The following is a 61,899-nucleotide window of genomic DNA, read 5'->3' as shown; positions in this document are numbered from 1 at the left end:
CAAGTGACTGTCGCACACACCTTGTTCTTCTCCTGGGTTTTCAAGCTCTTAGAAGTCTGCTTTTATACCCCATTCCCGCAAGCCAGTCACTTGTGCCACATCCACTCTGCTCCTCAGTGGGGCTCGTAAAACAGCCAGGAACTGTGGCCCCAGAAACCCCAGAGCAAGCCCTGACCATGTCAGTGAGGGGGGGAAGGGGGAGGAATGGCAGGACCACTCCCTGCCCAGCCAGCCCTGCCCCAGAAAGCAGCCCCCAGCCCCAGGGGGTGTTGGCACTGCCTACGGAGCTCAGGAGGGGCTGAGCCAATCCCCTACGTGGGCACAGTGCACGCTTGCATGTCTGCAGTGGAACAGGGCTGCGGGTTGTCCCTTCCAGGGTGAGCAGCCACCAGCCATGAGGTCCCCCAGTGTAGGCGTCCCCTGGGGCTGCAGCAACAAATGGGCCCCAAGCTGGCAGCTTAAAACCACAGAAGTGGACTCTTTCACAGTCCAGTACCCCTGGGACGAGACCCAGCGTGGGCCGGCCTGCTTGCTCCAGAGGATCTAGGGGAGGGTCCTGCCTCTAGAAGCTTCTGGGGGCTGCTGAAGTCCCTTGGCCTATGGCTGTATCCCCCCAGCCTCTGTGACCATGGTCACATGGCCTCCTCTTCTCTGAGTAAAACCTCTTCTGCCTCCCGCTTATAAGGAAGTGCACTGAAGACCCTCCCCACTCCTGGATAATCATGATCATCTCAGCTCAAGATCCTTAAATTAGGTACCTCTGCAAAATGCTTTCTTCTCACTTGTCATGTCCCAGGTTCCAGGGCCTGAGGCCTGAGGTTCCTGGACTCTGGGAGCATATCCAGCCCACCACCCTGGGTTGGGATGGGAATTATGCAGCCCAGTGAGGGGCCAGTGGGACAGAGCAGTGCATGGAGTCCAGGTCTACAGAGGGGCTGTGGTGTCTCCACGCCAAGTCCCAAAGTGGGGCTGGGTCCCCAGAGGCCACATGAAGGGAGAGTAGGACCAGATAAAGGATGACCGGATTAGTCAGGCTGCATGGGGACCCACTTCCCTGTGCTGGCAGCCTGCAGACCTCCCAGGAACCATCTGGGCTGACCCCCAAAGGCCTCCAAGGAAGGCAGCCTGAGTCGGCAAATTCAGACAGAGAGTGAGAGAGGTAGTCACTCAGTCATGTCCGATTCTGCGACCCCACAGCCTGCAGCCCACCAGGCTCCTCTGTCCGTGGGATTCTCCAGACAAGAACACTGGGGTGGGTAGCCGCTTCCTCCTACAGGGGATATTCCCGACCCAGGGATCAAACCTGGGTTTCCTGCATTGCAGGCAGATTCTTTACCATCTGAGCCACCAGGGAAACTCACAGACACAGCTCCCCTAGTCAAATACGGATTTCAGAGAAACAGTGGATAATTTTTAACAGGAATACGTCCCATACACTATTTACACCGAAAAAGTATTTATTGCTCACCTGATATTCAAACTTGATGGTGCGTTTTACCTGGCAGCCATACCAGACAGAGGAAAGTGGATGCCTCCTGCTGCTCTCCTGAGATGTGGCCCATCCCTAAGGCCAGCCTGGGCTGACCCCGCAGGCTGTCTGTCCCAGGAAGTGAACCTGTCTTGGCCCAGTTAAAATTGGGGTCAAGAGGGAAAAACCTGTCAACTTGAGACAGGCTAAGAATGAAACCAGCCCCTGGCTGGGGTCAAAGGAAGCCCCGAGCGTGGTCCCTGTGGAGACCTTCACCCTCTGGTCCCAGTGGCTGTTACAAACTCTGGTCATCCAAATGCCAAGGCTGGGGGCTATAAGCCTGTCCTGCTTCCAAGAGGGCTGTCCTTGGGCCACACGACTCGCCCCCCAGGTGAGTATTTCTGGAATGGGGACACAGATTGTTTCAGGCTGGTGGGCTCTCAGGATGGCTCAAGGACAGAGGTGGAAGCAGTATCCCATTCCCACAGAGTCTGAGCCAGTCGGGGGTCCCTGCCATGGTGGAGGGTGGGGTTTCTCAGAGGGTCTCGGTGCCTTGGGCTCCCTTGGGGATGCAGAGATTAAGGCAGGCCCAGGAAGGTGCCAGCTCCTCATATGATTCCTGGCAGGGCCCTGTGCCTTTCTGCATTCCTGGTGCCCTGCTCCAGGTTAGGGGCCGAGAGGCGGAGGAGGAGAAATCCAGACCCCGCTGATCCAGACTGCAGTACCTCCAAGTGTCCACGTGTGGGCAGCACATGCAGCACATCTCCCAGGACTTTCCGGCTGACCTTGGTCAACACCCTGCAGAGCTGGGGTAGGCAGGGGCCTGGGTCTCTGGGCTGTTCCACTCAGCGGAAGGGGCTTCAGGGGGAGGCACTGGCCACACCCGGGGACCGGCAGCGAGGAGGGGTGTCTGGCTGACCCCTGCATTAACCTGGGCGTCAGTTCTCAGACCCTCACCGGGTCAGATGCTGCTGAGGTCGCAGCCAGGGGTGCACTGGAGGTGAAAGAAGGAATATTTAAAACTCAGGGTCACACAGCGCAGTCCTCACACCGCACGCAGCTCTGAAAACCCCACTCACTGCAGGAGGGGGGCCTGAGGGACAAGGACAGGCAGTGGTGTTACTGAGTAAATAGTTTAACCCTGAGGGCCTTCTGAAGGGTTCTTGGGCCCCAGGGTGTCTGGATGGAATTTTGAGAACTTTTAATCTGGGCAGCAGTGCAGCTGGCAAGGGTCAGGTTGCTGCCTTTCCACCCTATGGGAACTGGGTGAAAGCCGGCAGTGGGTGGACGACCCCCTAAGGTCAGGCGCTTGTGGGCGTCATGCGGCCGCCTCCGCACCTGCCTGCTCTGCTGTCCAGTTGCTGGTGCGGCCATCCAAGTCCGGGCTGAGGCCGCGGGGTGAGATGGAGGGCCCTCCCTTTGTTTCGATGGTAGGTGGGCCCTTTCCCTCCGCAGTTTGGGGCAGGGGAGCAGAGGAGGGGACGGAGTCCACTGGGTCGGTGGGGCGGGGCGTGGCATCAGCTTCAGAGGCGGTGGGTGGTTGGACAGGGGGTGATGGGGCACCACAGCTCAGACAGTGCACCCTGGGATGGGGGTGGTGCTACAACCTCAGGGCTGGGGCCCAAGGACGGGGCACAGACCAGCACTCACACCTGGCCTAGATACCCAGGCTTCCCCGGATGATGTGGGGATGCAGACAGCAGCCTTCCTGCTGGCCATGGGGCTGGTGCCTGCAGCCTGGGCTTGGTGAGTGGTCCCTGAAGCTGGGGCCTGGGGCTTGTCTCCCACCCTCTGCTGGGCTGGTGAATAATTGAAAGCAGGAACCACCAGGACCCGACTGGCAGCTTCAGTCTGCACTTTGGATGCCTCTGAAAAATTCATGAGTCCTTGGGGCGGCAGGGTCCTGCTGAGCTGGCCGAATCTGATCTATCTCCTGTCCTCATCTCCCCAGGGTTCCCAATGCCTCCCCTCAAGGCAGGAAGCACCTTCCCTCTCTACCCCAGGGACCTGGGTGACCCTGGTGGTGACAGTCCTGGGAGCAGCCTCAGACTGTCCCCGGGGGATGGCTGTGGGCATGTCTCCTCCTGGGTACCCTGATATGTCTCTGAGTGGGGCCGTGGTTGTGCCAGACTGCAGGAATGTCCCCGGTATGTGTACCCAGCTGTGCATACGTGTGTGAGTGTGACCTGGATGTGAAGCTTGTGGGCCTGTGTGTAGCTGTGTGGGCTGTTAGGGGAACGTGGTGGGCTGTCCTGAAGCCCACGGGAGCCAGCGTGTGTGCAGGTGTGTGTGCAGACGTGCATCTCATGCATGCTTGAGGGAGCACGCATGTGTGTGCACACATATGTACATGAATGTGCGTGTACACCTACACAGGCTATGTTGGCTCTACCTGCACTGCTGGCTGGCTGCCTGCAATCAGGTCTGAGCTCCTGGGGACGCCGTGGGTGGCTGAATGGCAGCAGTGCTGGGCAGTTTTCCCGGCCCTGCAGCCATGCAGGGAGAAACCAGCCAAGTGGCTGGGCTGGCTGCTCCCAACTCTGCTGGGGTGGGTCTGGGTGGGTTACGGAGGAATGGAGCTTAGTGTCCAGAGGAGCTGCTGCTTTCTGGTGTCTCTCTGTGGTAGTTGGCTGGGGAGGAGGTAGAGGAAGGCGGGGGGGCCACTCAGATGTGGGCTTGTGGCTGGGAACCCGGGCAGCATGGAGGTCCAGTCAGCTCACACCAAGATCTGGGCCTGGACTGTGTGCAGAGTGGGCCTGAGGCAGGGCTGGGGGAGGTGACAGTATCCAGGCTCTGCCTGTCTGGGGTCTGCCCTGGCAGAGTGGGTGGGCCTGGAAGGGTCAGCGGGGCAGAGACCAGATCACAGTCTCTGGATTATCTCTATGAAGAGGCTTAGCAAAGTGGCCCCAGCCTCTGAAAACCATCTCATCAGGGATGCTGGCAACTCTGGGGGGCATAGGGCTGTGGCTGGGCTCGTGCCAGCTGTGAGTGCCTGAAGGGCCAGCTCTCTGGGCCAGAGAGCCCACCCAGGGCTCTGGTGGCAAGAATGGTGCCAGCTGCTGTTTGAAGCTAGGTCTGTCTAGCTGGTTGATGTCCTGGGATCCAGGGCTCAGCTGCCTAGAAGGTGGGAGGATGGTGCAGTAAAGTTGAGCCAAATGGGGAAGTGGAGGACAGAACGAGGGTGGGGAGGGGGCACGACCATGTTTCTGAATCCCGTGTTGGAGTTCATGAATTTCCTTGTCCATGTCTGTCCTCTGAGCAGACCTCTTGTTCCACAGAGTAGGCAAGACCTGAAAGGGTGCTCCACGCACCAGAAGGGCTGGGGTCTGGGCTGGATGGTGCTCCCGCAGACCTCAGCTCTCTTGGAAGGCTGCGGCTGCCCCTGATGGGGTGGGGGTGGGGCTCCTGGGATGCTCTGTGCCTCCTGGATCCTCTCATGACATTCTTTCCAGTGTGACTCCCAACACCCAGGGTCCTCGTCCCCGTGTTGCGGAAGGTGGCACACATTGGAAAGGCTAGTTTGCAGAGCCAGCCCTGGAATCGATTCACTGAGTTTTACTTTAAAGCTTATATAACGCTTACTCATGCCAGGCATTGTTCTAGTGTTTTGCAAACCTTAACTCTGTGCTTGGTCATAACAATCTTGTAGTGTGTTTACTCTGATTACTCACCATGTACAGGCTGGGAAACTGAGGGGCAGAGAGGTCCAGCACTGTGCCCAGTTACAGACAAGAGCCGTGAAACAGAAGCAAAGACTGCAATGCTCTGTGATGGTGTGAAGGTAGAGACTGTCATCAGGTAGAAAACCCAAGGTTACTTTGTGGAACTCCGATGATGACTGTTCAGTGGCCACTTGGCCAGTGTGCCCCCCAGAGATGCTTGCCCTGCCCAAAGCCCTTCCTAGGGGAGAGCAGCTCTCCTCCCCAACACCCCAGACTCCTGCCTCTTTGCCACGAGCATTCTCATTCCTTGGCTCAGGCATTATTAGGAGCTTTAGGGAGAGAATTCATTTGTTGGCACTACTTCATACTAAGGAGTGAATGGCTAGCTTCCCAGAAATATTTGCAACTTAAGAGAAAATCTTGTTAACCTAAATCATGGTGTCTTTTTAAAATATATATTATTTATTTATTTTTGGCTGTGCTGGGTCTTCATTGCTGCGTACAGGCTTTCTCAATTTGTAGTGCGTGGGCTTATGGTGGTGGCTTCTCTTATTGCAGACTACTGGTTCTAGCATGGATGGCCTTTGGTAGTTGCAGCTCTCAGGCTTATTTGCCCTGTAGCATGTGGGATCTTCCTGGACCAGGGATCAAACCCGTGTCCCCTGCATTGCAGGGTGGACTCCAAGCCACCAGATCACCAGGAAGTCCCTACATCAAGGTGTCTTAACCTCAGTGCTAGTAACATCAGGGGAGAGGGAGTCCTCTGTTGTGGGGGTGGGGAGCCTGTCCTATCCTCTGCCCCCCACCCAGATACCAGTAACTCCTGCCCTAGGCAAGAGTGACTGGCCTAACTGGAGCTTATCTCTGTGGGTGGACACCAGGAGGGGACAGGAACAGTGTATCTGAGCTGGGAGACCCTCCACAGAGGAGGGTCTATAAGAAACCAAGAGAGTGCTTTTAAGGCAGGACTGGGGTTGCCATGCATCACCCTGCTATTTCCTGGATGCTGCTCTGTGCTGGGTGATGCTTTACAGGGTCATCTCTGTTCAGAATCCCCAGCAGCCTTGTAAGGTGGGAGCCATGGCTCTTCACTTGATCAGTGAGAACCCCTGCAAAGATCCTTTGATCTGCCCAAGGTCACACAGTTGAGAGAAGCCCGTGAGGCAGTGGCATGGGGTGGACTGCATTTCTGATGGAGTAATTCATCAAGGGCCACTCCGCCAGAGCTCTCAGTGTGGGCTGAGGGTTCCAGCTCTGTCTAGGCAGGTATGTCCTTGTTTGCTGGTCCAGGAATCCAGCCTTTCTGTCCCATCTCCCTGGCTTAGAGTGTGGTGACCTTGTCCTGGGTGAGGGGACTGTGGGCAGGGACTCTGACAGCCCACAGGCCCTGCCCCAGGCTGGACAGCTCTGTCCAAAGCCTACTGGACATCTGGCCAATCAAGCCAGGCACTCAAGCGAGCCAGGGCTGGCAGTGGGCAGGCAGCCAGGACCCAGATGCCGACGCCTGTGTGTGGGCAGGGCGGCTGACCACTCTGCTGGTAGGGAGCCTGTCCCACGGCATTGCACTCCAGTGCATATCCATCCATGGTCTACTGGGCTACCCCCCAGACACACAAGCCCCAGGCCAGTCATCAAGGGCGCATCCTGGCTGGAGGCTCCAAGCAACCTCCAGTTCTAGAGAAAAGTGACTGTTCATTCATTCATCACCTCCTATGGGTGGGGCCAGAGGCCGTGATGTGTGTGCAGTGGTCTGTGTGTGTGCACTAAGATGTGAGTGTGTGTGGGAGGATGTGAGTGTGTGCACTGGGCTGTGTGTATGCAGTGGGCTGTGTGTGTGTGCGGGGCTCTGTGTGTGTGGGGGAGGATGTGAGTGTGTGCACAGAGCTGTGTGTGTGTTTATGTGTGTGCGTGCACACACAGGGATGTGAGTGTGGCACTGCCCTCTTCTTGAGCTCCCTGTCTGGGTGGGTGGGGGATGAACAGGAGGTGAGCTAATAAGTAGCACAGTTTCTGATTGTGACTGTGAGTGAGCTGAGAGTAGGGGCTGGGGTCACACCTCAGGGGAGACCCACAAGCAGGGACCTTCTGGTGCTAATGGAGAGAACAGCATTCCTGGCAGAGGGAACAGTATACTGAAGCCCACTTCACCTGCTTGAGCATCCTTGGAGCATCGGGTGCCCAGGGAGAGGAGCTGGGAGGGTGGGGAGCGAGTTGATCACCCAGATGTAAAGGCCATGGCGAGGAAAGTGGGGATCGATTTGCCATGGGAGCATTGACACGCAGAGAACCCAGGGGGCCTGAATCACATCTTCAAACAAGAACACATGAACTTGAATGGGGACGGGGGTTACAGACTCCTCATTTGCCTGGAGGCGTGAGAAGGGGAATGTGGGATGTCTCATAAGGAAGTTATGGGCTGGCAATGACAGTGCACAGCCTACCAGCCCCTCCCAGAATCTCCATGTTGATTTCTGCCCATCTGTACGTTTCCAGGGCCAACTCTGTTGCCTGATCTTTTCCCACTGTCACATGTGACTGTGGACTCCTGGCATCAAGGTGTTATTGGTGGCTGAGGAACGCAAGTCAGCTCCTGCATGCAATTAGCTGGGTTGCCAGGGGCTAGGGAAGCTTGTTGAGAGATCTGACCCTTTAAAAAGAACCTATAAATTAAGTTTATATTGACTTTAGTGTGTAAGATGTTTTAAAAAATTCAATTCCTCCATGTCTTGAATCTTTTCCTCACTTCCCTGTTCCTTCCATAAGCTGGAGAAATAACACAGCCCTTCCTCTGAATAACGGAAAATTCCTTGCAAGTGGTGGGGGTGGGGGTGGGGGACTGGATTCTATCTAGGCAGGCACTTCCTGTTGCCCCAGATCAAGGCGCTGAGACAACAGCATCTCAGGCCCAGGTTGTATGATTGAGAACCTGTCTCTTCTTGTTTTCCCAAATTAAGTCTTGCTTCTTGGCCTGGTGGAGCTCTCCCTCTGGGTCTGAGGAGCCATCTGCTTTTCTGAAGGCATTGTGGTTGGGGAGGGAACCTGCTCCTTTTCTACCAGAGGAAAAGGGGTGGTGGTAAAGTGGGAAACTCTGCTTTCCAGTGTCTAACCCCCCATCCGTGTGGCCACTGGCCATGGACACAGGGGCTGAATGCAAGGACCCTCGGGGCATGCATTTTTTGTGAACACAGGGTGTCAACAAAGCAACAGATGGGGCTCAACCAAACAGGCTCCCACAGCAGGGTACTGCAGCCACCTCCCCTGGGGAAGGCCTGCAAGACCTCAATGCTGATGGCCCTTGGCCAGGATGAACAGCCAGGGGAAACCCAGTTTCCTCTCCACTCGCTCCCCTATGTTCTGATGCCTTCAGGCCCCACTGTCTGATGTTAAGTCACCACCCCCAGGCTAGTGGAGAAGTGGGTTCCTGGGAAATGCTGAGGCCGTGATCTGAGCCATGGGAAGGGTCACCACGAAGGTTCCCAAAGGGGGATGATCCAGACCTGCTTCTAGACAGCCTCTGCCACTGATAGCTGTGATGTCTCCACTCCCAGTGCAGGCCTCACATGTGCCAGGCTCTGAGGGACACGATGGTGGATGAGATGCACCCAAAGGCAGGGGAGCCTGGCCAGGAAACAGGGTCACAGCCCTGTGTGCTGAGTTCCCCGAGGGGAATATGACAGCTCAGTGTAACCAGTGATGTAGGGGATGGGAGGAGGAAGCCAAGAGAGAGGGCAAAAGTGTGCGTTGGTCTCAGGAGGCTCTGAGGTGGTGCTGAAAGGACAGCGCCTGGCTCAAGAGTGCAGGAGAAAGCTTTCTCCCCAAACTGGAGCTGGGCGTCGTGTGCATCTGAATTTTTCCACTTCTCTTCTCTGGATCCTGCCAGTGCAGTCTTGGCAAAGATGGCTTGAGCCTGAAAGCTTTTCCCATCTATTTTTAAATAAATGGAATTCTTGTCGCCTGCATGAAATTCACCCCAACTGACTGTTTCCAATGACCTGTTTTGTCTGGGTGGCAGGGGTGGGAGCACTGGACAGCATGCAGTCTACTTGTGCAAGACACAAAACTGAAAGCACAAATGATTACAGGAAGGAGCCCTGAACAGCAGAAGCAGAGGTTTTCAAACCTCAACACAGGGTTCACCTTCCAGAACCTCCGAGAGATGTGGTGAAGCTGTTGGTACCAACACCATTGTAGACAAGCAAGCACAGGCCTGCACTTGAGCCTGGTCCCCTTTCAGCTGGGAGAGTGGTGCTCCCTCTCAGCACCCCATGAGGTGGTGAAGGCAGCTAGGCCCCTCCGGCCTCTGTTCCTGCCCAGGGTCTCGGACGCAGAGCCCACAGCTTGCTCCTGTCTTGATGCACCTGCACAGGTGCACCTCTGTGAGCCCCCCAACCATGAGCCCACTCTGCTCTCCCATCCAGCCCCAGGGAGGGGCACCCCCAGGGAGGGACTGTGCCTAGCTCAGGTGGAACCCTGGGGTCTGGGAGGCCACCCCTCAACAGGATGGGCTGGGTCAGCCCTCATGGAGCATGCAGATTTGAGTCACACGTGCTTCGTCTGGTTTCTGAGGACTGAGCGTGAGTGTCCCCCAGGTGAGAAGACCCAGTGCATGCATGATGCAATGGTCCCTTCTTTCCTTTTGTAATCCAGGTCCTCCTCTTCCCTCATCCTGGGCTCAGTGGGGGCGAACCTACCTAATGCTGGCAGTCGGAGCCGGTGACCAGGCACAGGGGCAGTCAGGAATGTGGCCCCTGGCATGCACTTGTGTGCACAGGTGTGTGCATAGCATGTGCTGCAGTCCCCCTCTTCCACATTCTAGATGACTTAGCACTGTGCCTGCACCGTCCATTATGTTTTCTGCCCAAGTGAAAAAAAAACCCCAAAACCAGGCCACTGGTTTTGGAACCCAAAGGGCAAACAACACGGGTGACTTGGCCCCAGGGGTCCTGTGTTTTAGGAGCCCCAAGTTACTGAGGACGGCGCCAGCTATTAAACAGGCTGTTCACTTAGTGGATCCCACACTGCCCAGTGAATGTGGGAGAAGTCTGAATGTAGTCAGGAGGGCCACCTGCAGCCATCAACATCGCAGAGCGGGTTCCTGGGGGACTGGTGAGAAGCTGGCAGCACTGAGTGTGCAGGGGACCCTTGGGGGCTGAGGAGTGAGCCTGTTGGTCTTCCAGCAACACCATCCCCCTCCCTGAGACATCCATGGCTAGGGGAAGCCAACTCTGCCCACTCCTCCCAAGGGACACCCTGCTGTCTCTGTCCCAAGCCTGCCCTCCTTTGTCCTGGATTGTGGTGTCAATGTCCCCAGTGGCCTGAGGCCTAGGTCTTGCCCTGGGGCTGGCTCTCCAACTGCTGCTCCTGCTTCAGGCCCCTCTGGAGTCTACAGAACAAAGCCCAGGCCCCTTGGGGGGACTTCCAGGCCCCTAGGGGTGTCTCAGGCCTCAATTGCCTGACCATCAACGCCCCTTTTCCTGCCCGGAGGTCTCTGCAAACCCAGCCTTTCCCATGCTGTGTGTCTTCCTGGATCTGCTCTCCAAGGCCCAGTTCAGGCCACCTCTAAGGAAGTCCTAGACGCTTCCCTGCTCACCCAAGGGCCTGGGGTCTACAGCGACCGTCCGAATGCCTGGTCCATCTAGAGGCCAGGAGCACAAGGTCCTCGGGGACTGGGCTTTATAACAGAGAGCCTGGCAAGAGCTCCTGTCTCCCCGGCTCCAAGGTGTCCAGTCCAGGTCAGCTGGTTAGAATTCAGCTGGGGCCAGGGAGAGCTGGGGGCTCTGGTCAGGCGGTGTAGATTGCCTGGTTCCGCCCACCCAGAGGGCACCACGGGTCCGGATTCCCTCGTCAGGGCACACGTGGCCGCAGGAGCGGGAAGGGCTAGGCTCAGTGGCCCAGCCCGGTCCTCCATCGTCTCTTTCCCCCTTCCTCCCCTCCCCTCCCCTCCCTTCCCGGCCGCGCAGGAGTTAACGGGGGGCGGGGCGAGGCGGCGGGCGGAGCCGGCGCGGCCTCGGGCCAGGCGCCCAGGCACGCGCGGAGCTAGGTGGCCGCAACGTCCCCGCGCGCGGCCCGGGCCCGGCAGGAGCGCGGAACCGCCGCCACCGCCGCCGCCGCCGCCTCGGCCATGCGGCTCCCGGGCCGGGGACCTGGGCTCGGGCCCGCGCCGCCCCCCGCGCGCCGCCCTCGCTGAGCCCGCGCCCGCCCGGGCGCCGCCCGGCACCATGGTGCAGAAGTCGCGTAACGGCGGCGTGTACCCTGGCCCGAGCGGGGAGAAGAAGCTCAAGGTGGGCTTCGTGGGGCTGGACCCCGGCGCGCCCGACTCCACCCGGGACGGCGCGCTGCTCATCGCCGGCTCCGAGGCCCCCAAGCGCGGCAGCATCCTGAGCAAGCCGCGTGCGGGTGGCGCGGGCGCCGGGAAGCCCCCCAAGCGCAACGCTTTCTACCGCAAGCTGCAAAATTTCCTCTACAACGTGCTGGAGCGGCCGCGCGGCTGGGCGTTCATCTACCACGCCTACGTGTGAGTGCCCACCCGGGCGGGGGCGCGGGTCGCGGGGCACCGGGCCAATCGGCCGCTGGTGGCCCGCGGGCGCGCAGCTGCAGGGGACGAGGGCCTCCGTCTGTGTCCGGGCGCCCGCGTCGGTCACACTGTGTGCCTGGGGTCCCTTGGTTCAAGCGGGGGACGGAGGTCGGAGAGCGGTTTTGGAGACAGACGGTTGAAAGGAGTTCTGGGATCCGGCGTTCAGGTCCGGGCGGGGGCGTCTGTCCCCCTCCCCCGCCCGCCCTCCCGCGGCCTGGTTGGGTTGCATCAGCCCCTCCCCCGCAGGATGGGGAGCCTTGCAACGCCCCAGCTTCCCCTCCTCAGCCCCAGAGGCCCCTCCCCACGGTCGCTGTACGGAACAAAGGGCCGGCCTGGGAGGAAGCGCACCGCTGCCCGTCCTGCCATTGGATCTGGACTCCTGGGGGGCCACCTCTAGATGGGTTCCCCCAAAGAAAGGGAAATGGGGGAGGGGCTGGCTTACCCTTCCCCACCCCCCCAAGCCGCCTGCTCTTCGTCCAGGCTGAGCGCCTGGATTGCTGAAATGAGGAGGGGTCCAAATCTTACTCTCCTTCCCAGCCCTAGGCCCAGGGCAGTTAGCTGGCTGTCCTGTCCCGTGGCGCCTGCACCCACCCCTGAGCTGTCCTGCACCCCCACTCTCACTCCGCGCAGCGTGGCCCTGACCCCTCTCAGCAGCAGGAGGGGCAGGTGTATGCCTGAGGCCCCTGTGCACGTTCTGGGCTCTGGACCCCCTCCTTGGCACAGTGGACCCCCAGGAGAAGGGGTGTCACCATTCTGGGGCCACCCACCCTGGCCATGGAAGGGCTGCCGGTGTCCCCAGGCCCAGTGTTCAGGGAACTCCTGGCTCCTGAGACAGGACTGGTGGCCAGGGGCCAGCGTGTGCACATGGGTGTTTGCATGTGTGTGGCGTTTGTACCTATGTATGTGTGTGTGTGTGTGTGCACCCATGCCGGTGGCGTGCATGGCTTCTGAGCCTGCAGGCGCTCTCTCCCATCCCAGCCAGCCTGGGGCCGGGACTCGGCCATTTTGTGAGAAGAGGCATTTTGGGATGGGAGTGAGGGGTGGATTCTGGGAAACCATCTCTGACCAACTGAGGGCCCACCTAGAACAGGCGCTGTGTGCCCCAAGAGCGTGCTGTGCCCTGTGAGTGTGTGCTCTGTATGGACCCTCTGTGGGAGGGGGGAGAAGACCCTGGGAGGGAAGTGCCCAGCTGCTGAGGCGTGGGTGACCTGGGGGTCACCACGGCCCTGGAGGCCTCCTGGACACTGTCCTCAGAGGCTCCCCTGGCACCGCATCAGCCCTGCCGACCCTGGGGAGGGTGGCTTCACCCTGGTAATCCCCCTGGGCAGACGTGCCCATGTGTGCTCCTCACCCTTGGAAGAGCCCTGTCTTCTCTCCTTCTGGGCTGGGACTCAAGGGGGTCCTGGGGGCCGGCTCTGGCCAGCAGGTTCTGGCCTGAGGTGACCTCTGATCCATGGACACAGCCCATGGTGCCCCCACTCCTGTTTGACCTACAGTGGGGCTACTGGAGGGTTTTCTGTGCTTTGGCACTAAGGTCCCAGCTGGCAGGGCTTCCCAGGGCCCCTCTATTGGCCCCTCCATGCCCAGCCTGAAGTGGTCAGCCGTCTGTGCTTCCTGCGTCCAAAGCTGTAGGGATAATGTGTGGGGCCAGGGGCCAGGCAGCCCCAGGGTGGGGTCTCTGTTGCCTTCTTCTCAAGTGTCCCTAAGTCAGGACAAGTGAGCCTGAAGCGCATGGGGGCTCTGGGGCAGTAAAGGGGCCCAGCTGCCCCTGCCCCCAAGGTGCTGTAGAGATGAACTGTGTGGGGCCTCCCCTCAGCTGGTCCCGGGATACTCCCTGAACAGTGACATCTCTGTTCTCTCTTGTTCATCAACCATCACCCGGTCCCCGAGCATGGAATTGGCCACTGTCCCTAAGCCCCACCCATCCTTGGGGCCCAGGCCATCAGTCTCAGGAGACCTTTTCTGCCCTCATTCTGGTCCCCGAGGGTGTGGCCTCCCCTGTGCACACTGCCAGCCTCCCCTGCACCCCGCCAACATGGACCGACACTCCTCAGTTTGGTTTGTTGATTCATTAATTAAGCCAGTTCAAGCCCCTCCTGAGCTGGGCCTGGGGGAGACATGGGGGCAGGGAGAATTGTGGTGGGGTGGGCAGCGCTACCTTCTTAGGCCACCTTCCTCTGCCTTTTGCCGCTGAAGCCTGGCTTCTGGATGGCAGGGGTTTGCCAGACCCTCTGGGCATCAGAGGAGGGGAAGGAGGCGGCCGCCTTGTGGCCCCCCCCGGCTTGGTGGGCATCAGGCCAGGTCCCGTCCCCCTCTTTCCCACCCTTTGTGGAAGGGGCCGTCTCTGTGAACGTGCCTGTAGGTCCAGAGCTATGGCCATCACTGCCTCTGCCTGGGAGCGGCCCCGGAAACACTTCTGAAGGCAGGAGGCTTCCCTGAGTATGGAGGGATCTCAGACCAGGTGGAGGGCGGGCCGCCTCTCCCAGCCCCGAGGTCCCTTTCTCTGCTTTGGCTGGAGGGAGAGTGGTCCCTGGGCTGGCAGACTCCTCCCCACATGACTCCTTCCCCTGGGTGGGCAGGCTGGTGTTGTGGGGGATCTGATTGAGGCCTGAGTTAGGAGGAGAGGGGAACCACACATCTTCCGGGCCTGCAGTCTGCCGGTCTCAGGCTTTTCTCATTTTGTGGCCCCATTTTCACTGGTGGGGAGACTGAGGCAAGGGGTAGAATTCCGGAGTTGCCCCACTCACACCAGAAGGGGTCTCTGCCCAGAGCTGGGGTGCAGATTGGCTAACTTCCAACATCTGAAAGCCACTAGGAGTTGCCAATGAAATGGTGTTTAAAATAGGCAGATGGAAAATGCTGGTGATGCAGGGCAGGGACTGACCCCTGGAGGCCGGGGCTTATCTGACCAGCTCACTGCTGTGAGTTGCCTTCTCTTGGGCTGGTATACCGAGCTCCCTCTATCCTCAGATAGCGTCAGCTAGACCTCCGGTGGCCTGCGACGGTTTGGGCCTGTGGCTGGGGGCAGCAGGATGGGGGTCTGGGACCTTGGGGCCATATACTCATCCCCTGCATGGCCTTGGATAACCCAGTTGGCTCCACATCTGGTCACATGCAGGCTGCCTGCTGCCCCTTCTCACCCATCTGTCCTTAGTGGGCAAGGCTGGACCCCACGGGCCGGCTCTCTTCTCGCCCTAACTGCCTTTGGGGGTGAGTGTGGGCCCAGGGCAAGTGACCAGGGCTCTGCTTTGAGAGAAGGCTGGAGTCTGAATGGCCATGTCCTCAGCTCCTTCCAGCTCCCAGACTCCCCCACTGTCCTGGGGAGGAAGTGACTATTGATTGGAGAGTTGGAGAATCTTATGGAAATTTCCCCAAAGGTGAGAAGGTAGGAGGATTGTGGTTTCCAGGGAGACCAGGGCTTGGTTGATGGTCTCTGGCTGCCTGTCTGGAGACCTCAGGCCTCCTTATAGGATTTCCCTCCCACAACCATGAAATGTTTTTTAATCATGGTGTCTAATTACACTGGGCCGTGAGGCCCCACAGACTGTCTGTGTCTTCAAGATAACAGTCCGTTGAAAGCTCTGTTCTTGACAGTTTCACAGATCAGAACAAAGAAAGACCTCTGTTTTGTTAGAAATCAGTACAAGTCAAACTTTACAACTTGTCTTTGCGGAGATTCTTGCGGGGCGGGCGGGGGGGACCCTTGAATGGGCACCGCACCTGAAAACACCTTACTCTGGAGTCTGTAGAGGGACCGGGTCATTTCTGAGAGCATAGACTGAGTTCAGCGGTGGAGGCAGTGTCTAAGGGGGTGTCTTACCCTGTTTGTTTGAGTCAGTCAATGAATGCTCAGACTCTGTTAATCCCAGCGCTCTGGCTAAGCAGAGACCGCTTCTGCTCCTGGCCGTTGCTCACAAGACCTTCTGAGTCCCCTCCTAGTGAGCCCACCAGGCTGCCCCTACTCTTGGGAGCGGGGTTCTGAACCCAGTAGAGAAGGAACAGGGTCCAGGGGACCGAGGGTACTCTGGGTCTTTCATGGGAGGTGCTGAGGGCCGGGGAGGTGGAGGAGACCATGGGAGGGCTGAGCCTCCATGCCGAGGCGCGTGAGGAGGACGGGGAGGGGGGCAGGGGGCAGGGCCAGGGGTCACTGGAAGCTGCTGCCCTCCCAGGGGTGAAGCATGTAAGGGACGTTGGTCTGTGTCCGATATCTCGTTACTACAAACTGTGCTACTGGGTTAGCTGGTAGTTGGGTCACTGAAAACATTCTTGAGTATAAACGCAGGCTCTTTCCTGGGTGGGCACATGCATTAGTACCAGATGTCACCTTGTCATCCCCATGCCTCTCTTAGGCGCAGCTTGAGCTTATAACCAGTGATGGTTCAGAGGACATGTGTGGGTGAAGGCGGGTGGGTGGTGGGGATGGGGTCTCCAGGTGAGCCTGGTGGGGATCCTGCCCCTACAGCTGCTCCTGGAGCAGGGCCCTGCATGTGTGTGTCTATGACGTGGGGACACGGTTCTGGGCTTGTCTCCTGTGAATCACTCAACACAGTGCCCGGTGTGTGTGACGGTCATGGGGTCCTGGCTGCATCATGAGTTGCTCCACAGGAGGAATTCCAGGCAGATAGAGGCGGGCATGTCTGGGACAGTACCCTGGGCCGTCTGCCCTCAGCCCAGCCCTTAGCCCAGTCTGGCATGTTCTCGGTCCCATTGGCCAGGGGCTGGTCTGGACAGGGGTTCGGGGCTGCTGTGAACGTGGCTGCGTGATTAGACCTGGGGCCCATTCTGACGCTGTGAGTTTGTCCAGGGGGACTGACCATTCCCTAAAAGGACCTCATTTGTTCTGCTGCTGCCCAGGTGCTGGGGGAGGTCTTCCTTTCATCGCTAAGTGGTCCTAGCACCTGGTACCTCCAAGCGAGGAAGCCATACGGTTTTGGTTTGAAAAGCACGACGGTGGACAGGTTGTAGCCATGGACCTCAAACAATAAAGGAAACTTCAGGTTTCCCTGTGGGCTATGTACCGATGAGCTGCTATATGGTGACTTAGCGCCATGCAGGCCACCAGGAGGAGCCCGCCTCCAGATGGCACTGCCCCAGGTGCCCGGCTGTGCTTTCTGAGAGCTCTGCAGCCCTGGGAAACAGGCCTCACCTGTGCCCTCCCGGCTGCAGTCCAACCGGCCAGCAAGGCTGCGCCAGTTTGCTGATAGCTGAGGTGGAAAGAAGAGGGGCCTGCAGTCCCACATTGTCCCCTGGGGACTCTGCCTTCCACGTGGGGGAGGGTTTGACAAAGCTGCCCCCCTCCCTCCACTTTTGTGGGCTGCCATTGCCAGTGACTGTTCTCACTTCCCTGAGAGTTGGTGGGATGGCGGTGAACCCCGAGACCTCTCTTGGTGACGTGGGTGTGTGTGGGAGGGGTCTGGGGCAGAGAGATGACTATTTCTAAAGGCTGTCTGTTCCTCGCGTGAATCAGGGCAGCCTTGGTCAGAGTTGGAGGCAGGTGGTCCGGAGGCTGTTTTGCACACAAATGGTCTGGAGTTAGAGGCTGAAGTCTGTTGTTTGAAGCTGGGCGGCACCAAGCTTTCCATTCATGCAGGAGGAAGCTGGGCTGGGGACACGTGGGTCTCCAGGGCCCTGGATGGGTCGGCTGTGGGACCCTTGATCCTCCTAAGGGGTTGCTGCAGAGCCGCAGTCCACATCCCCCGATTTGCTCTGAGTTTGGGTGGCTTCCTCCGCAGCCCAGTCAGAGCCTGTGGGGGAGGCAGGCCCCAGAGTTCCCGGTTGTGAAGGGCTGGGTGTGGGAAGTGTGTGTTCTGCCATGGAAAGGGGTTCCCCTGGGAACAGGCAGGATGGTGCTAGTTGGAGGGAGAACAAGGCTTTTGTCAGGTGTCATGACACTGGGGTGCGAGCCCAGGTGAGCCCGGCTCATGAACAGATCCAAGGCCACGTACTGGTGAGCGGGGCCATCAGCACTCAGCCAGGCAGGTGATGGGCAGGGCCCTTGGCTTCTCTAGCAGGCCCAAGGACATGGTGAGACCCCTGGTCTGAGGAAGGTCTGCCTGTGAGGGGACTCTCACTTCCCCTTGGTCACCAGCTGCCCAGAGTCTTGGTCCCACTGCCCAGCATCTGGCCAAAGGAAGGGGACACCAGACGGGCAGGCCTTTCCTGGCAGCTCCTTGAAGAGGCCATGGTGGCTTCAATCAGCTGAAACGGGAGGCTGGGTGTATTCCAAGTTCCATCCCTGAATCTGACCTTCACCCTCAGGATGTACTCAGATCTGAGTGTTCTTAGGCTCTGCCTACTATCTGTCTTGAATACAATTAGTTCTTTAATATTTTTTGATTACCTGGAATAATTTTGTAACTGTGCCAAACATGTTTGTTCCAGAAAGTCCTATGGGGAGTTGTTGGAAACTGTCCTAAGCGATCCCATGGCCATCCGTGGTGGTGGCAGTTCTCAGCTCCCAAGCTGTTCCTGGCAGTCTGCTGCATGTGGCCCCTACCCAGGCCCCTTCCTCCTGTAGGTCCTGTCTGGCCCCTCTTCCCTCCTTGGAGCCTTAGTCTTGACCCAACTAGAGAGCTTAGTTGAGTTTGCTTTTCCATTTAATGCTTGGAAAAGTACTTGAAGGGTTTGTCTGAAGAAAAGGCCAGTTTCTCCTGGGATCCCAGGCTTTGGGGGAGGAAGTGGGGTCATGGGGGGTGCAGAAGTGGGGGGAGCCTGGGCAAGCACCTGCTGATCTGTTTCTGTTTCTGCAAGCAGGGCCCTGAGGGACTGCCAGTCCTGCTGGGCCATATCCGCGGGGGAGACGGAGCCTTGATATAGGATGTAGTGGCAGTACTGGGACGGCCCTCCAGCAGGAGGGCAGGATCTGATGCAGGCTTCTGACTTTCGCCGGAGGAACAAGAAGTGGGAGCGTTTAGAGCTCAGCCTCTGGTGGGGGGTGGTTGGGGTCGGGATGGGAGGCTGGGTCCTATGTGACTGGAGGACCGGGCAGGGCGCTGGCCGTGGTCCTGATCAGGAGCCCTTGGCCATTTCTCCCTGTGAACTCCATGCAGGACCATGGAGAGCGGGGCTTTGTCCACGAGTGGCTGGCGCAGGGAAGGGGCTCCTGGGGCAGATGCATGGCCACCCTTTGTCTGGACCACTTGCTTCTGTCTCCAGATTCAACTGTTTGTGCTTAGAGGGCTCTTTCCTCTTTGGTTAACGTTCTCCAAGATGGTTCTCTCCAATCTGCAGTTTAATTAGCTGAGAGCTGAATTAATATCGTCTGAATGGAAACCCAGTGTTTCAGGCCATGCAGTGGGCAGACAGCACCGCGTGGTCTGAGAGAGGGGGCCGGCAGCCTCTTAGAGAAACACTTGGTTATGGTGTATTATCCTTTCTGATTCTGAACACTGCACACGTCCGCTGTAGGAGACAGAGAAGATGCAGAAAACCCGAGGAGGCGCGTTTGTCATTCCTGATCTGTTTCTGAGCATCTGTGTTTCTCAAAGGAGATCAGATTCAGACTCTGTCACCTTCTTCCACGCTGACCGTGCGCAGTGGGGATTTACCCATGGAGTCAGACAAGCCTCAGTTGGGCAAATGGTGGACTTTGTCATCAAGGCTCCCTGTCTCTCTGGAGCAGGGGAAAGTGTGGCCCTGTCCCTGATCCCTTACCCCGTGCCCTTGGTGGCTCTGGGTGCTGGCCTGGGGAGGGGCCCTGGGGTCAGGACCAGGGCTGGCCCAGGAGGGGGCTTGTTAAAATGAGGTCCTGCTCGAGGGTGAGTCCTCCATTGCTGGAGGCATGAAGGCTGGGGGTGTCTGTAAAGGACCAGTTAGCTGGGAGCCATGGGAGTGTGGCAGGGGGACCAGCCCAAGAGCTGCTTGGAGGGTCTTCAGGAAGAGTCTGGTTGAGCAAGCCTGGCTGTCCTGTCAACCTGGGGACAGTGGGCAGGGGGTGACTCTGTGAGAGATCCTGAGTCAGGAGAACAGTGGTTGGGGTGCCCTGAGCCCCGAGTGGCTCCTGTGCTCACAAAGGGGATATTGGATACCAGGGGTGTAGTCCAAACTGATCCCCTCATTGGGTGAGCCCCTGTCCCCCGAAAGCTGGTGTCTGCCCTGTGTTCTGAGCCCAGCAGCCTGTCCACCGCAGTGTCCCTTTGGGGGACCCCTCCCCACCCCACTCCTGCCCAGGCTTCCACGTGGGGGGGCTGTGGGACCTGTAGGGGCCAGAGTCAGCCATGCTGACCACCTGATCAGGGCAGTTCCCCAAAGGTGCCTGTGTTGGGGGAGTGTGTGGCAGGCCTGAGGGACACACCTCCAGACGGGGCCCCCGGAGTGAGCCAGGGCTGGGGGAGTCCAGGCCTTATGAGGACAGAACTCAGTGAAGACCATGGAAGAAAACACACCTGGAGGGGAACCCTCTCCCATGACTGACGAAATCAACCAGCTAGTGGCTGCCTGCTCCCTACGAGTGGGTGCTGAGGCTTCTCTAGGGGAGGCTGGGGCCCTTCTTTCCCCCAGAGGCCTCAGAGCAGTGTCTTTCCTCTAAGAATGGGTCAGGTTCCCTGCTGGCAGGGGTGTGGGAAGCAGGGTGTGGGGAGGGGTGGGCTGTCTGAGACTTTCTCAGAGGGAAGCTGAGGCCCAGGTGAGAAGGCTAGCCCGGGCGCAAGCATGTGGATGGGGCTTCACCTGCTTCTTCAGAGCCTGACAACCTGCCCGTCTCTCTTCTGTAATGAGGTGAAACTCACAGAATGTACAATTAGTCATTCCAAAGTGGCCAATTGGGGGCATTTTTTGGGTTCACAGTGAGGGGCAGCCACCAGCTGTCTCTGGTTTGGGACATGTTTGTGCCCCTCTAAGACACCCAAGCCCATCCAGTCTGTCTCCCCACCTCCAGCCCCTGGGGCCGTAGCTCCTGTTCTGGACGTTTCATGGGAGCGGATCACATACTGTGTGACTTTCGCATCTGGCTTCCTTCACTGAGCATCATGTGTTAAGGTTCATTCAGGTTGTGACCTGGGTCAGTGCTTTGCTCCCCTTAAAGGCCGAGCATGTTCCACTGAAGAGGGGCCAGTTGCCGACTGTGCATCTGCTGATGACCTGTGGGCTATCCCCCTCAGTTTGGGGTGTCTGGAGCTGCTGTGAACACTTGAGTTCATGGCTCTGTGTGGACACATGCAAACATTTCCTGTGTTTTTAATGAGTACATTTGCCGTCTGTGAATTCATGTGTGGCCAGGCTCCCTGGGGTGTGCCGTACTCTCCTGGTCCCAAGACCCCCACCCTCTGCCTTCAGAAGCCTCTGGGTCCCTTGGGCTTCTGTCCGTGGCCCCTTCTTGCCTCTTGCTCCCAAACTGTCTGGCGGGTCTGCACTATCGAGCCTTGTCTGATGGAGGCTATGGGCTGGAGCTGACCTTGCCCTTTGTCAGGATGTGGGCCCACCCCACGTGCAGGTTCTGGCTGCACACTGAGGGGACGGATGAGCAGAGCAGGTGAGGAGAAGCCAGCACCAGGATGATTGGGGGCCCCAGGAGAGAAACTGGAGGGGGTGGGGGCCTCTTGCAGAAGGTGATGCTGAGCACGGCACCTGGGCATGAGGAGGGGGGTAGCCCCGCACTGGGCATGCAGCAGAGAGTGCCAGGCTGTGGAGGAGAGCGCGCAAAGGCCCTGGAGCAGGGGAGCTGGCAGGAGGAGATGGGAGCTCCTCCAAGTGTCTTGGTAGGGTGTCGGGTGGTGGGAATGGGGAATAGAGAGGTGAGTTGCAGTCAGGACACATTGGAGGAAGAGTCTGGTGGAGCAGGCCTGAGATGGGATCTTGGCAGGGAGGACCCCTGATGGTGGGGACTGTTGTGTCTGAGGAGGGTGGGGATGACGAGGGGACCCATCCATGTATGCAGGCTGGCGGTGGGTGGACTCTGATGGGGGATGGAGGGGAAATTCCAAGGCTGTCCAGTGGTTAGGATTGCAAGCTTCCACTGCAAGGGGCACGGGTTCAATCCCTGGGCAGGGAACTAAGATCATGCATGCCGTGTGGCTAAAATAAACACACGAACCAAAAATATCCCAAGACCTGTTTGACGTGGGATGGAGGAGGGCACTCAGGTGAGCCTTTGACCAGTGCTGGATTTGGGTGCGGACAGGTGACTAGTGGAGAGTGGTCCCGTGTGGAGCGGCCATCTTGGGGATGAGATGGGAGGGGCTGGGGAAGTGGCCTCAGTGGGTGCTGAGCCAGTGGGTTTCCTGCCAGGGCTCCAGGGGTCCTCCTCTCTGGCCTGGCCCCAGGGGACAGCCCTTCCTGTGGCTCCCGGAGCCCCTGGGTCTTCATCACAGATGTCTGTTCTTTTGAGGGTACTGGGGGGTCCCTTGGAACCTGGGGCTTCTGACTGGTGCATGGTCAGGGGACAATGCTTGGGAAGGGTAGGACCAGACATTCACCAGATTCACCCTGTGGCTGAGGCTTTGGAGGACAAGGGCCATTCGAGGTACTGGCCAGTGGGAGCATAAAGGGTCGCCTTCCTGCCCTGGGTGTTGGGAGAGAGAGGGCTGGATGTGGGGGTTGCTGTGGATGTGGAGTGACCTCTGGTCCAGCAGGGAGCAGGGGAAGGGGGTGGGGGGCCAGGACAAGGGAGGCCAAGGTCATTTATAGAGGCCTTGAATGCTGAGTCTGAAGCCGGACCTTCCCAGGGTCTGAGGTTCCTGGGTTGGGGCCTGTCAGGTCCAAGGCACTGATTGAGCTCATGTTGTTTGCGAGGTTCCCAGTGCCCACCTCCTTCACCCCCATGGCCTTAGGCTCAGGTGGTGCCTCCAAGTACCTTCTGTTCTCCTGGCAGCCGGCTTGGTTGGCCTGGCTGGGCTGCAGTGGGCCGGGCGCTGCCCCATTGGTGGCCCGGGCTCCAGGGACGAGGTCTGCATGGAACCTCCAGCTCCCTCCGACCCTGGCAGGATGACGAGTGGTTCCCTGAATCTGCTTTGCACCTTGAAAGCTGTCAGGAATCCAGGCTTCCTGTCGCTCCCAGAGATTGGATGTGGCAGCGGATCCTGGAGGCAGAGCAGTTTATTAGGCAGTGAAATTAGATTCCAGGCTGCGGCGCCGGCTGCAGTCCTGAAGGATGAGGCATCGGGGGTTCCCCGGGGACCTCACACTGGTGGCTCCCCCTCCCCCGGCCTCTCCTGGCTCCTGGGTCACCCGGCCCCCAGGGAGGCACAGTCTTATCAGAATGGACGTTATTCTGGGGACCCCGCCAGTGGAAGGGGAGCTCAGGCTTGGCCCCCATGACTGCAGTGAGCAGCTTCACAGCCTCTGTGCTCCCTCTGTGCTCTTATCTGTAAAATGGATGCACACCCTCCCTGTCTGTCAGTTGTTGAGTGCCTGGAGCATAGCAGACATGCTGTGGATTCCAGCCTGGGAGTGGGGCTCAATATCAGTGACCCCTTCCCACTCCCCTCTCCCAGCCCTGGGGCCTGGGGGCGAGCAAATGGGAGATAGCAACATGACTATTTTTCCTCCCAACCCTGCTGCTTCCTCCCAACCCTGCCACCTGCTTATGAGAGGTTTATCTCATTAAGGGCTTCCCAGGTGGCGCTTGTGGTAAAGAATCTGCTTGCCAGTGCAGGAGACGTAAGAGACGTGGGTTCGATCCCTGGGTCAGGAGGATCCCCTGGAGGAGGGCATGGCAACCCACTCCAGTATTCTTGCCTGGAGAATCCCATGGACAGAGGAGCCTGGCAAGCTGTAGTCTATGGGGTCACACAGGGTCAGACATGACTGAGCACGTACGCCTATCTCATTAAATATGTAGAATGAGGCGAGTAATCCCAGCTACCTTTTGACTCTGTCTTTGGAGAGGGGGGAGTCTGCGTTGCGGGGACAACCTTGGGGGGGCCATCCCTTCCTGCACCGCAGCCCCCACCCTGGTGCCCTCCCAACAATGACGTGGGATGAGGTGGCAGAGGCTTAGTCATGTTTTTCCAGAAGAGAAATATTCCCTGAAGTCAGATGGGGGAAGGAGGCGGGAGGGAAGAGCCGGAGGCAGTGGGGTCTCCCTCCGGAAGTGGGGGCTGTCCCTCCCCAGAGTGCAGGGGCAGGCAAACCACACACACATGCACCCAGGGCCTGCGGGCACAGCTGTGGGCTGCCTGCCTCAATGGGTGTTGTCAGCCTTGGCTGGGGGGCTCCTCTGGCTGACACCCAAGCCTCCAGCACCCTCAGTCCCTCCCGTCATCTGCTGCCCCTTCTCTCCATCATCAGAACCCTGCAGTCAGGACCTATTTCAAAAGAGGGGTCCATCTCTGCCCAGAGCTCAGGCCATGGAAGTCCCTCCTGCCATCTGGCTGAAGTCTCTCCTGCTGCTTTGGATCCTGCAGGGCTGGGGCCAGCCCCACCCCCCACCCCCTGTCGCGGCTGCTGGTGAACTGGGTGCCCTGCGTGGTGCAGGCCCGGCAGTGCTCCTGGGCTGTGGTGGTTTTGGCTGATTCTCACTCTCCAGGTGGCCCACCGCCCCCCTGCCCAGGAGAGCAAGGTCCGCTGTGCCTGCCTGCCCCGCCCCCCTGCCTGACCCCCATCACAGCCCCTGGAGTCTAGGGCTGGGGACCAACTGCTTGAGATGCTTGTATCCATGGCAACTGCTGCCAGGGAAGCATCCTGACATTGAATTCATTATCATAATTAACCACCACGTACTGCCTTTGTGGACACCTCCTGCCACCGCTCCTTTCTTTCCCTGCAGCCTGGACAGTTCCTGGGCTGGAGGGCGTGAAGACTCCCCTCCCCCAGAGCCTGGGGCCTTGGTCAGGTGGCAAGGAGAGGTGCAGGATGGTGCTGGGCATTAAGCTGAACCTGGCAGCAGAGGGGCTGGTCTCCCAGTGTGCGGGGGGTGGGGTGGACCCGCTTACTGGTCTGTCTGGGAGGAAGCAGACTCTGGGGCCTGGGGGGTCAGTGCCCAGCACATAGCTCACCTTCCAGGGCCCCAGCGTTGTTGGCAGTGTCTGCCCTGCACCTCTACAACTCCTCTCCTGAGGAGGAGCGGGGCAGAGGAGTTCTTCTGAGACACAGCTGCCAGCTCCGAGGAGTCTGCCGGAGGCCAGAACCCAAGTCATGAAGGCAAGAGAGGCCCTGCCTGGCTCAGATTCCCCAGCATCTCCAGGATACCCCGGTGCCCAGGGCCCCAGCATAACTGCAGTGGGCACCTTGTGATGGCCAGGCTAGGGGTGGTCACCCATGTTGTCCTGTGGGAGGGCGGCACCTGCGTCTGAGCTAGCCCCCCACCCCCACCAGCTCCAGTGGGGGGCCAGGCCCCATCGAAGTGCCCCTTGTCACCAAGGATGCAGTGTCTGAAACCAGGAGGCCAGAGGCAGAGCCCCCTCCTGGGCTTATGGGACCTCTACCTCCCTGTCTCTAGATGGGCATGGGCGATGGAAGTCTCAGGTGCCAGGCTGCAGCTGGGTGCTGGGTGGGGATGGCCACCAGTCACTGAGGTGCCTGCAGACAGGAGAGGCCTGGAGTAAGTGACTTTCATCAGCCAGCTGCCTGTGAGTGGCCAAGGACTGCGGGGGCATCATTGCATTTTGGAGGTGTCCCTCTAGATCTGTGGGGGCCCCACCTGGACCTGGCAGCACAGTGTAAGGGGTGCTTGCTCCCTGGGGGCGTCTGCTGCCCTCCTCTGCTTCCTCCTTGTTGCTGAGTGGGCGTGCCAGTCTTTTTCCAAACATCCATCCCGCAGCCTCCCCTGCACCCCCTTGTGGTGCCATCTGTGGCCATCTGTCCCAAAACATCAGAAACAAAACTGGGAGTGTGGCCGGCACTTTCTGGGGGAGGGGGGAGGAACGCTGTGAGGTTCCCACTTGGGCTGCAGGTTTGTCTCCTGAGCTACTGGTGGGGCTCCTGACAGCCTGACCTCTGTCTGCTAGGAAGAGTGGGACATTCTGGAATGTTCTGAGATGCTGGCAGAGCCACCTCGAGGAAGCCAGGCTGAGAGGGCCTGGTCACCCAGAGTCCTGGCCTTTCCTTTGTTCTCTAGAGGAGTGTTCTTATGCAGCACAAGGAGCTGGCGTTCGTGGGTGTGGCCCTGGGCCCTGCCTCCCCGACAGACAAGGATGGCGTCAGGCAGCCTGGGGACCCTGATCTCCAGTCTGGCCAAACTCGCCCTCTGCTGGGTCCCAGACTCACTGTCCACCCCTTACCCGCTCCAGGGCCACCCCACTTACTCCTCGCTTTCTCAGGAACACTTTCCCTTCTCTGTTGGCCCCACCAGCTCTTCACCCTGCAGTGTGATGGACACCTCCCCAGGGAAGCCTGCCAGGTTGTGTGTCCCCCCATCTCCCGAGTCCCGGTACTGAGCTGAGCTGGGTCCCGGCGACCCTTCTGAGGTGGGCTACCCTCTCGGTCTCTCCCACCACTCAGGCCTTGGCATCGTGACCCACTGCCCTGGGATCTCCTCCAACCCTGGCAGACCCTCTCTGGGCATGTGGGCTCCTTCTCACCAGCAGAGTTGAGGGGAGGATACTGTGGGAAGAGATTTATGGCTATAAGGCACATGAGACATCGGGACATTTTTGTCCCTGGGCTCAGTTAATTGAATAAATTGGCTAATGAGCAAAGGAAATTAATTGCGGTTTTGAAATGTGGCCGTTTCCCCGCGTGCCTTTTGTCTGTGCCAGCGGCCTTCAGATAGAGCCGGGGTTGATGATGGAGCCAGGGACACGGATGGAGCCAGGGGCAATGATGGAGCTGTCTTCAGGGGGCCATGCTCCGAGGAAGGGCTGGGTCAGCCCTGTGAGGGGGCTGGCCTGTGCCTCTCTGGGCCTTGTTGCCAGGCCTCTTCCAGGCACATGGGCAGGACCACCAGAGCTGCCCCTGGATCTGGCTGAGGCTCAGTAGGCCTTGGCGCTGAGCACCCCCTCGGTGATTCTGGCCAGACTGGGCAGGCCTGGCCCACGTCACTGTTGCCATGGCCAGGCTGAGTTTGGACCATGTGGCATTGGCTCTGAGGGTCTCATTCCCCACCCCACCTCTGCCACCAAGGAAGCCAGTGATCTCAACGCCCAGGGAAGGTGGAGCTGGGTGCCTGGGTTTTCCCAGGTGGTGATAAAGTGGGAGAGTACCTCAGGAGCCCTAGACCCCCATCAGCAGCCCTCAGGGGCTCTGCTCCCTGGAATCCCAGCCCTACCCTGTCCCCTTTGGCTGGACGCCTGCTGCCCAGCAGTTCCTGGTTCTGGAAATTGACCAGTTCTCTGTGCCCCCTCTCAACACTGCCTGCAGGCGTGTTCTGGTGGTCAAGGATGCTGGATGGCATGGGTGAAGCCAGTGTGAACTAGGGACGGGAAGTGTTTGCCTGTGAGCCTGGCAAGGACAGTTGTGGACAGGGATGGGGGACCATGCCCGGGGTGCCTTGTTTGGGGATGGCTGTGGCATTTGCTTAGTTCTCATTTGCCCGGTGACCCAGGAGGCAGTGCCCCTTGTTTGCTCTGAGAGCTTTGGGAGCAGACAGACAAGGGACACATGGTGGGTGTCCTAGAGAGCAGATGAGGTCGGTCATTGCCATGCAGTCCTGGGGGGCGGGTGTCCCTTGCTCTGCCCTGTCCCTTCCTGTGCCTGGCCAGCACCCGGCCTGGCTGATTGCCCTCTGCTTGGTCCCCAGGTTCCTGCTGGTCTTCTCCTGCCTTGTGCTGTCCGTGTTCTCCACCATCAAGGAGTACGAGAAGAGCTCTGAGGGCGCGCTCTACATCCTGGTGGGTCCCGCAGGATGGCACAAGGGGCCTGATGGCATCGAGGCTGCGGACGGCAGCCTGTCCTTGACCCCCTTGGTCTGACCCTCCAGGTCCCCCACTGGCAGGGACCCCCACCTTCCTGGTACCCACTGTCCTTCTCGGTGGCCCTTCACTTCCTCCCAGCCTCCCCTCCTGATGCTGGTGATACTGCAGCTTCCTCAGCCTCCCCGGCCCCTCCCACAACACCCCAGCACCCCGTTCCCGGCCTGCCCCCCCATGTCATCACAGCACCTGACAGCCCCTGCCCCCACTGTCCCTTTGCCCTTTCCCACCTTCCGTTCTCACTGGAGCCTGAGGGCTTGGGTGGCCCCCTCCGCCTCGAAGTGTGGGGTGTTTCCTGGCAGATGTGGGCGTGGGGTGGGGGTTGTGAAGCTCACAGCACTCCTTTGATGGGTAGGGGTGGGTGCCATGGCAACTGCGGGGTAATTTCTGTGTTGCTGTTGGTGATGGGAGGCAGGGCTGCAGGGAAGCTGATCCTGCATCCAGATGCACCTCTGGGGAGTCCTCCTCCCCCCTGCTCTGTGTCCTGGAGCTGCCCAAGGCCTGGGAGCACCCCCCACTTGGCAGTTACCTAAGACCTTCCATCAGCTCTGCACTCGGTGCCCTGCACGCATGCCAGCTACACAGGACGGGGGCCCCACACCAGTTACACAGGACAGCCCCCACCCACTGTAGTGGCTCAGCTGCAGCGTTGCCCGCAGGAAATCGTGACCATCGTGGTGTTCGGTGTGGAGTACTTCGTGCGGATCTGGGCTGCGGGTTGCTGTTGTCGGTACCGCGGCTGGAGAGGGCGGCTCAAGTTTGCCCGGAAACCCTTCTGTGTGATTGGTGAGGCCCAGTGGGGGTAGGTGGGCAGGCACAAATGCAGGACCAGCTCTTTCTGGAAGTTTCTTCCCACCTGCCCTCTTGGCGTCAGAGCCTGTGGTTGATGAGGCCTGAGTGCAGGGCAATGAGGTGCCGGGCGTCCGTGCCTAGGGAAGGGTTGGGCTGGGTGGACTGTGGAACCAGGCCATGCTGGCACTTTGTGTGTGCACATCTGTCCATCCTCCCAGAGCCCTGGTGGGGGCCGCCCTTCTGCAGCAGAGGGCCCGCCCCCCAGCTCTGCTGTCTCCCGCAGACATCATGGTGCTCATTGCGTCCATCGCCGTGCTGGCTGCTGGTTCCCAGGGCAATGTGTTCGCCACATCGGCGCTCCGGAGCCTGCGCTTCCTGCAGATCCTGCGCATGATCCGAATGGACCGGCGGGGCGGCACCTGGAAGCTGCTGGGCTCCGTGGTCTATGCACACAGCAAGGTGAGGGCGCCAGGCCAGGGTGGGGAGGGCTGGCCAGGCATGATGCAGCCCCTCGCTTCCTCTGGGCGTCTTTCCATGACTTGACCCTTGACCTCGTCTCCCCAGCTTTTCTGCCAGGCCCGGTCCATTTGGGTCCCACCCAGAACCGGCTGGCTCTGTGGTGGGGAGTGTACTGGATTAGTGCCCATCCCCCAGTCACCTGCCCATTAGGCTGAGGCTAGTGGTGGCTACTGGCCGTGGGACCCACGAGGTGGCTGCAGTCCTGGGTCCTTCCCAATCCCCACCCTGTGTTCCCAGGAGCTCCACAAGTCCAGATCCCACCCTGCCAGGCTGTGCAGAGAGGCCGTCCTGCTGGTGGGTGGGCTTATTAGCACCCAGCCTCCTCCCCACTGTCCTTCCTGTCTGAGGCCCCGAGGCTGGACCTTGGTTGACAAGACAAAGTGGGAGTCTCCCTCAACATCAGGGAAGTTTGGGTAGGGTCCCAGGAGGCCCAACATTCTCCAGCCTGCCCGCCTAATATCTGTTCAGGCCCACTCCCTTCCTGGGTGGATGCAGCTCTGGGCCATCCCTGCCTTCCATCCTCTAGGAGTGAGGTACACAGGTGTGGGACCACCCAGGGCTGGGGCTGGGGCTGGAAAACCAGCAGCTTCTCCTGTCTGCCCAGGCTTGGGGCTCCCGGGGACTCTGCAGCCAGCTCTCGGGAGGGGTACCTGCCCCGGAATCCCAGGGAACCCAGAGCTCAGTGAACCTCCAGCCAGATGGGGCCCTGTGCTCCTGGGCGAGTTGGGCTGGGTGCCAACCTGGCAGCTGTGACGTGGCCATCTCTTTCAGGAGTTGGTCACTGCCTGGTACATCGGCTTCCTCTGCCTCATCCTGGCCTCATTTCTGGTGTACTTGGCGGAGAAGGGGGAGAACGATCACTTTGATACCTACGCGGACGCACTCTGGTGGGGCCTGGTGAGTGTCTGGCCTCTGGGGCCAAGGAGAGGGGCCTTCACCAAGGACGTGCTCGCCGGGCGTGGCCTGTCTTTCGGTCCCTCCTGCCCATGGTCTGAGATCCCCCCGCCCCTCCCCACGGTATGCCCCTGACTGCCCACGCCTGGACAGCAGACCCTCAGTTCTCCTGCCTGACCTGGCTGGAGACCTCTCTCTGGGGCCACCTGCTGGCTGCTTCTGACCAGAATGCCATGTGGAGGTGGCATCCCAGGTGGGCCGTGGTGGGGGATGCACTGGTTTATGTGGGGTGGCAAGAAGCCTGGCCCTCAGGGAGCCTGTGCCCGGTCATGGCCGGTCACCTTCCTTCTCCGCTGACCAACCTGTGTGATCTCTGTGATGGAGAGGGAGGGGCGGTGCTGCCTGTCATGTTGATGGAGGAGAGTTTGGAAAAGGGGAACTAGACCCCCTGACTCAACCTCCCAGGCTGCTCCTGACGAGGGGGACTCCGTCCAGAGCTGGTGAACTTTTGGCCCATGCTCACGGCCACCTACCTCCTGGGCCCCTTGAGGACCCTCTCCTGTCACCAGGTGCAACAGCCTCTTCTGAGAAAGGCTTCCTGGGCCACCCTCCCAAGGGCCCCGCAGACCTCGACCCCATTTGCTTGAGCCAGGACCTCTGTCTGGCTCCTCCTTGTCTCTTTCCATGGATGCTCCCAGGTGGGGGCCGGAGTGCCCCGCCTTTGTGAGCTCTTCTGGGGGTGCTGGACACTCAGACGGGCAACACCTTCTGCGTGTTCCCCACCTACACCAGGGATTTCCCCTGTGAACTGTATTTTTATTTTAGCATTTCATTTTTGGCCATGTTTCTTGGTGTGTGGGGGTCTTAGTTCCCAGACCAGAGACTGAACCCGGGCCCTCGGCAATGAAAGTGCCGAGTCTTGACCAAGAGACCTCCAGGGAAGTCCCTTCTCTGTGAACTGCAGACTTTAAAGGTTCCCTCTGCTCTGTGATGGGACGAGATTGGCACCGCCCCATCATTCTTGGGAACAGTTCCACCTGAGATCCCCTTGTTCTGCTTTGTGGGCTGATGGTCCTTGGAGGGGCCTCCTAGGCACTGGGGGAGTCCTCCAACCGCCTCGCTGTCAAGCCGGCCTCCTGAATGCTGGCCGTGAACACTGGCCTTGAATGCTGGCCCTGAGGGCCGAGCCCCCAGCAATCCCCCCACGCCCCCAAGTCTGCCCTTGTTTTGGGAGTACATGACCTTCTGAGGGAGAAGTTCATGAGACCCTGTGTATGGAGGTGCCCCAATTCCATGCCCCTCCTGGCAGCTGGGCCCCTCCCTCTCTGGCCTCAGCTCACAAGGCCCCCCTCCAAAGGCCCCCACACGACCCCTGAGCGTCCTCAGAGGGTCCCTTGGCCCTGTTGCCTCTCAGGCTCCGGCTTTGTCGGAGCCTCCTGGCTGCCCATCTGGCTAGAGCGCGGCCCTCCTGGGTGAACCTGCCCTGCCCACCCAACTCAGGTGTAAAATGAGAGTGGAGGCTGAACACCCTGCCCTGCCCCCCTCCCCCACTGTTGGAGAGTTTCATTTTGGTTCTTGAGTGGGGAAGGGTTGCTGGTGGTGATCCTAGTCTCATGGGCCCCATGTGGGCAGCATGGGGCAGGGGTCTGTCCAGCTGCCCTGAGGCCTTGGAGGTGGCCCTGGCTTCCGCCAGGCCTGGCTGAAGACGGGCTCTCCATTCACAGATCACCCTGACAACCATTGGCTATGGGGACAAGTACCCCCAGACCTGGAACGGGAGGCTCCTGGCGGCGACCTTCACCCTCATCGGTGTCTCCTTCTTCGCTCTTCCTGCCGTGAGTCCTGCCCTTCTGCCTTTGCGGGGGATGGAGTCTGGCCTCCTCGGTGACCACTGCTCTCCTTGGGGTCACATAGGGCAGGGCAGGGCTCCCCTCTTACTGCATCTGTGGGTCCCCATCAGCACCTCCTAGCCCTGGGGTTGACCAGTTGGGTCCCTCTGGCCAAAAGCGGTGCTGTGGGTGACGTGTCTCTGGTAGGTGTCCTGCAGAAGGCATGGGGGCCCTGTTAGCCCTCCACCTGCAGCTGTGCAGGGTGTGGGGGAGCTGGTGGTGCTGCTGTCTAGGCAGTGTTCTCTGAGACCCTGGGCCTCAGCCCCCGCTCATTATAGTATAGACAGACTGGGAAGGGTGGTAACCTTTGTGCCCAGATGTGTTCAGAGTGGGCCCTGCCAAGCTCCTGTGAGGATGAAGCCCCCCAGTCTGTCTCCTGGTGACTAGTGGCTGGGGGTGGGGGCAAGAAGGCAGAGCCAGGAGTGTGCAGGCAAGGTAGGGGGGGCTCTGGTCCCCAGGTGCTATCTGACTCCAGTGACTTACAGGGCATTTTGGGGTCTGGCTTTGCCCTGAAAGTTCAAGAGCAGCACCGTCAGAAGCACTTTGAGAAGAGGCGGAACCCTGCAGCAGGTCTGATCCAGGTGCGTCCAGATAGCCCCCATGTGGGCCCCACACGGACCCATGGGACCCCTGGCCTGGGCCCGCAGTGTTGGAGCGAAGCCCCACTGGGTGTTTGTCTCCTGTCGGGGAATTCAAGTCTGTCCTGAGAACTGCTTAGATGCTTGCAGTGGCCCGGCATCTATGGCACCTAAGGCCAGCGGTCTATAGGCCCTGGGCCAGGCTGTCACCGGCGCCCCCGAGCTGTCCCCTCACAGCACCGATGCTGCCTTGCACTTGTGGGATCGGGGTTCAGAGATCTCCGTGCAGGTAGGTGGCAGAGCCATGTCTGTGCACCCAGCTTGCACCACCCACCCCACCCCTGGGGTCACAGTGGGCATGCAGTGTCCAGCAGTGCTTCCTGAGCCATCCTGAAAGTGTGGGACGGGCACAGGCTGCCCAAGGGGCTGAGGTTCCTGCAGCCCTTCCCAAGGACCGGGGGATCCAGTGGACCTTTGGCACTGACTGGCCTTTACGACAGGCTGGGCACTGGCCTGGTCCCTCACATGGCTTTCTTTTTTAAAGATACTGCCTTGCCCAGGCTGCAGCCTACTTTTGTGTGTATATATATACTTGTGTCTTTCACTGTGAGAACTTCAAATGACTGCTTCTTTTAAATGCAAAAGAGTGTAAAGAAGAACAAAAATGCCTACCCCCCCATTGACAATAGTCCCACCCACTATGGACACCAAAGTCATAGCACTCCCAGTGGTTGCGAGGTTAGGGAAGGAGCATGGCCTGAACAGACAGCACTTCCCTGTAGCCCCCTCCTCTCTGAGAAGTGCTGAGTTATTGGGGGAGGGTGGGAGATGGGGAGGAATTAGGGAAGGACCCCCACACACCGGGGGCTCAACGAGGCCACACATTCTCAGTGCTGAACGCAGGCTCAGAAGTGACTGGAGAAGACCATAGTGCTCACCTCACCTGAGTTCATGCGGTAGGAAGTCAGCCTCTGAGACTTTGGTTTCTTAGATATGACACCAACCAAGAGCACAAGAAATGAAAGAAAAACTTCTGTGCATCCAAGGACACTATTTGAACATCTCCTTAGAGAGTGAAAAGATAACCCACACGATGGGAGAAAATATTTGCACATCAGATATCTGATAGAGATCCGGTATCCAGAATCCATGAAGGACTCCCTGCTCAACAACAAACAGACAAACGACCCAACTAAGAAATGGGCAAAGGATTTAAGCAGACATCTCTCCAAAGAAGATACACCAGATGGCCTATAAGAATGTCAAAAGGTGTTCAGCGTCGTTCTTCATGGGGGAATTGCAAATCAAAAGTCCTTCATATCCACCAGGATGGGCCACAATTTAAAAAAAAATGTGTTGATGAGGATGTGAAGTCAGAACCCTCATACGTCGCTGTGGGAGTGGATGTGAAATGGTGTGGCTGCTGTAGAAGACAGTTTAGTGGCTCCTCCAAAGGTTAAACCTGTCACACGACCCAGCAATCCCACTCTTAGGGGAACAGCCAGCAGAACTGCAAACAGGTATTTAGCCAAAAACTTTCACGCAGGTGTTCACAGTGGCACCATTCACAGGAGCCAAAGGTTGAAACACGGCCTCAGCCAGTGAAAGGGTGCGGAAGGCATGGTCCGTCCACACGCTCGAATCTTGTTGTTATTTAGTCACTCAGTCGTGTCTGACTCTTTGTAACCCTATGGACTGTAGCCCATCAGGCTCCTCTGTCCATGGGTTTTCCCAGGCAACAATACTGGAGTGGGTTGCCATCTCCTTCTCCAGGGGATCTTCCTAGGGAACGCACCCGCATCTCCTGCATTGCAGCAGATTCTTTACCATTGAGCTACCTGGGAAGCCCCATGCTTGAATATGTCTGGCCTTAAAAAGAACAAGGCTTGGACATGGGCTTCACCAGGGACAGGCCTTGGGAACGTGCTAAATGGAGGGAGCCAGACCCAGGAGGCCTGGCAGTGAAATTCTATCGCTAGGAAGTGTCCAGAGTGGGGAACCACAGAGCCTGACGCAGATCAGGGATGGCAGGCCGGGGGAGGGAGCGGGGAGTCATGCTGGGGGGTTGGGGGCCCTTGGTCTTGAGGTGGTGAAAGTGTGCTGTTTGTCAAGGGGATATTTGCACAGCATCAGGAGCGAGCTTAGCTCCAATCAACTGTGCCCTTTAAAAGGGTAAATTTTACGTTATGTGTATTTTACTGTGATTAATAAGAGTTGGGAGCAGAAGCCAGGCCCGGCCAAGGCTGGTAAAGGGCAGGCCTGGGCCCTGCAGGGGTTCAGCCTTACAGCGGAGGATGTGGCCCATGTCCTTGGCTCTGGCCCTAACCTCCTGTCCCCTGGGGAGGGCAGGAAGGTGACCATGATGCCAGGTGATGGCTGCCAGGCATTAGGTGGGACAGATGGAAGGGAAAGAACTGGAGTCCCGTGCAGACTCACTGCCGGGTCCCCCCTCCCAACTCCACTCTGCAGAGGTGACTGTGGCCCAGGGGGGTGGGAGCGACACTGGGCTGCTGTCCAGAGGCCAGTGCGCAGGGATGCGTGGCGGCGAAGCCCCGGGAGAGGCGGGAGGGCCCCTAGAGCCCGCCTGACCCCATCCTCTCCACAGTCCGCCTGGAGGTTCTATGCCACCAACTTGTCGCGCACAGACCTGCACTCCACGTGGCAGTACTACGAGCGCACGGTGACCGTCCCCATGTACAGGTACCTCTGCCCCCACCACGCTGCCTGTGTATGCCCCCCATTTGTTCTTGATCCCCATTTTCAGTTGTTCATCATTTGGTTTGCTTTTTGTTTCTTTTTCTTTAAAACATGTACTTTTCAAAACCGAATCGTGTGTGATTTATTTTATTAACTTTGTTCTCTGTTTTATAGTTTGCGGCTTTTATTTTTCACCTTCATTCCGCTCCCTGCTTAGTGTCCTTGCTGTCAGGGGTATAGTGTGTGAGTCTGGTGGACACGGCCCCTTGAGCTCACAGAGGTAAATGCAGCTGCTTCCACGGACCGCAGCCTGGTGCAACCCCGCTGGTGGGGGGCCCTGTGTTTAGAAGCAAAAGGATAACCTCGACCCTCTGACCCCCAGCGAGGGCCGGGGTCTCTGTTGAGGAAGGAGAGACCCCCGGAGCACAGAGAGGCCCCAACAGGACAAGGTGCAGACACCCCCAGGATCCCTGCGGGGGAGGGAGGCCTGGGGAGCCCCACTGGGGGCCGCATGGACAGTGGGCACCTTTCCAGGCTCTGCCCCTGGGGTGTGTTGGTGCCAGGCCCGGGCTCAGAATGAGGTCCAAGGTGAGAAGGGTGGGGGCCTGGCCGGAGTCCATGAAGGTCAGGTGCCCTCCGGTGAATGCTGAACTCTGGGTCCTTTCAGCCAGAAGAGTCCCCTTACCTGCCCCTGGGTGTCCACCCAACGGAGCCCTCACCGGGGCAGAGTCCTCCTGCAGGTCCCCACCTGCCTCTCCCGGGATCTGTCACCTGGGAGACAGTGCTGCCCACTCCCCTCTCCAGCATTTGACCCACCAGCACTTCTGGGGACACTCAGTCTTGGGGTGCCGGGGGCCCAAGGGCACTCACTCTCACTTCAGGCCCTGTGTTCCCAGTCCTCGAGGCAGGACCGACCCTCGTGCTAATTTTCTTTGTTCTGTTGTTTCCCCCACTTTCCTCGACTATTTTTTTCATTTCCTTTTTCTTCTCCCGTTCTTTTACAATCTTCTGTTCCTTTCCCTTTGTGTGTGTGTGAAAAACACTTGAAAGCTCGCAAACTCAAACCTACGGGGCCTCCAGGTAGGACTGCATGGGCGGAAAGCGTGTAGTGTGATTCTGTGCTGTTGGGGCCTGTCCCGGGGCCCCCTGAGCCAGCCCTGCCGGGCCTGTGGCCCCTACCTGGAGCCACACGCCCCCTCCTTCTCCCCGGTCCCCTCTCCTGACTCCCCACCCCAGCTGCTTTCTTCTGCTGGATCTGTCTGTCCAGGTGTTTCCTGTCCCTTGTTCTGCTTCCTGCCTGTCTCAGTGACTGGGGTCCTGCCCCTGCGTCTCCACCCTGCCCCTGGGGCCCCACTTATGCCCAGTGCAGAGGTAGTGGAGGCGGGGTATTGGCCGTCCCAGTTTGGGGCACTCCCAGTTAGCAGCCCCCAGTCCTGGCAGACTGCTCTGGGCTTGGGGTCTCTGTCTCTGCATCCGCTCCCCTAACCCCAAGTCTTCCCACTGCAGTGAGGGTGAGACTCGAGGCCGTGGACAGAGGGTCCTGTGGCCCATCCATGTAGCCCCACTGACCATGTCTACACCAGACAGCTCGCTTCCTGGGGTCCCCTGTCTAGACCGGGGTGCGAAGCTGCTCCAGGAAGGGTCCCCTGTGCCCTTTGTAGGACATGTCTTTCCCCTCAGAGTCGCGGCACGTACTCTGCCCTGCAGAGCAGGGCTCTCTCATCCTCCCTTGGTGCCCTCTGTGGGAACCTGTCAGAGTTAATCCTCTGCTCCCAGAAGGGAAGAGGGGTCAGGCAGGGCCAGGCTCCGCAGGCAGGAGGGCCTGACTCCTCCCCCAGAGGCGGGGTGGAGAGGGGGCAATGTCCTTCCCGGCTGCTGACCTGGGACTCCTGGGGCCCAAGGTGGGGGGACCCTGCTTCAGATCCTGACAGGCTCCTCCCAGACCATGAGCCCCTTGGTTCACCTACTCCAGCAGTACCACATCCACCGACATCCAGGGAGACACCCCTGCCCAGCCCCGGGCCTGGGGACTGGTGGCGTCCTCCGCAGCCGGCTGACCCCTAGACTAACATTGCTCTCTCCTGTGTGTCCCGCCCCTGTCGCCCGCCGCACCCTCGTCCCCTACGACTGGACTGTGTGTGCGTGGCCCTTGAGTGTGTGGTGCCTGCACGTCCTTGCCCGTCTGTGTTCTGTCCCCTGCCGCTCTGTGTCCAAGGCATGGCGTCCTAACTGCGTGTCCCTGCCCTTGACCCATGTGTGGGGGCGGACTGGGTCCAGCTGCCAGGGGTCTCTGCTCCAGGCCATGGTGGGTGCTCAAGGAGGTGGGGAGACCAGCTCTGCCCCGATGTCCACTCCTGGAGCTCTGCTGTACCCATGGCTTGAGCCGACTGAACTGCCCAGGCCTCCTGCTTGGTCTGGACCTAAGAGGACAGGGGACAGCCTTGGAGAGGAGTGGGGAGGGGGAAAAGGAGGGTGAGCATTTTCAGGATCCAGGCCTGGCGGGGCTGGGGCTACAGAGGGAACAGAGAGGTGGGGCCACACCTCCTCCCCTGGGATGGCAATGACCAGGGCAGGGCTGGGGGAGGGACGTTCTTCTGGGTCCTAGGGGCATGGCTGGGCAGGGGAGGAGTTGGGAGAGACCAGAGCAAAGTTGGAGACTGACTGGCGGGGGCAGGTCAGGGCTGCGGGTACAGGGGGTCAGAGATCTTCCTGTTTTGGAGACAGTGGGGAGTTCGAGCAGAAGGACTAGAGCGAGTCAGAAGAGGATGGGCATCCGGGGAGCAGGGACATGGGGTACGTGGAAGGGACGGGAGTGGGTAGGGGCTGGAGCCAGGGTGTGTGGGGAATGGTGGTACTGCGGGACAGTGAGGACACCCAGGAGAGGCTTGGACACAGTTGCCTGGGAGGGTCAGGAGTCCCCAGGGTTAAGAAGGCCTGAGGCTCAGGATAGGGTTTGGGGGCCTGGGGCTCAGTGGGGATGTCACAGACAGTGGGGGTGTCAGAGCAGGTGGAGTCTGAGTTGGAAGGAGAGACCAGTTCCTGGAAGCTGACAGGGTGACTGATGGACAAGATGGAAGCTGAGGGTTGAAAGTGTCGAGGAACCAGGTGGGAAGTGGGGAGTGGGGTGGAGGGAGCTGGGGAGTGGGGTGGGGGGAGGGACAAAAGTGTCCCCAGACAGCATGGGGACCCAAGTCTCTGGGTGAGGCTCCTGCAGCTGGAGGTGGGGGCGTGGACTTCCCCAAGAGCCTCCCAGTTGTACAGACCACTGCCTCGCATCCCAGAGGGACTTGATTTACCTCTGGCTTCCTTGCTGGTGGCCACAGCGCTGAATGCTGGATTGACAGGCAGGCCAGGCATGCGGCTGTCCTGGTGGTTGGGACTCCATCTGGGAAATGGGGCTCGGAGTAGGGCCAGACCAGTCACTCAGGAGCCGCCCAGTGGGCTCTGCCCAGCACAGTCCTTTCCTGGGACCTCTGCCCACCTCAGCTTTGGCAGAGAGAGTGGCTCAGAGAGATTGGGGTCTGGGAGTCCTAGGATGTTGGGGGCTACGTTTTCAACTGTGCTGCAAATCTAGGGGGTGTTCAGGGGTTTGGAAGGGGGAGGGGCACGCCCCCATTTTCTGGTGCCCTGCGGGACCTGCTCCACGTGGGCATCCCTTCTAGGGATGGCCTGGGCACCATCCACTCCCAGGGCCGAGGTGCCCAGGGAAAGTGAACCCAGAGGAACACAGAAAGTGCCTGGGCCGCAGAGGTGGAGACATGGGCTCCCCGGGGATCTGCTGCCGCCATGGACTCCTCTTTCTGCCTGTGACAGGTCATGGCCTGTGTCCCCATGTGAGATGTGGACGCCGGTGAGAGTTGGCATGGGGGTCCCTGGGGCTCTGGTGTGTTGGGGACTCACTCACCTGTCCTCTTGCTGCAGACTGATCCCGCCGCTCAACCAGCTGGAGCTGCTGCGGAACCTCAAGAGCAAGTCTGGACTTACCTTCAGGTGGGCGGGGGCGTCCACACTGGCTCCAATCCCCCATGGCTCCGTGAGGGCCAATAGGGGCACCCAGGCTGGGCTAAGGCCCCTGATGGCTCAGGATGTTGACATCCTGTTGCTGCAGGCCCTGGTGCTACTGGCGGTTTTCCCCTGTTGCTGACCAGTCTTGACTCCCATCTTGAGGGCGGCTGGTTTGAGGGTGGGCATGGTTGGGGTGGTGCTCCATATGGGGCAGGGAGGCTGGTGCTCTGGCCACAGATCAGAGGAAGAGTCCAGCCCTGGAGCATCGGGTGGAGACACGTGGGTAGCACCTGCTGGTTCCTTCATGACCACAAAACCTGCGACTCCCGGAGCACTTGACACAGATGGGCTTGCCGAGGACATGGACTGGCCAGTGGGAGAGGAGGGGAGGATACCTGCTGGACCCAGCGCCCAGGGCTGTTTGAAGAGCTCTCAGCAGCAGGGTATCTGGAGAGGGTTGGATGGTGCCCCTCTGCAAAGATTCATCTGTGTCCTGGGACCTGTGAACATGACCTTATCTGGAAGAGTCCTCGTGGGTGTGGTTAAGTGAAGGACCTTAGCTGTCCTGAGCATCGACTGTGGAAGTCGACAGCTCCAGAGGCTTTCTTCACACTTCCTCTTTGAAAATTTGTTAATATTGGTGATGCTGATTAAAACAAGTGTCCATAAACATGGGGCCATAGCACCCTCAGTCTCCAAACTTCTCCTGACCCCTTCCAGATTCGCTGTCCCTCTGGGACCTACCTCCTTGGGCCCCCAGGGAGCTCTTGGGGGTCTGTGGGTTGTTTCTGCACCCCTCACATGCAGCCCTGGCCCCATTGTACATCAGCTGGGCCCCGCGTGGGGTCCAACCTCTGGGCTGGCTTCTAACATCCTGTGCTTCTGTTTGCAGGAAGGAGCCCCAGCCGGAGCCATCTCCCAGGTCAGTGCCCGCCTGCCTTCTGCTGCCTCCGCTCTTCTCTGCGTGTCCCGTGGAGCTCGCGCTGCCGCGGGGCCTGTGCATGCTCCCTGATGCCACTGCGCGAGGACCCTTGCCCGGTGGTGATGTGGGCACCTGGGCCTATGCCCCCTTCCAGGCCCCCAAGCTGAGGGGCAGCTCCTGTCTGCCCGCCTGTGACTGTAGCCCCTTGGGCGGGAGGTGGGAGGCTTCCAGCGGAGCGGTCCCACTGGCTCCAGGCACAGGGTCTGGGCTGCTCTGAGTCAAGGGTGACCCAGGTGGACACTCCCATGGGGTGTCCCAAACACTGCGGGTCAGGGTCAGGCAGTGTGGGGGGCGCTGTTCTGAGGGGAGGTCTTCACACCACCCCTGCAGGTCTTGGTTTGTGGAGGTTTCTGGAGGATGGAGGAGTGGGAGAGGATTCCCTTGGGACAGGGTCTCTTGCCCTGCCTCACACCCCCTTGGTGGGCACCCGTACCCCACTACCCGTGTCTGTCTAGGCCCCTGCAGTTCTGTTTGGTTCAGGTGAATTTGAGACTGGGACCCCAAATGGGGACTCCCGGGGGTGATCTCTGCTGGGGTTAGGGTGATTGCACCCTGCTGTTTTCCTAGTTTTGAAAAGAAAGCCAGATCAATTCACTACTTTCGAGTCTGGTGACCTCCAACCTGCCCATGTACTGCTGTGTATCTCTGAGTTCAGGGGTTCCCTGGTGCCCTGTCCACACCTGCACAGGGAGTCCCATCCCCCAGGCCATGGACCAAAGACGCTGCCTGCTTGTTCGTGCCCTCCTGGACTGAAGGCTGCTCAGCTGGGAAGGCACTGGGCTGAGCCCTGCTTCAGCATCCATCAGAGGGGGGCATGTATCCCACCCCTGAGTCCCTGATGCGGGTTGGCCACTGGAGCTGACCCGGGAAACATCAGCAGCGCTTTGCCTCCAACCAGCCCAAAGAGCAGCAGAGACGACCCTTTAGATCCCAGACCAGAGTGGCTTTATCCTGGGCAGTGACCTCTGTTCTCACGGCACAAACTGAGGGGCCCGGCATGGGGCTGTGGTCAGGTGGGCAGGGAGGGGGAGCCGCAATCTGGCGTCTGGGGCGCCCCAAGGCTGCTCCACTTCATTGGTTCCTGTTGGTGCTGCCATCAGCCCCTCCTGTGAGCCCCCAGGACCCTGAGGCCAAGGAGGTGGGCGCGGCTGCCCTCAGCTCTGCCCAGCGGGCGCTCTCTGGCCCTCGGCGCGGCCCCTCCGGCCTGTCGCGGCTCCCTGTGCTCGCCACCTGCGTGCCTCTCCCCTCCAGACAACTTTCGTCTCAGCCTCTCTCTCTCTCTCTCTCCTCTCCTGCCCTCCCCTCCCCCAATCTGGAAAATCTTGCCTGCCCCCCCCAAGTGCCTTTAATCATGTCACTGCCCTTCTCGGGCCCCTTTCACGTCCGCTCTGTCTTTGGGGATGAGGTGGCTGACCCTGAAAGCAGGACTCCAGGTGAGGATTCACGGGAGCCCCCTGGCTCTCCGGCACGTTCTGTGGCTCTCCCCCTCGAACCCGCTTTTTGCTCCTCCCTCCCTCCCCGTGTGTCCGTGTGTCCCTGCCTGTGACCAGCGGCTTCCCCTGGGGGCCCCAGGCTGAGGCCCTGGGACAGAGGGCTGGCCTATCCTGGGTGCACACCTTTCAGCCAGGGCATTTCTGTGCCCCGACTGGAGCAGCCAGGAGCCCCTGTGCAGCACGGTGCACAGTAGGTCTGCAGGAAAGGGTCCCGCCCTGGACACCTATGGGTGGGCTGTTCCTGGGCTGCCCGGCAAGGGGACCCTAAGCAGGTGGACGGAGTGGGTGTGGGGGCCCTCCACTGCCGGGAGATCCCTTGGTTCTGGCTTATGGTGGGGACATGCACTGTGGCTGTGTGGGCGTCAGACCAAGGCGTGGGGCTGGCGGGTGGGGGGGCAGGTGGGGGTCTCGGGCTGTGCTGCTCCGGGTGTGGCTCTGACTTGCCCTTTGATCCACCCCGTTTCTGACTGCCTATTCCTATGCCTGGGGAAACCCCTGCGCCCCAGCTGCTTTGCTCCCGTCCGTGTGGCCCCCTCTTCATCGTGGGGGGCCGTGTGCCGTGTTTGGGTGCGTGTCTGTCCAGTCTGGTGTTGGTGACTGTTTGTGGGCACCTCTTCCACCCTCTTGAGCCCAGGCCCCCCCTGGGCTGAATGTGGGCAGGAAACCCCGGGGCCAGCCTAGGGCCCAGAGGTGATGGGCTGGAGTCGGGGCTCCTCACTGCCCACCCCAAGCAGAGGAGCAGTGTTCAGGGGAGTGTCTGGGCCACCACCAGTCCCCCTCCCCCTGCTCTTGTCCTGCTCTCAGACTTCTTTCATGCAGGAAGCCTCTAGCCACGTGAGGCTGTTTAAATTTTCATTAAAACTAAAGAAACCGCTGCAGTTGGAGAGCCGCTCCCCAAGCTTCTGTGCGTGGGAGCCAGGCTTGAAGTGTCACATAGGAAATGGTGGGTGGGCAGTGTGGGGCTGCTCATCTGTTCAAGGCTGGGGTCCTTCTAAAGAGCCGGAGGCAGACACCCCACCCCACCTCATGTTTTCTCCTGGGGGAGGAGCCCCCAGGCGGGGCAATGCAGGGCTCTGTGTGCAGGCCTGGGGACCCCTGCAAGGAGCTGGCCATGTAGGTCCCGGTTTTTAGGGTCTTCATCTGTCTGGAGGGCCCTGGTGGGACTGTGGCTGCCTCAGGGGTGTGCCTGGGGGGAGCACGTTTGCCCTAAATCTGAGTTCTGTGAGCTGCTGGGCCGGGGGGGTGGTGGGGCGGTTGGTCTGAGTCCTGGAAAGGTGTGCCCCTCTGCCCCAGCTGGCCCTCTAGTTCGTTTTTTCCTACAACCTGAAGTAACTGGGGAAGGTCCCACCAGGGAAGCGCACATGCTTGCAGGGTCCTCCATGGAGGACGAGGCCAGTGAAGCCGAGGGAGAGCTCTTTGAGGAGCCTTGACCCTGGCTTGCTGGTGTTAATGTCGGGAGATCCTTGCTGGGACAGTGGCAGGTGCCACCGGTGTTTAAGTGAATGTGCGGCAACACTGTTGGCTGCATCCGGGTTTCCAGGCACAGCAGTTTGAGAGCCACTATCTCAGAAGCAACAACTTCGAAGGTGGAGGCAGAGAGCAAGACCCCAGGGAAGCAAAGGTTTTCTTGACGTTTTTGCTGGTTCTTTTCATTTCTGCTTAAAAGTTTTGTGGCTCAGACAGTAAAGAATCCGTCTGCAGAGCAGGAGACCCGGGTTCGATCTCTGGGTCGGGAGGATCCCCTGGAGAAGAGAATGGCAATCCACTCCAGTATTTTTGCCTGGAGAATCCCACGGATGGAGAAGTCTGGCGGGCTGTGGTCCATGGGGTCACAGAGAGTTGGACATGACTGATCAACCAACACACTTGTAGGTTCTTGTGCATAGCTGAGGCTTGCTCTGGCCTTTGTGGAGGATCTTGGGCAGGCTGACCACCGGCAGCCTTTCCTGAACAGCTAGCCTCAGGTCAGGATAGCCTTCACGCAGGGTCTGGCCTTGGCCGGCCCTTTCATGTGCAGGTGCCCCAAGCCTCCTCCTCCTTGGCTCCCCTCTGGGTAGAGGTGGCCACTGCGTTCTGGGTAAACGGGGGGGCCACTTCCGATCAGGCCGCTGTCTGGGTTGGTTTGTGAAGCCAAACTCGCACGTTTTTCCTCTGAAAACGTGAGCTTTCTGAAAACCTGTCCCTGTAGAACCAGCAAAGCCTTAGCCCATGTATTATTTTTTTGTTGGCATGAATATAGCAAAAAATAATACATCTTTTTAAAGAGATGGCCCCAAATAGATGCTGGAAGGAAAAGGTATTTTTGGAGAGAAAAAGAATAAATTTTTTTTCTCTCCAAAAATAGGGACTATTTTCTTTTCCAGGCTGACGGAGGACTTTGTGCGCGACCTCCGCGCTCGCACTTCTCTCTCCCATGCGAACTCTGCGGCGGGTGCACCCCACGCCCGCGCGCCCGGCCGGGGTCCCTCCGGTCGCCAGCGCCCCCAGGACTAACTGTCCTCTCCTCATTTCCAGTAAAGGCAGACGGTGCGCAGAGTCCCTGTGTGGATGCTGCCCAGGACACGCTAGGTACCGCGGACACGCCGCTCGGACGACCATTGCTGCACGGCTCTTGTCCCCTCCCGCTCCAAATACTCTGCTTATTAGAGGTTCTAGATGCGCCAGGGAAAGGCTGGCGCCTGCCCGGCCCCCTAGGCTCCGATTCTGATTGGCAGCTCACCTCCTAGCCCTTCGTGGAGCCCCTGCCCGCCTCTGACCCCAGGAGCCCTCCTGGGCGACAGGGGCACGGCGCTAACGCCCTTCCTTTGCCCCAAGCCAAACGATGCCCCAATGATGCTGTGCTCCAAGCAGGAGAGGGGCCGGCCAGGGGGTCTGAACCGGCAAAGCGCGCCTTCCAGGGTCTGATTGCTCTCCTGCGAGACTTCTGCATGGCCGGGCCATCTAGCACCTCTACTAGGCAAGGGAGGGCGCTGCCCTCCACCCGCTGCCCGCCCGCGGGAGGCGGCTCTGTCCTGTGTGTGCTGGGCTCCCTGTGGTCCTGGCACACCAGATGCACCGGAAAGCCCAAGGTCCGCGGCTCCCTCCTCCCACGTACAGGCCTGGTTTAGAGCAGACTGGAAACGGGTCGGTGGAAGGGCCGACCTTTGCCCAGTGGGCTCCCTGACTGCCGGCACGTTTCCGCTCTCTGTGCCCTGTCTGCCCTCGGGGGTGTGGAAGTGTCTGTCCTCCTGCTTGCTCTGGGCCCCCTGCTGCCCGCCCCACCCCGCCCCGTGCGGCCCGCAGGTGCTGGCAGCTGCACTCACCAGTCATCGTGTGCATGTGGTCCGAGCTGGCCCTGGAAGCAGGGTTGTTGAGCGGTGGGCGTGGGGAGGGGCCGGGCAGCAGGTTGGGGCTCCAGGGCAGCATGCCTGCACACCTGCATCCATGCATGCTCCGAATCCTGCTCCCCCGGAGAGGGGCTCGGAGGGTAGACCCCCCCGCACCTGCCGTGCTGCCTGTGTGTTCTGAAGTAGGCCTGCGGGGGTGGGGGGCTCTTGCAGCCCTTGGAGGGGAGATTTGGGGTCCCAGTAGAAGCTGTCCTGCTTGCCCAGAGCTTGTGTCCAGGGGGCTTCTGGCCACAGGCTGACCTGTCAGATCGGGGGCTGTGGTCAGGCTGCCTGGGAACCGGAAGGGCCAGCGGTGCCCACAGCCGGTCCAGGGGCCCAGGCCATGCTCGGCCCCGCTATGTGTGTTTCACAACTCTCCTCTCATCTTCCTCACCTTCCCTGGGCATCCAAGGTCCAGCCGTGGGCCAAACGATTCTCTCGGTGGATGCTGGCTCTCCCCCTCCAAGCTGGGCCCTGGCCGCGCAGACTAGGGTATAGCAGCGCTCAGCCGGGGTGCCCCCTTGCTTATCCCTGTTGATGGCTGGCTTCTCTTTTTGGGGATTTTGCCCTGGATGGGGGATGGGGGTGGTGGCAGGCAGGAGAGGAGAGGCTGGGCCTTGCTTTCTCCCCCAGACCTTCCTGAGCTTACTCCCTGGCCCCGTGTAAATGCCCTTCACTCGGAGGGTGAGCTAGCCTCCCGCTCCTTCCCTGGGGGCAGGCAGCCAGAGTCCCACCCTGTGTTTGCTTCCATCCTTGGCTTGTGAGGTGAGGGAGGGCCTCTCTTGACTCCTGCAGGACTGTCGGCACTTAAGCACCTGGAGTTGACGAAGGATCAGGGTGGCTGGGGGGCTGCGTGCCTGTGACTCTGAGTTGTGATAACTGAGAAAGTCCAGACCAACACCCATGGTCCCCCAGCAGGGTGCTCCTCCCTGGTCTGAGCAGTCTGAGAGTCAGGGATGGGATGGAGGGGCCAGGGCAAGGTCAGGGAAGGCTCCTTCCTGTGGCTCTGTCTTTGCTGGCAACTACGTGGGGCCAAGTTCCAGGGACCCCTGGTGTGCACAGGACAGCAAGTCCAGCTGGGGCTCCCCATCAAGGGCTTGGCGGGTCCCTTGCCTCTTGGTTCTCCTGCCAGCTGGTGGTCTCCTTTGGGAACGACGAGGGTTATCTGCACGCTGGCCCCCATGCCCTGGCTCCGGGGGTCCCTCAGCCCCCCACCCCTGTCTTTTCCTCGTGCCAGGCACAGCAGTTACAGGCTTGAGACTAGTGTCCTGAGCAAGCACATGCCCTGGCTCCTGTGCAAGGGGACTCTGGACACCTAGAGTCTCTAGGGGAACCTCCCCTCCAAGCGGGCTCCATGCCTCAGGCCTGAGAACTAGCACAGAGGGTCTCAGCTGGCTGGGGGCAAGGTCGGGGCACCAGCTTAGACTGCAGTGTCTGGGCTGCGTGGATCAGGCCATGGGCCGTGTCTTGTCCATGGCCCATCATCTCTGCGCCGTCTGATGCTGTGTCAGCCGTGGGTCCCCCTTGGGTCAATGGAGGTGGCTGACCTGGGGCATCTGTGATGGGGCTGGCACTGTCTGAGGGATCAGCTGTGGTGATCATTTCCCAGGGGCAGCAGAGGCCCTGCCAGGTGCCTGTGTGGGCTGGCCCCAGGCCCTGGGCCCCAGGGCAGTGCAGAGGCCACTCCAGGAGGTCCTGTGGCCCCTCAGTGTGGTGGTATGAATGGGTTCACAGTTCACAGGGACTTCGCTCTCCTCCGGGCAGATGGTGGTCTGTGGGAGGAAGTGAGTGGCCTCCTGGCCCTGGGCCTGACCTATGACTACCACGGCTGCTTCTGTCTCCTGCCTGAGGCCTGGAGGATATTAGAACGGACAAACTCGGGGTGTCAGATCTATCTCCATGGTTACCAAGAGATGAGGGCAGGGAGCCCATTTTGGGGCTGCGGCTGGATGCCAACGGTTGCCCCTTCCCTGCGGCCTCTGGCCAGGGCTTGGCTGGCACCCCAAGTGTTCTCCAGAGCGTGAATGTTCTATTCCTGGATGGGTCCTGTTTGGGGGGGCCTGTGCCGCCCTGGGTAGAAGGGGTGGGCAGACCCTTGCCCTCTATGCTGCTTCCCCTCCCCATCCCCTGCAACTCTTCCTCCAGGCAGCTCCTCAGGGTTGGGCAGAGGGGCCCAGGGGTCAGCTGCAGACCTCACCCTCCTGACCTGGGGCAGTTACGAGGGTGGAGGGGAAGGTGTGGTAACCACTGAAGTGGCTGGGTGCCCTCAGGAGGTGCCCAGGACGTTTGGAGAAGGAGGCCTGGCCGGACAGTGTGGCAAGAGCTCAGGCACCTTTGGGTGGCAACTGAAAGTGATTTCAGAGTCCACTGACCGACCCCCGGCCAGGCTGAGCACCCAGTGGGCCCCGGGAGTCTGTGGTAGGGCTGACCCGTCTCCACTCACCCGGGCGACCCTCCTTCCCCATCCCCATGGCCTCAGCGCCCCATCCACCCGCCAGCAGCCAGTGGGCTGGAGTGTTCTTTGCAGGGTGACCTTTCTTGCTGTCTTTCTGTGTGTCTGTCCGTCTGTTGGTTCTCGCGGGAGCAGTCAGAAGGTCAGTTTGAAAGACCGTGTCTTCTCCAGCCCCCGCGGCGTGGCTGCCAAGGGCAAGGGGTCCCCTCAGGCCCAGACTGTCCGCCGGTCACCCAGCGCCGACCAGAGCCTGGAGGACAGTCCAAGCAAGGTGCCCAAGAGCTGGAGCTTCGGGGAACGCGGCCGCGCCCGGCAGGCATTCCGGGCCAGGGGTGCTGCTTCGCGGCAGAACTCGGAAGGTGGGTTGGGCAGCCCCGGGGGTGGGGGCCTGCTGTCCTGGAGCTCCGGGAGGTGGGGCCGCATGGGCTTGTCCTGCATCACGAACTCCATGCTCACCCACGGCACTGGTGACGGCACACCCCTGCTCTTAGGGCAGACGTTCCCCGGGTCCCGTGTGTGGACAAATCACAGTTTGTCCATCTGTCCATGCACAGTGATGCCTTCTTATACTCTCATGGTGGCTGCTCCCTGAGGAGCACAGTGGAGGGGAGCAGGCTGAGAAGGCAGGAGTGGGGGGCTGGAGTGCTGTGGGGCCAGAGCACCAGGCCCCTCAGTGCCGGGGGCTACCCGGCCCCTCACGGGCTGTGTCTTTCCACCCAGAAGCAAGTCTCCCAGGGGAGGACATCGTGGACGATAATAAGAGCTGCAACTGCGAGTTTGTGACAGAGGATCTGACCCCAGGCCTCAAAGTCAGCATCCGGGCTGTGTGGTGAGGACCTGGCTGCCTCTCACAAAGCCATCTGTGCATGTGGGGCCTGGGGAGCGGGTGTGAAGACACGACTCCAGGGGGATACCTCATGGCTGACTCCCCTTCAGCCTGGGCCCTGTGGCTCACAAGGCACCTGCTGTCATGGCCATCGCCTGCGCCCAGGTGCCATGGACAGCAGGAGCTGTGCTGCACGGGGGTTCCTGAGTGGGCAAGTGTCCTCAGCAGAGCTGGGCCCAAAGGTGGAGGGAGTATGGGGGGTGGATGTCCCAGATAATAGGGCTAGAAATGCTAGGAGGGCCATAGCTAGGTGGTCCTTGGAGGGCTGCCTTCGGTGGTCTCTGCCCAGGGCTCACAGCCCCTCGTCTGACCCCCCAGTGTCATGCGGTTCCTGGTGTCCAAGAGGAAGTTCAAGGAGAGCCTGCGGCCCTATGATGTGATGGACGTGATCGAGCAATACTCAGCTGGCCACCTAGATATGCTGTCCCGCATCAAAAACCTGCAGTCCAGGCAAGAGCGCCCACCCTGCCCTGGGGTGCGGAGCCGGGTCCTCTGGGCCAAACCCGGGTGCTGTTTGGGGACCGGTGCAGTGCGGTCTGCCCGTTCCTGGCAGAGGTGTGGTGGTGGATGTGGCTGCAGACACAGTGGCTGGCCCTGCTTGCTGCCACATCTGGGCCCTTCCTCTCCGGCCCCACGCCGGCCCCATGTGGGCTTTCTGCCGTGTCCTCGTGTGGTCTGTTTTTGAATCTCTCTGTTGTCTCTCTCTTCTCTCTGCCCTTGCCATGATGGGCAAGCGTGTATGTGTGCACATGCACGTATGTGAATGCACATGTGCACTCACGTGTGTGCAGACCTTAGGTACACATGTGCACACGCGTGTATGTGTAAGTGCATGCATGTGCATGTGTGCACAGAGGGCAACACATGTTTTGCAGAAGTGTGTGGGTGTACGCATGTATCTGTGTGTTGTGTGTCCTTGCATGTATGTGTGCCCATGTGAGCTGGGGAGAGTAGTTCTGTTGAGAGGTGAAGGGGCAGGTTTCCGTGGGCCTGTTGGGCAGCAGTTAGGCCATGTGGCACCTCTTCCTCCAGAATGGAAGGGCAGGTTCTCCCTCCCCTCATGCAGAGGGATTCCCATGGCCAGAGTGGGTGATGGGGCTGGACAGGTGCCTGGTGTGGCCGGAGCAGGGCGCACGCGGGCACTGCCGTCTCTGGCTTGTTCACTCCAGGAATCAGTCATACGTGCATCTACACAGACACAGTGAGGACCCAGGACACACATGCACACAGAAGCGCACAGAACTAAGGCTACTCCCACATGCTCATGCGTGTTGGCACATGTATACACAAGTAACTGTGTCCGAAGCCTCATGTCCACATACATGTCCCATAGGCCAGCACACACACATGCACACTGAGTACATGTGTGCTCAGCAGCATGCACCGTCCACACAGACGAGCACACGTATCTGGGGTTCCTGTGATGCCATGGCTGTCGTGGGTCTGCCCTGGCATGGGCCTCACCCTCTGCTGGCCAGGCCCCTCCCCTGAAGCTGCTGCCAGTTCTCTGACCCTGAAGCCTGGGCCCTGGCCGTGGAGGGGTCTGGATGGTCGCAGCAGTACTGGGGGTCAGCCCAGCCTCTGGCCCCATGGCAGGTGGTGTCTGCCCGGTTCTGCTTGAGATTCCAGGGGAGGGGTCCATCTAGGCCTCCAGCTCTCCCTTAGGGTGGGGCCAGGGGTTGACCCCTTCCTGTCCACAGGCTTGGGCCAGGGGGTCAGCGGCTCAGTGTCCTCCTTGAGCGTTGAGTAGACCTGTGTGTTTGTGTGAACGTGTGTGCCCATGAAGTTGTACACGTGCAAATAATGTGTGAGAGTGTATGTGTACACAGGTGTGTGAACATGTGCCAGTGCATGCAAACATGCAGGTGTGTGCAGTGTGTGAGCGTGTACGTGTGTTCACGTGTGCAAGTGTGAGTGAGAAGCTGCCCCGGGTCCCAATGGCTGGCCCACCTCCACCCGTCATGGCAGCTGTTTTTGTTCACCAGGCTCTTCTGTTCTAGATGGTCTCCTCTCCCTCCCTTTCCATCTGGAAAACAGATGGGACAGACCCACCCCGCAGGAGCAGGACCTTCATGTCCTTCCTGGGACCCTTGGCACATTGCTGCCAGCTGCCTTGTGTCCCGTGCGTGTGGACACTGGCCCGGGCAGACGGGGCACCATGAGCTTGTGGCTCCGCCCGGTGCCAAGGTCCTGGAGCTCAGAGTCCTTGCGCTCCAGGGTCGGGGTGGCCTTCAGCAGGTCGTTCCTTTTGTCTCTGCAAGTTCCTGCTGCCCCCCACATGTTGCTTCACGATGCATTTTCCCGGTGTCTCTTTTCTTGTTTACTCGCCAGGATAGATATGATTGTGGGCCCCCCACCCCCTTCAACTCCCCGGCACAAGAAGTACCCCAGCAAAGGACCCACGGCCCCTCCGAGAGAGTCACCCCAGTACTCACCTAGGTCAGGACACGCCCCGCCTGTCTGTGTGGAATGCCAGTCCCCTTCGCTCCAGCCACATGACGGCAGCACCCTCTCTGCTCGACAGGATGCGGGGCTGTTTCTATCCTTGACAAAGCTACGTCCTCTGAGGCCCCGGGAGGCTGGGTCAGGGGCCCTTGAGCTGCTCCTCTTGGCGTGGTCCTGGGGAGGCTGTGCGACACCTGTGTGACTGCTGTGGGGCGCTCCCCAGGCACAAGTAGACGGCAGCCCCCAGGGACCAGAGGCGTTCAGAAGTGAGGGCCTGCCTTCGGGGGTTCTGCCCAAGCACCAATTCAGGCTCCTAGCACCACTGCCGGTGGATCACCCTGTGCCGCTTATGGACCAAGCAGGTGCTCTGGCCTCTAGACTCTGGTGAAGAGTGACTAGGAAAGGCCCCAACCTGAGTGGGGCACCCAGGGGGTCCCCAGAGCCCTGGGCTTTGAGTTCAGTTGTCACCGCAGTCAGGGTTCCTGCAGGAGATGGTCCCGGTCAAAGGGGAGTGGGGTACGAGGGCAGTTAGGTGTTAGGCAGCAGAAGCAGGGTCACTGGTGGTTAATTCAGACATCGGAGCCTTCCTGTTCCCCTGGACGGTTGAAATGATGGCTGTGACGCCCCCGGCAGGTCTGCGAGAGCAGCACCCAGGGCAGGGATGTGGGGTGAGGGCAGAGGCACCCTGGCCGTGCTGGCAGAGAGGACCAGGGGTGTCCTGAAGGCCAGCAGGAATGCCGGTCACTGGGCCAATGGAGCGAGTTGGGTGTCTGACTCCAGTGTGCTGGGGTTTCTCTGCATGAGGCCGGGGGTCAGTGTACTCGGCACCCCAGCCTGGCAGCTCTCCTATAAGAAAGGAGTTTTCGAGGGTGCAGGCCTGACCCAGGGCAGCCCAGACAGTGTTTGTTGCATCCCCTGTCCTTCCCGTGTCCCGCAAAGAGGACATGGAGGACAACCCCAAGGAAGCTGTGCCCCGAGACAGCAGCCTGCCCTTCCAGCATCGCTGCAGGGCACAGGGGCTGAGAAGGCCCTGCCAGCCCTCAGAGCCCCCAGGCCTCCCGGACCACTGCAGCCAGAGGACAAGCAGACTCCCACAGAGAAGGGGCCGAAGAGCCAACTGGGCATGAGGGGTTAAGCCCAGCTCCTCACCTGAGGCCCAGGGGAGGGGGTGGTACAGACTCAGGGAGCACCCACCAGCAGCAGCTCCAGGCCGACTCTGGGCTGAGGCTCCCAGGGCAGCAGCCAGGTGGACGGCCCGTCATGTGGCAGGGGTGAAGGTGCTGAGCGCCCGTGCCTGGACTGTGTGGACACTCAACACCAGACAGCCCTTCTCCCGCTCTGTCCCTACAGCGTCTGCTTGGAGTCTGAGGGCCCTTCGTCCCCCCCAAACCGCCCCCCGCATGATCAAGCATGATGCCCACTGGAGCATGAGGAGGCTGCCCCACGGCTGATGCAAGCCTGACCTCTCCTGCTTCCTGCGACAGACAGGACAGATCCCTGAGTCCTGACAGGCGATCAGGGCAGCTGTGGATGAGGAAGGCAGCCGGGGAAGGGGCAGTGGCTTCAAGTGGCACTTCTGGGGGGCGCTGGCAGCCCTCCCCACTCTGGAGCCTGGAAGGAGGCTTTGCCCATGAGGCTCGCGTGGTCTGTGCCCGGGTCACTGTCCTGCCAGCCGCACCCTGGCCCCAGTGTGTTTGCCCAGTGTCCATGTGGCTGCACCCCTCCAGCTCGGGCACCCACGCTGCTGCTCTCAAGGCCCCTTCTGAGCTCCTCTGGGGCCCTTCCTGCCCACATGGTGGTCAAGCAGAAGCCCCGCCAGGAAGGAGGCCTCCCTCCCCTCTTGTTGGCTTTCCTGACTGCTGCCCTTGTCTTGAGGCCAGCTCAGCTGTGATCCGCATCCCCACTCGTGTGCACACAAGGGCACACTCACCTTCACACAAGTGCGAGCACATACATGGAAGCACGCACACGCATGCATAGTAAGCACACACGTCTACACGCACGAGCGCACAGGGACCCCTTCTGGTTGGCAGTGGCTCTGTCTGTCCCTTCTGGTTGTGCGTTGGTGGTTTCCGGTGTTAGTCTGTGTCCCCTCCCGCGCCTGGCGCATGGAGCGTAGCCCTCACACCCCCCTGCCCCCTACCCGCGCTTCTGTGGTTCCCCCTGCCCACCTTTAGCTCCGCCCCCTCCAGACCCCCGGGTGGGCGGGGCCTCAGTGGCACGTTATCCAGGAGCAGAGCTGGGGTGGGGCTCGGGGTGGGGAAAGGCGGGGGAGCTGGGGTTGCATGGCCCTGGCTTCCTTCTCTGCTCCTCGCTGATGTGCCAGCCCCGCTGGGATGGGACGGTCAAGGGACAGGCCCCGAGGGTGGCAGAGAGCAGGACGGGGACCTGGCGCCAGGCGTCTGTCTGTCCTGGTCCCTCGCTGCCCTCAGTCGGCTCTGGCTCAGTCGGAGCCTGAAACTGGGGGCTGCGGCCTGGCCCAGGAAGAGACGCCTTGGGCCCTTGCACTCTCACCCGATCTCACGCCCGGGGTGGGTCTCTTCCGGCAGAGTGGACCAGATCGTGGGGCGTGGCCCAGCGATGGCGGACAAAGACCGAGGCAAGGGCCCGGCGGAGGCGGAGCTGCCCGAGGACCCCAGCATGATGGGGAGGCTGGGGAAGGTGGAGAAGCAGGTGGGAGAGGTTGGGGGTCCGTGGTGTCAGCGCGGCTGCTGCGGGAGGGTGCGCCAGCTTTGTGGGGAGCTGAGGGTGTCTGGACCCTGGGTACCCCATGAGCACTCCCAGGCCTGGGGCACTTCCCTTCTGCTGGCCAGCGCCTACAGACCCCAGGCCAAGCACTGGCTTGCTCGCTGTCTTCTTGCCTGGGGGGTGCTGCTTCAGGGCCTTCGTGGTCATTCTCCACCCCACTTGGCTGACCTTGTCTGACTTTCTTCTGCTCTCTTGGGAGCAAGTCCTCTGGAACCACACACAAGACCCTTTGCTGAGGGTCTGCTTCTGGGAGCCCAGGAGAGGAACGGGTGGTTCCTTCCCTTTTGAGTTTGCTCTATGGGTGAACCCACACAGTTGTCCATAGAAGCAGGAGTGTCCATGCTCTTAAGCCCTGAGGCCACATACCCTGATGGGGGCAGTCAGAGGCTGAGCTGCCGGGGGAGGGGGTGTCCTGCCTTCTATTGCCTCTGCAGTTCTGTAGGTGACATCCTGTGTCCCCCCCACCTCTGGGGAGTGTCTAGGGTCCCCACCTGTCCAGGGAGCATTGCTGCCCTCCCCAGCTCCAAGGAGAATCCCAACCCCCGCCCCAACCCCACCATGAGAAGCATCCAGCCCTTCCCACCTCCAGGGACCGTCCTCCCCACCCCCACCCCCCGCCCCAGCATGGGAAGCATCCAGCGTGGCCCACTAGCCCCTCCCACAGGTCCTGTCCATGGAGAAGAAGCTGGATTTCCTGGTGAACATCTACATGCAGCGCATGGGTGTCCCCCCGACGGAAACTGAGGCCTACTTTGGGGCCAAGGAGCCGGAGCCGGCGCCACCATATCACAGCCCCGAGGACAGCCGGGACCACGGTGGCCGGAGCGGCTGCATCATCAAGCTCGTCCGCTCCACCAGCTCCGTGGGCCAGAAGAACTTCGCGGCACCCCCGCCTGCACCCCCCGCCCAGTGCCCACCGTCCACCTCGTGGCAGCAGCAGTGCCACCCCCGCCCAGGCCACGGCACCTCACCCGTGGGGGACCACAGCTCGCTGGTGCGCATCCCGCCGCCACCCGCCCATGAGCGGTCCCTGTCCGCTTACAGCGGGGGCCACCGGGCCAGCACGGAGTTCCTGAGGCCGGAGGATGCCCCAGCCTGCAGGCCCCACGAGGGCGCGCTGAGGGACAGTGACACATCCATCTCCATTCCATCCGTGGACCATGAGGAGCTGGAGCGCTCCTTCAGTGGCTTCAGCATCTCCCAGTCCAAGGAGAACCTGGATGCCCTCAACAGCTGCTACGCGGCGGTCGCTCCATGCGCCAAAGTCAGGCCCTACATAGCGGAGGGCGAGTCAGACACGGACTCGGATCTCTGCACCCCGTGCGGGCCTCCGCCACGCTCCGCCACGGGCGAGGGCCCCTTTGGTGATATGGGCTGGGCTGGGCCCCGGAAGTGAGGCCACCCACTAGCCTCCCCCTGACTCCTGGCCTCCTGGTCTCGAGGCAGATGCTCCGGGGCCCTTTTCTTAGAGCAAGGCAGTAGGGGTGCCTGTGCAGGGCGGTGGGCAGGCGTGGCCCTCAGTCTCTCACACTGAAGGTTGGCAGAAATTCTTTTCCAGCAAGGGGCAGCCCGGCTGGCCATGCCCACTTGGCAGACTCTGCAGACCATTGGCCCGGGCATGAGAGAGGCCGGGGTTAAGGCTGAGGACAGGCCCCTGGCGGCCAGGTGGAGGCTTGGTTGGGGGCAGGGTGGCAGCGAGGGGCAGATCTGCCTCGTGAGGATCAGCAGCTTTGAGGCCCAGGGCGTGTGGCTTGTCTCTGCCCCCATTCCTGTCCTGCTCCATCATCCTGGGTACCTCCCACAGCTGCTGGTCAGTGTCACCTTCTTCCCCTGGTTCCAAGCATCCTGTGACAGGAGCCAGCCAGCCCCACATTCAGGACCCTGGCCTGAAGGGTGTGTGGGGGCAAGGCTTGGAACCCCCTCCAGAACAGAGTGGCCTCAGACTTCCTGAACTTGATTCTTGTGGGGAGGGGCTGGCTCCATAGGCTCCTGGAGGGGATGCCTGGGGGCTCCCTTCCAGACCTGGAAGCTGGGAGGTGTCGCCTGTGTCCTCTCCCCTTTCCCCTGGCTGGGCGCTGGTCACCACGCTGTGGCCAGCACTGTGATATGGACCTGCCTGCGGGAGGGGTCCTGAGTAGCTAGGGTGCCCCCTGGTTGGGCTCGTGCTCTGGGGTCCTGACCCGGCCGGTTGTGATGAGTCGATTTGCTCGCTGTCCTCCAGGGATCCTGCCTCACCTGTCCCCCATTAGCCCCCCGACAGGACCCTGGCTGGACGATGCTGCAGCCAATGGGAAAACCCTTCAGTAGAGTCCTCCCCCACACTGTCCGGAGATGAAGAAGCTGCCTTGTAAGTGATCTCTCCTGTCCCTCCTAGGCTGACTATCCCCCCCACTCTCCTCACTGACTAGCCCTTGACTGTGACCTCTGGGTGTCTTGGGATCAGAGATGCCTGTTCCCACCCTGGGCCCTGGGAAACAGTGGTGCCCATCCTTCTCATTTTAGGTCTGAGGGGCAGTCACTTTGAGTCCAACCTCAGGAGGCAGAGTGGACCCTGTCCTGGGCCCCCAGCTGTCAGTGTGCAGGGGTGTCTGGCATTTGGGGTGACGGGACAGCAAGCCTGGGCACCTAGTGCCCTCTGAGGCAGTGACCTTCCTGTGTGCCAGGGCTGTGTCTGAAAAGCCTACCACATAGCGACATCCCCTGAAATATCAGGTCCAGGGAGAGCCTGAGCTGTCTCCTCAGGCTGCTTCCGTCCATCCTGGTCAGTGAGAGGCTGCTTGCTCTCTGGGAAGGACTCTGAAAGCAGCGTCTGAGGGTTGAATGCCCCTGGCCGTTAGGGTCCTGGCCCTCTGAGATCCCTGGGGGGCAGTGTCTACTACAGCCTCTGTGTGTTCCCCCCTCACCAGGACCCCCAGGTCCCCGCCATGTGCACCTGTCTGCTAGCCCAGTGCAGGAGGACCCGAGCTCGGCGTCAGAACCATGGTCTGTGTTCAGGGCCAAGGTGCAAGGATGCCTCCCTTAAGTCTCCAGGGAGGGGTTGGCTGTGGAATCTTCCATGTGGCCTGGGGCGGGAGGTGCCTCATTGGCCCCCTCCACCCAGCATGTCTGCTCTGTGCCCTGTTCGTGTTCTCCCCCTCAGACCTTCAGTGGTGAGCAAAGCCCCTCCTTGGTATTGACTGTGTGAAGAGGGCCCAGCAAGTGGCAGCTCCTCTGGGTGAGGGTGGAGCCCCCCTTTGCCCCCCATCTTGGGAGAGAGAGGCCCCAGCTGGAGGCCCCCAACAGGGCAGCCCCTGGACCAAGTGCATCCACAGCCGCTCCAGCCCTAGCTGTTGCTGTCTGACTCTGGGAGGGTTCAGTTCAGGTTGCCAGCAGCAGGGACCCACCCCCGTCGGATCTTCGCCTGCGTGGGCCCCCGGCCTGGTAGGAAGGGCCTTTGGCCCCTGGAGAGAGGTGCATGTCCTGTCACACGCATGCTCTGTGCTGTGGGTCCCTGGTGACCAGAGGGGCTGGCTTGGTCCACAGAGCTTCTAAGTCAGATGCTGGCGCCAAGGCCACTGCTGGGAGGGCCTCCGAGGTTGCAGAAGGAGGGGTTGAGGCCTGACTCTCCACGTGCTATGTTCAGCAAGGAGTCTGTGGCCTCCGAGGTTGCAGAAGGAGGGGTTGAGGCCCGACTCTCCACGTGCTATGTTCAGCAAGGAGTCTGTGACGCCTCCCCCATCTCTGCTTGGGGGATCGTTTCAGGGTGCAGTTTTAGGAGATGATGGGGTAGAGGCTCCTTCTCAGGGGTCCGAGCAACATGTGTTCCTCTGTGTCCATCTGCTGCCCCAGGGCCCCCACCTTCAGGAGGCGTGGCATGAAGTGCACTGCCAGGTGCACCGCACTGCACGTGTGGTAGGCGCTTCCCAAGAGAAGCATCTCGTTACCTGATCATATGACTCCCCCAGCCCCACACATGCCTGTGCTCACACTCATGCCTGCAGACACACAGCACATACACACTCATGCATACACACCCACAGGTACACACACGCCACCTGCACACAGGGTCACATGCATTCTCCCCCAGACACACCAGAGCGCACACACTCACCCATGTATGCACAATCATACACACCCATGTGCACATACCCATGCTCACACACGCTTACCCACCCATGCACCCACGCCTTGTCTGCTTCAATCCATAGGAATCAGCGAGTTCGGGAGTTGCACACAGTCCTGGGACGTTGACCCTGGGTGGGGTTCCCGCTCTTCTGGCCTCTGGGCAGCACCTCAGGGGGATCCCCAGAGCCCAGGCAGGTTCTCACCTACCCTCTTCCTCCTCCTCAGCTGCCCCAGAGGCTGTCCAGATGCCAAGATGGCCTAGGCTGGGCCAGGGAGGCCTTGGTGTCTGTGGGCATCCAGCTGCAATGTGGGGGCTCTGGTGGCTCCCTCTGCCCTCCTGAGCCATGTGGCCCAGCCTCAGGACCCTCTCCCTTCTCTGCCCCATACCTCCCTCTTCTGAGACAGCATGAGCCATGGCCACTGTGGAGGATGAAGGAACCCAGCCAGGGGGCAGGGGACTCCCTCCGGGGCCTCCCTGCCGGGCCCCTCCCCCTGGGAGACCACGGCACCCTCGGGGGGGCACCACCCTCCTTTGGGGGGATTTGCCAGGGAGTCCACCCCATGAGAAGAGCCAGTCACTGCCCTCTAATTAACACTCTTAGCTGGAGCGGTCACCAGACAGCAGCTCCCCACAGCTTTCACGCGTTGTTTTAACTTCTCCCTTCCCTAGGCTGGGGCACCCCAGTGGTCATGGGCCTAAGATATCAACACGGGATCGGGGGAGGTGTCCTCTTTTCTGCTACACCGTGTACCTGCTGTTTGTGGACAGAACGTGGCCCTGGGACATTGCTGATGCTTCTGAAGCCCCGGAGGGTGGGGGCTGCAGACAGGCCTTCATAAGATTGCTGGTGTTAATTCCCATGCTCCCCCGACGTCAAGACCACACCAGGCGCTGGTGGAGGCGTCAGCCCAGATTTCCTGCTGCAAAGTCAACGTTGGTTCCGCACCCAAGTCTCCAGAATAAATGGCTGTGAAGAAGGCTGGTTCGGCAGGGAGGCCCCACCTGGAGGGTTCAGGGCACCCTGCCACCAGCGGGGTGGGGAGTTATGAGCAACAGGGTGGCTTCATGACCCCCAGTACACACGGCTCCAAATTAGACACTCTTCCTCGCGTGGCGCCCTGCATGGTCCTCAGCTGCCCTGGGCAGTGACGTGGACAGTCCTTCCCTCTGTGACCCCTGAGCAGAACTCCAGGCTGCCTGCTTGTGTGGATGGATGTGAGGCCCCACAGGGCTGGGCTACTTGCTTTTAGTGCCCAGGGGAGCCACAGGCCATCCCAGGCCAGCTGCTTCCTGTGTTCCTGCCCCCAGGGCAGGCTCCACTTGGGCCTTTACCAAGTGCCAAGTGGGAGAGACGATCGGGGAGCTTCCTGAAGGAGGTGATGTGCTAGGATCAGGGGCTTATGCCTACCCTCTGTCCAAGGGGCCTAGAAAGCCGGCTGCCCAGGGTGGGACACTGTAGCCCCTGGAGCCGCACAAGTCGGGGACACAGCCTGCTGGCTTCCGTTGACTTGTGAGGATGGGGTCAGATGCGGAGGGCATTCTGGCGGGAGGAGAGTGTAGGAAGGAGGTAGGGAGCATGAAAAAGATGCTTGTGGGAGGAGAGATCCCTCTGTCTTGAGGAGGAGTTGGGTGGCTCTTGTCTTGGACACTTGCATGGGTCCCCTTGCCTGATGGAGGTGTGGCTGGATGGCCCTGTCTGGAGAGACCTTTAGTACAGGCAGATAGGCACTGGGAGAGGTGGGGACCATCCTGGGGGGCAGCCCTCGGTCCTGGGGTTTCTGGGCAGGCGTGTGGACTTCGCTGAATGCTGCACGTCCAGCTCTGACTGAGTTTCATAAAGTTGTTGCCTTAATGCACGATGACGAAAATTCACCGTGGTCACCCCCTGCCCCCCTGGCCTCTGCCAGGCACCAACCTGCGACCCTGCCGCCTCCTCCATCCCGGGTCCGCGGGCCCAGGTCTGCAGCAAGTACAAGGGGTAGGGGACCTCATGGCATGGCTCCTGCGGGGCTCTGCCTGCCCGCCCACCCGGGGACCCCGCCCCCATCCCACGCCGTCCGAAGACGGACTGGCCCCGGCCCCGGCCCTGTCTGCGCTGTTGTCTTGGCTGTCTTTGCACTTTTGTTCATGTTCATGCTCCAAAGAATATGTCATGATGCCTTCAGTGCTGACGAGCACCGTTGCGCCCGCGCCCCTGGAGCACAGCCGGGCCTCTGCTCCTGGACCTGTCACCCCCGTGACAGGTGACCTGCGTGCTGTCCGTTTTCCAGGGACAGATGCCCAGGAAGAGAATCTAGTTTTCTACGGACCAGCTGAGACTCACTGACTGCACTCACTGTCAGGCTGACACGTGTGCCACCCGGAGGGCCCAGTGTGGGCTGCCTAGGGATGGCGGGTGTGGGATCTGGTGACAGGGACACACGTGGGAGGTTCTGGAAAGCTGTAGCGCCACGGGGATGAGTCGGATGCCCAGTGGACCTGTGCACTTAGTAAAACACAGTGATTCAACCTGGACAGTGTGTGACCTCTTTCCTCAGGGCTCGGGGCTGTTGGCCTATGGCAGGGCTTAGGTGGGGTTGCACCCTCCAAGGTCAGGGCACCAAGCCCTGTCAGTGTCCTGTCACTGGTGTAATGATGGAGGATAAGCTGGTGGTTCACACAACAGACATGCTTATGACCCTGGGCCTGGAACCTGAGTCCACCGAGCTCCCCACCTGGCCCTTCTCTCTGCCACTGGGAGTGGCAGGAGTCCTGGAAGTGGCCCCTCCAGCCTGGGACCCTCAGGAAATGCTGGGTGGGTGCCTGTGTGCATGGGGGGCCCTTTTCTCAGGTGTGGGCTCTGTGCATGTGAGTGGAGACCCAGAACTCGCCGTTGGCTCCCTGCCTGGACTCTGATGTTCTCCAGGCCCTCCTGCCAGGCATGGCACCTGCTCTGTCGCTGCCCCCATACCTCCTGTCTGTGAGAGGAACAGGCTGCAGGTGGCTCTGAGATGTGGCGGCGAGCTGAGCCTGTATGTTCACCTATACTGCCCACTGCCCTCTGGAATTTTCCACTCCGCTGGACCCTCCTGGGGGTCAGCTGAGTAGGAAGAGCAGCTCAGCAGGACAATGGCCCGAGAGGCAGTGACCAGGCCTGGACTGCTGCCTCCACAGCCTGTTCCCAGGTGACCTGGCTCTGCAGCAGGGACTTAGGGAGGGGCCTGGCAGGACCAGGCCACCCACCAGAGGCCTTTGTGCTGTGAGACTTCCAGAAAGCTCTGACTGGGGTATCCTTGGGTTTGGGGGAGAACTGGGCTCTAGGTGCAGCTGGGCTCCTGCCTGCAGGCGCAGGGTCCCCTTCTGTTCTCACCTGTGTCCACCCAGATCACCCACCCGGGTCCTGCTGTGTCCCTGCCCGTCTGCTAGAGCCGGAGGAGAAGGCTCCAGAGACGGGGGTCATAGCAGACCCCTGGGGGCCCTGCTCTCCCTCCTAGGGGTGCTGGCCCAAGGTACTGTGGGCACCTGCTGTCCACCAGCTCACCCACTGCCTGCCCGCCACAGGGCCACTTGGGCACCTACTGGTCCGTTGGCCCCTCCCTCATCCTGAAATCTTGCTCCCCCGCAGTCTTGCCCCTTATACCCACCTGGACAAGCCCTCTGGGGGTAGGAAGATAATGTCCCCCCCTGTCCCATGGTGTATTTCCAGACAGCTTATGAGCCCTCCACGAGCTCACGTGCCCCCGTGATCACATGCCCCTGCCTGTGACTCATTCCACCAGGGTTCCTAGCATGCAGGGTGCCTCTTAGTGCCCGAAGGTGAAGCGGGCAGGGGACCAAGCGTGTGAGTGCTGGCCTTGGAGGGTCAGAGGAGACTGTGGTGACGGAGTGACAGGACATGTGGTGGACAGATGCCATGTGCAGGCACAGGCTGTAGGGAGGCTGGCGGAGAATGGCAGCCTCTAGGTGTGTCCAGCCTCTGCCCAACCTTAAGCCCTTCCTGGATGGATGCCCACTCTTGCCCTTCCTGGGCCCCAGGGCCTCTGCATCCTCGTGCCACTAGGTGGCAGCACTCACCTGGAGGAGAGCTGCCTGGAGCTCTGGGACACGGAGCCCATCTGGGGAATCCACCCTGGCAGCTCCCAGGGACCATCGTTCCGTGACTTGGAAAGGGTGACTGGTGGCTTCTGCTGTACCGATGTCCCCAGGCCTGACCCTGGACTCTGTGGCACCTGGGGAAGGGCCTGAGGGTTCAGGGAGGGGATCCTGCTGTGGGGGCTCCTTGTGGTGGGGGCTGGTAAGCTGAAGGGGGAGAGGCTAGGGTGCTAGCCTCAGGCCTCAAGGACAGTAGGAGGCACTGCTCCACCCAGCCACTTTGGCCTGGGTCCCTGTGTCTACTGACTTGCCTGGTGCTTGTTCTACTACTCTGCAATCCAGGGCTTGAAGCTGGGGTGGCTGCAGCTACAGTCCCACCTGGACCTTCAAACCTGCAGCCCCTAGGATCCCAAGACCATGAGGTGGTGTTCTCAGAATTGGACTTGGCTTGGTGGTGCTAGTGGTAAAGAACCCGCCTGCCAAAGCAGG

The 61,899-nt window shown here is 60.4% G+C and overlaps 1 protein-coding gene across 1 annotated transcript; it reads left to right on the top strand.

Annotated features, from left to right (window-relative positions):
• The first annotated feature begins 11,228 nt into the window (after positions 1–11,228).
• Positions 11,229–59,842, top strand: KCNQ2 (potassium voltage-gated channel subfamily Q member 2). Its single transcript, XM_088843923.1, has 15 exons — positions 11,229–11,644; positions 27,318–27,408; positions 28,149–28,275; positions 28,565–28,740; positions 29,572–29,697; positions 31,419–31,529; positions 32,069–32,164; positions 34,767–34,861; positions 38,780–38,848; positions 39,756–39,884; positions 47,291–47,514; positions 47,876–47,984; positions 48,360–48,491; positions 53,036–53,159; positions 53,899–59,842. Exons 1-15 carry the CDS (start codon positions 11,349–11,351, stop codon positions 54,628–54,630), a joined length of 2,637 nt encoding a protein of 878 aa, XP_088700049.1. The 5' UTR covers positions 11,229–11,348; the 3' UTR covers positions 54,631–59,842.
• The last annotated feature ends 2,057 nt before the right edge of the window (positions 59,843–61,899 follow it).

Source organism: Moschus berezovskii, chromosome 15 (genome assembly GCF_049115385.1).
Source record: "Moschus berezovskii isolate FMDL1 chromosome 15, NW_MosBer_1.0, whole genome shotgun sequence".
In the NCBI taxonomy this organism is placed as follows: Eukaryota; Metazoa; Chordata; class Mammalia; order Artiodactyla; family Moschidae; genus Moschus; species Moschus berezovskii.
This window is presented reverse-complemented; position numbering and strand designations above follow the sequence as displayed.

What these genes read in the sequence shown, in the direction of transcription:
- KCNQ2 (XM_088843923.1), top strand. Translation starts at nt 11,349, where the DNA reads ATGGTGCAGAAGTCGCGTAACGGCGGCGTGTACCCTGGCCCGAGCGGG. An exon ending in TGGTCTATGCACACAGCAAG is followed by an intron (nt 28,741 to 29,571) that starts GTGAGGGCGCCA and finishes CATCTCTTTCAG; the next exon opens with GAGTTGGTCACTGCCTGGTA. An exon ending in ATCAAAAACCTGCAGTCCAG is followed by an intron (nt 48,492 to 53,035) that starts GCAAGAGCGCCC and finishes CTCTTCCGGCAG; the next exon opens with AGTGGACCAGATCGTGGGGC.